Source organism: Centroberyx affinis, unplaced genomic scaffold (assembly GCF_046629955.1).
Source record: "Centroberyx affinis isolate AG114_WGS23_722 - 3 ecotype Tasmania unplaced genomic scaffold, CSIRO-AGI_Caff_v1 ptg000968l_1, whole genome shotgun sequence".
Lineage (NCBI taxonomy): Eukaryota > Metazoa > Chordata > Actinopteri > Beryciformes > Berycidae > Centroberyx > Centroberyx affinis.
Window position 1 is genome coordinate 48873 of NW_027279539.1, and position 72089 is coordinate 120961.

The window sequence follows — 72089 nt, forward strand, 5'->3', positions numbered from 1 at the left end:
ATGAAGCCAAGCTCTTAGTAGCGCTCAGAACAACGCAATGTGCCAACCATGACTGCTTTTAGAGAGGGTTGGTTGGACTCTGTGTGTGTATGTGTATGTGTATGTGTGTGTGTGTGTGTGTGTGTGTGTGTGTGTGTGTGTGTTGTGTGTGTGTGTTTATGCGCACAATTGTGTGTGTGTGTGTGTGCCAAGAAAAAACATCATGTAGCTGTCAGGGTGTACAAGCAGAAGCCTCAGGTAACGGAAACCAACAGTGAGGGAGAGAAAGCGAAAGTGAGAGAAAGAAAGAGAGAGGGGAATCATTCCTGTGTCTCCTGCACTAGAGGCTGATGGGAAGTGTTGCTTTGTGTCTCATTCGCCGAGTGGGAGACAGAAGACAGAGCGTCCCTCCCACAGCTTTGGCCCGCAGCTGAGAAGGAGTCCATGGTGGCAAAGTTTGTGGCAGATTTCCCCCCCCCCGAACGATGAATTCCTTCCCTCGGCCATTTCCTCGACTGTGCCGCGTTTTTGGGAGAAACCGTTTTGGGTGGCCGCATGCGGCGAGGTGGAGAAAAGCTTTCGATGACTAATACGTATTAAGTGGGACACCCAGTCAGGGATGATTTCACCAGAGACAGAGCAAGTATTGGAAGGAAGGCGGAGGGAAGATGAAGGGGAATAATAGAGCTCGCCACACTCCCCCGAGGGCGTATTCGCACTTCTGGGCCGTCCCACACACACATTCCGCTGAAAGTTGCGGCGAAAATTCTGTCATGATTTTTTTCGTGGGCGCTTTCTCGCCGTGCTGATTTGGGTGACAACTTTGCCGCTTAATTAGTCTGAGAAAATCCTGTTTGTCCACAGCTCATTATGCAGTACAGGAACGTAGCTGTGGCAAGGGGTTAAGGCGAATCACACGAGGTCAGTGGCGTTAAGGAGAAAACGTGCTGATCTCTTTGACGTGCATGTGTGTGTGTATGTGTGTGTGTGTGTGTGTGTAGGAGAAAGGGCATGAGTTACTACTTGTGTGCGTGTGTGTGTGTGAGTCCAGCTGGTTTTGATCTGATTATAGGGGGCCAAGTGAAAAGAGGCCTAATCTAATAGTCCATCCATCCATCAGGGAGAACCAAGCCAACCTGTCAACACTGAGACACTCTCACCATTCAGAGAGAGGGGGAGAGAGAGAGACAGAGAGAGAGAGAGAGACAGAAATTGAGAAAAAGAAAGCATAATGGGAGGAGACAGAGATGGATGGATTTTGGAGACAGGTGGATAGACACGCAGGCATATTTCGAGGTGGAAGGTAGGAAGAAAGAGATTAGAGAGAGAGGGAGACAGACGACAAACAGGATGAGCGACACAATTAGACAGGGACACACACACAAGGCAGAATGAAAACACCAGAGAACTGAAATCAAAATGGTGGAGGAGCAGAGGGAGCTGCAGAGGAGAAAGTTGAACAGCACACACACACGCACACATGCCCCGACACACACACACACACACACACACGCACACACACAAACACACACACACACATAACACTCGGGAGAGCTGGACGTTTGAATCCCTGCTGTTGCGAGACTCCAGTCAGAGGCTAGAGACCCAGGCAGCCATATGTCCTTTCCCCTGCCTCTGCAGTCCACTACACTGCCCCAGGATACACACACACACAAGCCTGGGCATGCACACACACACACACACACATACAGATACACACACAGGCTAATTGGACACAACAATCTGGATCATGCTTGCTATTCACGTACAGTTATTTCTGCCTGCCACACAAAGCTCCTGCAGAGTTTCTGCAGCATCTTCAGATGTACAGCATCCTTGTAATTTATCTATGTATAGATCCCCATTCTTACAGTAATAACATGTAGTATCTAAGAGAAGATGCAAGAGCAATGCAGCGTTTAAATGGCCAGCTGTCAGTCAGCCATTCTCCTATTTCTGTGTGCTACATAGAGAGAGATAACTCTGCCATAACCTACATGTTCAAGACTTTGACTGCAGTCCATTATTCAGTATGAAGCAGGGAATCCAGCTGGTTTGCACCATGAACCATGATGGAATTAGTGTGTTTGGCCATCTACCTGCAGCCCAGTGCTTTCCCCTAGCTGTCACTGCCGATAAGAGCAGAGCCTCAAATCCCTCAGCTGTCATGTTGCCTCGGATGTTTTGTAATGTGTGTGTGTGTGTGTTCGCACATGTGTGTGCGTGTTTCTGTGTGTGTATTGGTGCAGTGTGTCAGTCTCTGCCCTGCCATTGTCATACAAATCTCTTTCAACCCAAACCCCATGCCGATTCAAGGTTACAGCCAACAGTTAGCAGAATTCTTAATCCCCTTTATCTTACTCACACATACAGTTTACATACAGGGAGTCACACTTGTTGTATAGTTGTACACACACACACATGCACACACACACAGTTTACAAACACACACCAATCACTATATCAAGTTGAGTCACACACAAACAACAACAGCACATCCCACTCTCCTGCCTGTAAGGCAATCCCACCAACTATTAATAGGGCAAAGTAAGGGAGGAGGGTAAAACCATAATAGGATTTACCCAATGCTGGATAATTAGGGCTTCCGTTTGGGGAATACCACCATGAAACACAGAATACCGCGGAGAGACACTCCCCCACAACAACACACACGCACACACACACACACACACACTCCAACACCCAGAGAAGCACCATGTAACAACGGATCCTCTCAGTTACCCACTTCAAGCACAGAAATACAAAACGATGTCATCCGCAAACACACACACACACACACACTGACCGCTCTGTTACTGCACCCCGGGCAGACAGACTGTCCAGTTCACCCCAGCATACACGGAGGAAAGGAGAGGAGAGGAAAAACCTATCATCCATCCATTCATCCATCACTCCCTCCCTCCCTCCCTCCTTCCCTCCTTACCTTGGATACCTCGTCGCCGAGCTGACGGTTGCCGTGGCACCAGATTCCTATGCGGTGGCCATGTCAGATCAGATGAGGGGAAAGTGGTGTGAAAAATCTCCCTCCACCCAGCTGCCTGTCTACGTCTCTACCTCTCTCTCCTCTCCTCCTCTTCTTCTTCTTCTCCTCCTCTTGCCTCTTCTCTCCCCCCGGTCCCTCCTGCTCCACAGTGAAGCGTGAGAGTGCAGCTCCTCAGACAGACAGATGAAGAGACGGCAGCAGCGGCAGCGGAGGCAGCAGCAGCGTCTCTGCCTCCCAACCTTCCACACATATACACACTCGCACACACACACACACACACATACACACACACACACACACTCTCTACGCACTCAACCCCCTTTTAATTAGCTTGTTCCAACAACCAGCGATGACTAATAAATTAAGTGGCTGAAATTACCTCCTGTTCAGCCTTCTTTCCAATACAGCTACAGAGGATATGGAGAGGGAGCGAGTGCGAGGACATGTGTGTAAGAGAGTGAGAGGGGTATCCGCGTGTGTGTGTGTAGAGAGACAGTGGTCGAGGAGAGAGAGAGAGAGAGAGAGAGAGAGAGAGAGAGAGAGAGGAGGGAGGGCGTGTGTTATGTGTGTCAGAGAGAAAGCTCATTTGTATTCAAAGCCTGTTTTCCCTCTCCATCCCTCCCCTTCTCTCCCTCTGTCCATCCCTCCGCTCTCTCTCCCCCCCTTCTCCCTCTCTTTTCTCTCTCTTTCCTTTCTTCCTCCCTCCTGGCGAATGGTGTGAGGGAGGTAGGGGACGTGAACCTAACCCAAACAGGGGAAGAAAGAGGGAGGGAGGTCGGCTAGGAAGAAGAGGGAAGAATGGAGAAAGAGAAGGCTCCGTGTGTGTGTGTGTGTGTGTGTGTATAGGTGTGTGTGTGTGCATGTTTATGGGCTCCTCTGCCGCCTGCCTCCAGCTTAACACACCCTGGATGTGGGTTAATGATACATGGCTATTGATCTAGTGTTCCTGGAGCACATCTAACATCGCAGGTCAGAGCTGATCACAGATTGGGGCTGAAGCCAATAAAGAAAAGAGAGTCAGCCAGCCAGGGAGGAATGGACAGTTTAAGTGTACAGTATGTGTGTGTGTGTGTGAGTGTGTGTTTGCTGTGCACTTCTATGTCAGTGTGAGCAGTAAATAAAAGGTTCTAGCTATAGAAAGGGTGAGAGAGTTGGAGAAATACTCGGAGAAACTGCCAAATCTTCTCTTCTTGCCAGGTTTAATCCCATTAGCGTTTTTCAATGACATTATCCATGATGAGCTGTATGGGAGACAGGACTCCCTATTAAAACAATACATCACCTTCTACCGTATACTGCTGAAGGGGCACCCTGCTATTTAAAGTATGCCAGCACTGACGCACTATTTCTCTGTGGAGGCATGCAATACCGCAACGTTCTCGGCAGGCATATATCAAAAATCTAGGAGTGCTGGGAAAGGAGGAGAGGGGCAGGGAATTTGGACCGGATGGGAGCTAGCTATATCCAAATCACGTGCAAATTCTGTACCGTCTCACAGCACATTTGTGGCAATGTTTGTAGCTTTTTATGAATATGCGAAGATGATTTGGGGAGTTGTGAAAAGTTGTAGCGAAGGTGTGAAGATTCATTGTTAAATGTTCACAGTAATCAAAAATTTGGTTATTTATTTGTTTGTTCATTTTGTTAGACTTTTTACAAATGTAAAAATCACATCTCTGCCGTTGTCAGACAGACAGATCAATAGGAAAATCATTCTTAGGATGTTCTGCTGGATATTTCAGATTTCCAGATCATCCTCTCCTAACTATAATGCAAATGTAAACACTCAGATAACATCTAAATCATGTAGACATACAAGGCTTCAGACGATGAGGCTACAACACACAGAGGCTGGCATGACACCCACCAACCTTGATCTACAAAGCTGAACATTTGACCTGGATCACATACATTTTCCCTTCATTTAACTTCAAGTCAACCTCACCCCATTTAAAGAAAAACACATCAAAGATTAATGTGCAGGCTTCAAAATACAAAACAGCATGTAATCGTCTTTGACGGGGAGCTTTGATCAAACGCAAGTTATTTGATCTACCTCACCGCCAATATACTTCCCCTTCAGCTGTCTCTTTTATAATACATATACCCACATTAACAGGAGGACAGGTGGACCCCAGCAGCACAGAGAGACCCAGAGGTGCTAAATGAATCAGGAGGTTAACCTCTGGTGGTTCTGTTGCTAGCCTGCATGTGCCCTCTGCCTCGCCCATCCTTCATTAATATAGCATTACCTCAGGGAGGCTAATAGCCACTAGCCACTTTTGCTAATTTGCGCACAGATTATGGCGTGCCATTTGGCCTATATCTTATGATGTATAATACATCTAAAGACAAAGAAAACCGCTAAGAATAAGCCATTATGATTTTTCGTGTGATGATGAAATGGTTGACGTGGTAAGAAATTTCAGGTACCCGGAAAATACCAAAAGCAATAAGGACGACTATGGAGAATGGGACAAAATCCACAGATGATTTCAAAATAGAAATAAATCAGTGTGAGGTAAGTATAAAAATCACACAATAACTGCCTGAAATCACAATGGCTTATCCATGTTCTAGACAGAGGGCAAACAGATTATGATCGAAACAGCTGGCTTGTGGAATGGCTCCGGCTCCGTCCCTAAAACAGTTGTCAACTGAATGTGTCGCCTTTTTCCTCTTTTCCTTCCAATGCACCACCCCTAAGGTTCCTCCACCCCTCCTCCATTGCTGAGTGTGCAGCGCTGGCAGTGCTGGCCTGGCTCATATGGCTCTCAGTGGGACTGTCATAGTGGTGGATGAGATATGGCCCAGGCGTCGTGGAAATGAGAAATCTGCCCGTTATGAGGCCGTTATGGTTTACGGCACATTGGATGCCTGTCCCGTGGGACTGCTCTCCTCCCGGCCATACCCCCCTTCCATCTCTCCCTCTCTGTCCATCCCCCTCTCCATCACTCTCACTCTCTATCCTCGTGCCTACAGTGGAAACCCCCCCCAAACTCCCTCCTCCTTGACTGATGGACAGAGAAAATACAGAGCGAGGGACGGAGGTAATGCGATGGAGGACGAGGTAGAAAGGAGGGCAAGAGAAAGAGGAGGAGGGCGCAAAAGGAAAGAGGGGATGGATGGAGGACGAGGGGTGGGAGAGATCTTGCTGGGCTTGCTGTGTGAATTTGTTGTTACCACGGAAACCTTGCCCTCGCATCGCATACAAAAGCACACGCAGAAACACACGAGGTCTCAATGGGACGTACGCTACATGTATGCATTTGCACATTTACTCATTCATGCACACTGAACAACCATAAAGCCATAGGAATACTCTTGTACTGCATATGTGTACTATATTTATGCATGAATACAAGCGTCCACAGGACGTGCCATACAGTTGGATGCCTTCCTTTACCTTTACTGCATGCCTCATTTCAATTATTCAAATGATCGATTTTGTGTCAGTTTAACATCAGATGGGCATTCATGCAAGAGGCCCGGCCAATGTGATGAGTCTGCAGTTGCCGGCACAAATCCACTCGTTCAGACTGGATTGCTGTAAGTGAGAACTGGAGAAAACACTCCTCCCAACAACACAAGCACACGCAACATTTCATACATGAACAACCTCCGCAGAGACAAATCCGTCCTGAGAGAGGCAAAATGGGGCACATGTGCATACAACCCCACTGTATACCATCCCACCCCATTATATAAACACATACATTCCGCCCTGCACACACACAGACACCCCCACCATTCACTACCACACACAATTCCCTCACCACACACATCCCCCAAAACATACACACACACACACACACACACGCACACACACACACACACACATACACACACACACACCCTGCATCATTATGCCAGGAGCTCCAGCTGTGGTCTATGGGGGCAGTTCATTAATCAGCCCAACAACAAAGGACCACATTCCTACACAATCCTTTTTCCTTTGTCTGCACTGCCCACTTGATCCTGCACTGATTCTGCCTGTGACAGACAGAAGCAAAGCTCTTATTTTTGGTTACTCTAAAAACAGAGCACGCCTATGACATCACATCTATCTGTAATTATGAATCCATATGTGCAGATAGAAGAGAAGCAAAAATAAAATCTGAAAGATATAAAACATTTAGATACCACCAATTTACATTGAGGCAGGATGCCCTGGGCAATAAGGTCTGACATAATGCTTAGGCTGGCATAAATGCAAATGACTGATCTCTCTTTATGCAAATTTCAACTTTAGCGACCACCTGGATTGTCTTTGAACTGCTTTATGAAGCTGTTGTAAACCCACCTTAAAGCCTAACTAAGGCTGCACAGGATGGATCGTTCTTTGCAACCGTCTAGAAGCAAACAATGGATCACTTACATTTTTTATGAAAGCTGTAGTGCCCAGACACATAAAATACCTTGAGTTTCTTCCTCAAGAGTCTCATTTAAGCAAGTCATTCCCCGTATACCTCAGGGATTTGTTTCGGGACACAGGGTCTCAAGCCTCCTTACACTGGTTTGAATTTAATGTTTTGCCATAGATATGTGTTGCCTCATGTAAGCTGCTGTTTGTCTCAGGTATGAGTGCATACTGTAAGGAATTCCTCTCTATGGGAGAATGTCATTACTGACAAGCCATCAACATAACAGCATGGGGGCCTGGTTCCGCAAATATCAAGGGGGGCCTACAGCAGGTGCTCTCCCCTTTCATGGTGATTGGAAAATAAATTCCATCTCATCTGATTTCATGAGCTGCAGTTGGCTATTATCACCTCCCCACCCCCCTTTACAGGATCCAGTGGAGTGGTCCCTTGTTCATGTAAGCCTGCTATAAAGCCCTCAGGCATTGAGGGAAATGACGCATGTTATTGTGAACACACCAGATGGGGTCCTGAGGCAGAGAACATGGAAGTAGAGCGGCAATCTTGTCGTAATGAGATGTAAATGAAGGAGACTTAAGTCTGGGGATGGCGACAAGGGGACTCATTTCAATGGATGATGGTGCAAAGTAATGCAAGTGACAGGTAGCAAACCTGCATGAAAATAAATCCCATTTGTCAAATTTGGCTGAGGACACAGCCCTCATTAGACCGGTGCCTCCTACTGCGCTGATTATTAGAAACCCACCGGCCCTGACTGAATTAAATCTAAGGTTTCACAGTAACAGGGGCATCGTGCTGTTGAACCAATCAGTTATCCAATCAATCACTTTCTGTGAGGTTATATTGGCTTCTTCACTAACTGGATTTACTGTGATTCCTGGTGTTATAAACCTGATCCAATTACCTGATTTGTCCCCATCACTTAACACACAATTAGTCAATGATTGAGCTATTTTTATAAACAGAAATAAGCATAATGCCATCTTATGGCCTAGCTTATGGCATATCTGCTACCAATGACAGCCTATAATCGTAAACATGCACAGTAATTTATTTTTAAATGGAAAAGGTCTATAGCTTCATAGGTTGATGCCTTTTGATGTCTTGGATGAAGAATGCATGACATCACAGACCTACAATCAGCCCCCTTCTTCTTTTTTTTACTGTGATCATATATATAGCATGCACACTGAACATTTTTTTAAATACATTTTGATGATAACAGTGATTTCTGCATGGACCTGAATACATGTTCAAATTGGCTGCGGTATGTGGATGCAGTATGCTTTTTAGTATTGAAGAAAATTCAGAGTCTAGGGCAAAGGGCGTTGTTGTATATTTCATGAATCGAGAGCTGAAAAGCAATGGCCCAATAATAAGATGTAAATACCCTTTTGTAGAAAGATTCCCTGAACTGTTGCAGTCTTTTTAAAAAGCCTTTTATGAGTACACACACAGCCTTAGTGTCAGCAGTGCACGTTTCCCAAATGCATTCAAAAATAATGGAAGTCAAAGACTAAACTAAATACTTATTCCACTGTCTCTCTCTCTCTCTCAGAAACGCAACGTATAAATGCATGAAACTTTGCACAGATCTACTCTCACATCATGTGAACATTTACACATAACCCTGAGTCAATGTGTCCATGTGACACACTACAGACAAGAGCCCATATATGTTTTAGGTTAAAATGAATGAGGGTCATTTTGACCCTGCTCATGGCAACTTGGGGTACTACAGTAGCCTAATACAAAATCAGTTTTCTGAAAATGTACTATAGATAAATATAAAATGTATATGGGTAAAGGTAACAATAATTACCTTTGCCCATATAATTTTGAGGAATACATAGGACAAATGATACAATATTTTTCTTGAGAAAATAGCCTAATGGCACAACATCTAGGGTTAATGATGAGCAACTGTTGAAGAAACTGAATGTATTTCTGACCTTCTCTAACTGACTGGCAGAGCTTTGAAAAAGGCAACAGGCAGTGAGTTATGTAGACGCTAAAACAAAAAATAGCTGTAAAATCTTTCACATATAAAAGTTTACGTTTGGAATATGATGAGGCATTTGTTGGCTGCATAAATCTTTTCCATCTCCCATCCCTACCTGTCCAGAAGTCTCATTTCAAGATATTTCATTCTGGGGCTTTTACTCTACTGAAGTCGAGCTGGAAGGCGTGCAGCGCCATGCTCCGGTCCGGTTGACTACACACACCGAGCCTGTGGTCACTCCCACTTCTCCACATGAACTTGGTCAGTTTTTGGCTCCCAAAACTCCGTTAACACAAAGCCTCCGAGTCACGCAGGACATAGTAAACTCTGCATGTCTAAGAAAGTTTATTTTGCATCCTGATTCATCTGGTAAAAGAGAATATTTAGTTGGCTCGCTGTGAACTTTACTACCTGCGAGTTGTGAAAGGTAAGACACTTTATTCGTTTTAATGTATTCCCACGAAACCAATTATTTTGTGAACTTTTTGACAGCAGGATTTGACACCAAAATACAGCTCCCCCACTTCCACTAACGGGGGAATAGCGCGACGCAGCTCGTCGTGTGAATTGAAAGTGCGCACAGTCTGTCGCTCTCCATCTCTCCAACCTTTGGCCAGGTTTCTTTATTCCCATAACGCAGTCGTGCTGATAGAGACGGCAGCATGTAGCGAGCAGCTTATGGCTGAGGAAACGCGTGAACTGCATGTCTCTCAAAACACAATAGAAACTCAAATTCAAAAATGTAAAACATATTGTTAAATATAGGCCTGTAGCCCTATAGAGGAATAACAAAAACATGTGTGAGATAATATTTGAGTGTTGAAATTATGCCTAAGATTGTATACCCTACTGTAAAACACAAAAATAGGTCTATTGCAAATGTAAAGAAATAATAATAGGCTAATAGTAATAAAATGAAAAGGGAAAAGTGCATAATGGATTTCTCTGAACATACCTGCAGATTTCAGAGCAGGACATGCCATGTTTTTTGAATGGTAGGCAAGAATGTGGTATGGTGGTGCAAAAGAGCATCTAAATACAGCTGTTTTGTATTCAGCCCGGGCCACGCAGTAAACAAGTTGTCATTCATGGGTGACTTACAATGCATCCCTACCGGTGGACATCCCACTAACAAAAGGCCCCAGTCAACAGGCAGCAGATAGAGTTAATGTGACCCAACCGTTGAGAAGGCAAATTGCTGTGGGAAATTCTGTCCGCCACCCAAGGCACAAGAAACCCATTTAGTGCGGTTGCTTTTACTAAGTAGCATGGCTGCATTCCAGACGCACCACCACGCCGCTGTCAGCATCACTATCATCACCGTCCCTGCTGCCACCCATTGGCCCTCAGCTCTCTGGCTCCAGATACGTGCTGCTTCCTCCTCTCTTGTTCCCCAACCCTTCCCTCCTCTGATGTCAATCAAATCCATCTGTGGTGTCAAGCAATGGGGATCGTGATAAAAAAAAAATAAAAAAATGTGTGTGTGCTTGAGACAGAGGAACCTTTTTCAAACTTCGTATCAATGAATGCTGACTTTACCCTCAACTGAGTTAAGTGCTGTTGGCCTTCATCCGAATATTATGCTTTTCATTGGATTATTACTTTTCATTCACTGAAAAACATAAGATCGCTATGAGAATATAGTTTCTGATGTCAATCTAATCTTTTGGCAGCCATGTATAGGAACAGACAAGTACACAGAGGGCTGAGATATGAAAAGGATACAGATTTTACCATCTACTGCCCCATGCAATTGAGCTGAAATTAATCTGCCGTGGCTGAGAGTCGACCTTTGACTGTCTAGAGAGCATGGCTGCAGCTAATGATTATTTTTATGATCCATTAATCTACTGATTCTTTTCGATTAATCATTTAGTCTATAAAAATAATGACAAATGCCCATCACAATTTACCAGAGCCTAAAGTGATGTCTTAAAATTGCTGACTTAGTCCAGCAGCCCAAAAAAACATTTCATTCATTTTATAATAATATGCAATGGAGAAAAGCAAGCAAATCTTAGCATTTGTTAAGCTATAACCAGCAAATGTTTGGTATTTCTCCTTGATAAAACAATAAAAGCGACTATCAAAATTATAATCAATGAATTTTTTGTTGATCGACTAATCAATTAATCAACTAAATGTTTCAGCACTACTAGAGAGACATCTAATATAGACCAAAGTCCTGCTTGGCAAATATTCCGTAAATCACATAGTTTTCAGTCAAAACAGCAGTCACTGTTTACAGTAAAGAGTGGCAGTATCATTGTTTAATCATGAAATGCACGAGATTGGGATCAAAATTATATTAAAGGAACCAATATTTATATTCTAAGAGCTCTAGACTAGACATGGGAAGCATGTGTGCGTGTGTGTGTGTGTGTGTGTGTGGTCGTATGTGCTTGTATGTTTCTGTGCGAGCGTTACCGTGTGCATGAGAGAGAGAGCGGGTGAAAAACACCCAGCATGCTGAGTGTCTGACAACGTTACGAGCGTTCAGACTGGCGCCTGAGGCTGGTGAGACTCACTATAAGACACCCACATGCTGAAGAGAAGTGCCTCATTAGGTAGGACATGCAGTGGTGGGAGTGCAGGGGGAAGAGAGGAAGGGTGGGAGAAGGAGAGAGAGAGAGATGAAGGGACAGTTCTTCAGGCTCCATCTGGACAGAATCTGTAAAAATCGTCCCGTGGTGTCAGGACCTTACAAGGCGGTTCAAAGCGCTGGTGACATGGTGGAGGTGGCTCCATCACCGCAGCGCTGCAGGTCACCATGTGGTCCTCTGATCAGGAGTCTTGCTAAAAACCAAGCAGAACCAATAAACTGTCAGTGCTCAAAGCTTAGTACTGTGTAGGGACTAAGAACAAGCAATAAGCAATCGAGTGCATAATAGGGATGGGACGATATATCGAAATTCAATATATCACAATACAAAAATGTGGCAACATGTATCATGGGGCGGAAAATGAATCACAACATTTGCTCCATTTTATTCTGCTGTAGTAATCACAAATGAGACTTCTCGACCATCACAATTTCACAAACTCTCCATCCAAATTATATTATTTGCACTTTAGTAATGACATTTTTAAATTGTTTTTTTACATTCTAGCGAGCCAATGCCATTGCTAGAAAGATTTGAGGCTCAGAAATAAACATAACTCTGCACAGTCAGACTTTGTTGTCACTGAACTTTTATTTATTACATCGTATTGTGGTTGTATCGAATCATGAAGCCCATATCACGTATCGAATCGTATCGTGAGGTAAGCATATCGTCCCATCTCTAGTGAATATCTCTAGATGATCGTAGTAGAAGCTAGATTCTCCTCTTTTCAATGTTTCATGCTTGCAGTTGTGTGAATGAATGACTTCCAAAGCCTTTCTGGTCCTTATACCTAAAGCCCCACTTTCCTGTTCATTATATATTGAGCATATTTGCACCTGAAATCATAACTGAATGATTGATGCTGTTTGTGATAGGTTTGGTAGCTGATAGATTTGAATGTCAGAGCTCAGGTCAGTGCGAAATCTGCTTTAGAAATGGGAAGCTACTTCAATATTTTGATCTGCCATTTCTGCTGTTTGCCCCAGGCTCTGCTGGTCTCCAGCAGATGCTCTCTGATACAGGAGGAATTTGCTTGCACTGCAAAATATGTGTTTTTTTCATATGGAAAATGTTTTTGTTTTCTTTTTTGGTCACAGTTAGTGTGGTCCGTTCAGTTAATTCGCCACAAGGGAAAATCAGCTTGCAGCAAGGCACAATAAAAACACAATGACAACACAAATATAAAAAAATCAATCCCAGTGCAATTAAAAAGGTTAAATGGTGGCAGATACAATGGATGTGCAAGAAGAGAGCAAAGAGTGCAAAGTGCAAATTCAAGTCAAGTGAAATTTATTTGTATATCTCAAACGTCTTCACATTATGAAACGATAAATGAAAACAAAGTGTGTATATGCATGTGCTCCGTTGTACATTCAGTTTTAATGCGTTCTTTTTGTGCTTTTACTCTGAAGGTGTTGCACAGCCCTTTGCGACAGACGCGTTTGCTTAACAGGCTTTGTAAACAGATGTGATTTGATTTGAACTCGTGGAGCCGAGCTTCTGTCTTCGACGGTGGGAATCAGGCATCAACTCAATTATCACCTCTCCTCTCTCCGCCCTGCTTGGCTCCGATGTGTGATTTCCCGGGTTGAGGAAGCAGACAGCCTCTCACCCGATTACACTGACGGATCGTTCGGTTTCACGTTCGCCCCCTTCGCCTACTTCTGTCCTGCCCTTACTGAAACTCCCGGGCTGTTTGTGTCCGTCATGTGGCTTAATGCGGCTCATAGAAATGCAGAGTGACAAGCTGAAAAAAGAGCCAAATATTCCAGCGGCCCGCAGGAGACAATGAGCTGTCAGTTTCGGACTCGTGAATCAGCTTTGCCGCCATGATGGATGGGCACCGTTGGGACACAAAACCTCTGCCCTGATTTATTTGTGTTTGTTTTGTGTTTTTTTTGCTGATGATGAAGCCATTCCTGCTAGAGTCATTACAGACAAAGGAATAATGTGGTTCACCGTCTCAGACACCCCATCTCTCTCTCTCTCTCTCTCTCTCTCTCTCTCTCTCTCTCTCAATAGCATGTGTCACACAGTCATATGTCTCTCTCTCTTTTTTCTCTTTGTCCTTTCTCTCCCTGCATTATTTATGGGGTTCTCTGTCCCGCAGACCCATTACTCTCTCATCAGGTGACCCAGTTATGAGGGGGATGCCTGCACCTAGGATATAGTTAGCGTGGGGCTCATAAATCAACATTTATGGGAACATTTGTCCGCACATTCACATGTTAAATGTGCCGTCTCCACTGGAGCCTGTGCTAGTGTAGCCATGAAGTCGAAGCAGCACTGGACTGCTGCCATTCTGTATTTATGGTCGTTGTTGTTTGACATCCTCAAATCAAGTGTTGATATCACCAGAATGCAGTAGCCAAGATTATGAAAACCTGAGCAAGACAATGGAAATCTATGAAGCACTGTTTTCCATTAACTCACACAGTATTACCCATTTGAAGGGAGGAACCTGTCAAAATAATATCCCATCATGATGGATGGTCAGATGAGGCCAAGATGAAGCCGATGCTTTTGAGAGCAGTATAATGGCCTTGGAGAGCACTTGCAGTTGGAAATCTCATTTGATTATGGCAGTTTTCTTTTTCCTCTCTGTCAGTCCACTCTAACATGTAGCCTACATTTAATTACCCTAATTCAAACTTTAGCTCGATACCCCCGATGCAATTCCCCATGTCTGTCTAGATCAGTGTCTAAACTAAGTCTGGATGCAAAAATGGGTCACGGGCCTGTTTCTGGCTATTTGTATGTTTTAATGAGCTCGGGGCCAAGGGGTGAGACAGTTTCCTCAAATGGATTCCAGGCTTAACAAGTTTAAGAGCTTGTGGTGTGGACTGCAGAGTCAGTCTCATTCACACCTGGCCTTGCTGGAACAAGAAACCAAGTAGAGTAAATGTATTGCTATGACAAATGAGTCATATTCCTCCCATAGAGAGCCAGCTATTGGCTGAGTCTGCTCCATACAAGCAGTAATAGCTCTATTAATGTGTTTAATGGTCTTTTGTTATACATTTTACAACAGGAACTACGGCGGATGAAGTGGAGAAAGTGGAGAGATGAAGTGGATGTGCTTAGAAATCTATCTCAGGAACAGAGGGTTATTTAAAGAAAACACATCAGCTGAGGCCAGAAATAGCTTTGCTATTGCCAAAAATAGTTTTCCCTCTTTCCCAGTTGAATTGCAATTTTTGAAAGTACCTGGCAGCTGATTCTAGATGCATCAAGAGCCAGTATCCTCTACAACCCAATACAGGAAAAAATAGATTTTGAATGTGTCTCATGATTTTAGTGGAATTTGTTTTGTTCATTTATATCCGTGGCAGGCACAATAACCATAAAAACTGTGATCACATAATCAAACACAGTTTAACAAGGCGTGGATCATTAAGAGTGTTTTCAATCAGAATTCATAAATGCTCCATTCAAGCTAGAATACAGAAAACCAAGACTCTAAGCTACGAGGGAAATTACCCAGAGCTGCATGGGAACATGAATTGTGAACACTGAGAATGTTTTTATGTTTTTTTTGTGCTTTCAATGTTTTCATTGCACTAACAGTGCTGAAGCAGGGGTTGCCCAGGGTACGGTTTCACTAGCCATAAAATGTGTTAGTGAAGCAGCTGCAGAAAGCCTCGCTTGACGATGTCACAGATCAGATGGCTCCTTTGCTTCTAGCTTTGAGACCAATTTGTTGTTGCCTGAAATTGTGACTTAACTAGCCCAAGATCTTAAGAATTACATTATGATTTATGTTTAATTGTGGATGAAGGGGCGTTTCCCTTTAATGCAACGCACCTGTTTTTTGTCAGTGAACAGAGGTTGACCCTCTCCTACGCTATGACAGAGCATAATTCCACAATGAAGCCTACGCCATGACCTCATCCGTGATCTCAGCGCTGTTTGGCAATGACATCAACAGACACGTTCCCACCCAGATGATGTATTCCCCCCCTCCTAGCCATGCCAGAGACTGATGTCAGAGCCGGGAGATCATGGTCACTCACTACACTTCCCTCTGCAGCATTAACCACACTGCATGCTGTCCTCTTTTGCACATTACGTGAGGTCCTGTTGTCCTTGTGCGATGTGTGTCAGTGTGTATTGCGAAGCTGTTTATATCACCAAGACAAATTCCTGTGCACTTTTGAAGACAGTGTGAGCCACAGTGGAAAGCTCAGAGGAAAGTATTTCATCAGTATAGGCTTCAATGGAGAGTTTTAGTGTCACATGGTGTAAATACTGATGTACAAGGAATTTTTTCAGCCATTGGGTGGGCTGTTTTTTTTTTTATTCCACTGGTTGGCCAATGCAACCTCCTATATCTGACCCCAAGGGTGTTAAATTGCTGTTAGCACCAATTACCGACCTCCCATAGATGGTAGTCCTCTTTTCATGCAATGTGAACCCGTAATATCTGACTCTTAGAGAACATCAATGATCCCTCCCTCCCTTCTCTTGCCTCTCTCAGGGGAGGAGAGGGATATGAAGGGCAGGGAGGAAGGGCAGTCTCACACACAGACATGAAGTGAATACAGAACAGAAGTGTTGTCTAGTTAGGGAGGCACAGCAGCTTAAATGGGTCTTGCTGTTCATCTCTGTACCTGGAGCTGTGTTGCTGTGGATTTGTTTGGCAGGCAGACAGGCAGCAGCATATTGTGATGATAGTGGTAGACCTACATATGGACACATTCCTTCATTTATCAGATTTGTGTGTGTGTGTGTGTGTGTGTGTGTGTGTGTGTGTGCATGAGCGACTGCGTGCGTGCTTACTGTATGTGTGTATGCTCCTAGCCCTCCGTGTCCCACGCAGAAATAAACAAGAATTAAACAGGCTATGCTGGGGAAGTGCCGCCAGATAGAGGAAGACAGACTTCAATCTGCCGTTTGTGTGGGAGGACAGAAAGAGGACATGCATGCAGTTGCATTGGTGCATAATTAATCGTCATGTGTGTTACGGGTTGTCATGTGTATCAACTTCAGTGTATAGCCTACTATATGGTCTTGCTCTAAGCTATGTAAGTGCTAGCATGCCATGTCCTTCTGGCTATTTTGTGGGTGGATGAATAAGTGTGTGTGTGTTTCTTTTGGTGCAATCATATGTTTCCTTTGGACTGTGTGGGTGAAGAGTGTCTTTCTGTGTGTGTGTGTGTATGCATGTGCGTGTATATGTGTGTGTATGAGAGTGTGTGATCACAGTGTGTAGGCTGCAGCTCTCTTCACTTTCCCTCAACAGGAGGCAGATGTCCCATGGAGAGGTAGGCTCAGCATCTTAGCACCGAGATTATCTTTGTTCAACACCAAGCAAATGGAAGGTGGATGATCTTAATACGAAGACGCCTTTGGGAATCCAAGTTCCGTACGAGTAAAGACACCTTGACGCGCGACAGTAAAGCAGCAGACTTTGTTTTGATGGATTAGTAGGATTATATTGTATACGGTTGACTCTTCCTACTGGCTTAGTGCGGTCTCTGTGTCTTAGCTTGTGTCACCTTCAAAAATACGGGGTCAAAGTGCAGCGCGGTTGTCAGCTAAACACCAAAATAGCTCGACCAGGGTCACTGAGGTGCATTGTGTTTCTCAAACATGCAGCAAATTAATGATTACATGTTTGCTTTAATCGCTTACTGATTCTAGTGAGTCAGTGAGTGCTTGTGTGTGTTAGTGCTTGTTTTAGGGTGTTTGTGAGAGAGGGAGGGTTAAGTGTTTGCGTGTTTGTGTGGTCTGTAACAGGTGTTGACTTGACTAAGGCTCGGGAAACAGCTGAGCGTGAGGTGGAAAGGTCAGACCGCTTGAAGAAAAGTGAGACTGGACTCTTAGGCTCACCTACTGAGCTACACACACACACACACACACACATACACACACACACACACACACACTGATTTTCCCTCAGCTCAATGGCTCGCTCAGGCGAAACATATCTCTTTATACGTGCCTGTAAATGAATGCTCATTACTTTCATTGCTGGGGTGTTTGTACTTGAATAAAAATCCTGCGGTACTGGTTTTTATGTTGCCAGCTATGTGGCAATTACTCTGAACCCATAATACAAAATATTGATTATGCTTGTTATTGCAGCTTGATTGGAAGGAAGACTGGTTTTAATCTGGCTGGAAGGAATGCTATATCAGTGATGTATCTGTAGCAATGCTATATAAATTACGAGCTCCATCAGCATTCATTTTCCACAATATTGTGTATTGATTGTCAATTTTGAGTTCAACTGAAACTAAATGAACAGGCTATTGTGTGATGAATAATGTGACATTAAGATATCAGCATTAGGTGGAATGCCAAATGCTCCCAGCTATAGAAGTGCATTAGAGTTCAGTTGAATCCAAAAAAAGAAGGTGCAGTGGAGGCAGAACAAAAGTAGGATTACGATTACGAGTACTTGGTCCGCATTTGAGACTCCTCCAGTCCTGCAGAGGTCAGCTTCTCCTGACCAAAACAAACTGTGGTTATTTTGAGTGCTTAAGAGCCAGAAAAGGCATGTTTCCACTTCTCAAAAATGTTTATTTTTAGACCACCTGAGCTTCCAAGACACAGGGCAAATCTTTTAAAAGCCTGGGTTTCAACTATTCAGAAGAGACCCCTGGGAAGACACAGTGTACAGTTGTGTTAGCCAGTGCAATTCCCCATCATGCATCTTCTTGTGCTGCAATAGAAGTGCAGTGGCACTGGTTTTTCAAATGTTGTGAAGCAAACTAAAACTAAATAGGAAGATTGTTTAACAGAAAATGGTTGCACAACCATTCTTTATAATTTTGTGCTTTCTCATAACAGTTTAGTCTTTGGGATGGAGCAACAACAGTAGCGCGCTGGTGCATTCACACCACAGGCAGTTTTATATGATGGGCGGGGTGGAGGAGATTGTTCAAAAATCTGATTGTATTATTGGTTGTATTTTTTTATGTACACCTACTGGTACACAGTGAAATAAGCACTAAAAATAATTTTTCCAGGAAGGAAATGGGTGATATAAAAATACCAGAAAATTTTGTAAAGTCTTTGGTGTGTATTGTTAAATAGTTGTATATGATATCAAGGTAATTAGCTAACAAGGTGAAATAGTCGTTTTACATTTCATTGTACTTACTTTAAAAGTAGGACTTTTAGCATGGCTACATGGACTTTTGATCCTCACTTTGCTGGATCTTTCAGTCTCATAATCACATAGTATATTGTACTGTAATGTAGCAGTTTGCTAGAAATACAGTACAGTGCTTCTGCCTGCTTCTATGCATCTAAGTGTGCATATGCCCTTGGGAATGCATCTCATGCAGTACAGTGCATTTATGAGCTTTATAAGATCATTGTATATAGTGTTGAATCCATCAATTATAACTTATATGCTCATTATCTTTAGATAGGTTCACTTATTTGGCCAAGCTCAATTTGCCATGGTTGGCATGGCACAGCAGAGGAGGCGCACTGCTGGCACGAGCATCAAATGCAACCATGGCAACATTTAAGTAATGGGATTGGCGCCTGAGAAAGAGAGTGTGAGAGTGAGAATATGTAGCAAGCCAAGCATCAGTTAGGATACTAACACTTTAACACACGGCCACTGCATGTTATGTGTACTGTATGAAAGCTCTTGAACACACACATACACACGCACAACCACACACACTCACTGAAATACTGAGTTCTACAGCAAGTAAAGATAGTACATCAACCAGCCTCTCCAGGAATTTACAATTTGCTAATATAGTAAAATGGTTTGCAAAATCAACAGGGACTGCAATTTTCATACATTTTCATAATTTTACTGCAACAAAAACACCTAAATAATTCTATAAAAACACTCGGATAAGCAAATCATTGCTACTTTGTCCTTTGACAAATTCCCTGCTCTTTGGACCCAAAACAACACAAACAAGACTAGGTGTCCTTAGTGGTGGTTGGGTTGTTCTGGCCTCGCCTCCAGGCATGCACACTTCAAAATGTTAAACTGGCAGTATGTTAAACCCCAGAGCGATGCATGGTGCTGTGCATACAGCCCAAAACAATCTATGAGATCCTGAAAGGACTCATCACTGCCTTCACCAAATGCTCCGGCTGCTCCCCAGTATCGACTGCAGCAGACTGTGAGACAGTCAGACACATTCTCACTAGATAATTTTCCCTTCTAGCAAATCTGTGGCTCAAAAGTGAGAGTGCATCAGAGCGCCAAAGCATGTACACTGATGGCTGTTTTGGGAAGGTTTCAGCGAGCACAAGCGAGCAGGCGAAAGACAAAAAGAAATAGAGAGAGAATAACAGAGACTCACAGGGAGCGAAATCGGGTGATGCAACCAGTGCGCAGTGTGCAACCTTGGACAATGTCGTACTTGGCTGATCTGGGAGTTGAGGAGGGGTTAAACAGGCTGCGCAGGGCAGCCGACTCCCTGCCGGGAAGTACTGTGTCCCCTTTCTCTAATTAACAACAAGTATTTGACAGAGCCGCTCAGACAAACAAGCCAGCAGAGCACACAGCAGCCATCTGCAGCAGTCTCTTCTGCCTGGGCTTTGATGCTGATTTGAGCCAATGATGAAGTAAGTCACACTGACATCAGGCTACACGCAGGCCTTTGAAGGGAGCAGACACACACCATGGCCCGCAATCTGCGCCTCAAGATGACAAGTCCACAGAAATAGACCCATCTGACAGTGGAAGAGACGCTCGAAGCATGAAATAAAAAAAAAAAAATGAATACAGACACCAAACAAGGCAGCAAACAGCAGGTAAATGTACAGATAAACGGGTGCGTACACACAAGCACACACCTGCATTTCACACACACACAGGCACACATGCATCAAATCACACACACACGTGCGCACACACATTGGATGGTTACGAGAGATATCCACCAGCAGAGAGGAAATATGGCTTCAAAGACTGGAATGCTGTTATGCCTGGCAGCCAGAATGAATGGGAGTTGTGTGTTTTGTGTGTGTGTGTGTGTGTTTTGTGTGTGTGTGTGTGTGTGTCCCAGAGGGAAGTCCCTGACAGAGAGCACATTGATCTGAGTCAGTCCCTCCTGCAAGGCACTCCGGTATCAGCTGAGAGACGCCTGCCAGCACTGGCTGCCACCCAGTTCCCCTCTGCGTCTGGCTGGCTGTCTGGCTGGCTGGCTGAAGGCTGGCTGGCTGAAGGCTGAAGGCTGACTGGCTGAAGGCTGGCTGGCTGAAGGCCGGCCGCAGCATCCTGTGTGTCCTGACAAATGATGTCTACTGTGGACCTGATGCTAAAGCTCGGCCGTCACCGGACAGCACTGATTCATCACTCTCTCTCCCTAAAAGCTGTCGCGTTATTTCCGTGCCAAATACAATATTCTATGCAAATTTCACTTGGGTGATAAAATGTTTTACTATGTCCGCTTATGGTGGTATAATGAATAGATCTGTTACCCATTTGCCACCTTTCTGAGCTCGTCTTCAATATTCTCCAGGGTTGATGCAGGAAAATGCCACATTAAATCTCTTATTGTGCCCTTTTACACCTGGCGTTTGATACCTGACACGCTTGATGGCTCTGTGGACTTTGAATGCTCTTGGTTATAATTATATGATATATTATAATCTCCAATGTATCATATGTTTACAGCAAACCAAACATTGCAGTGTCAACCACAAACACAAAATCCAGCAAGCAGTTGTGTGTACTTCCTTGTTTGTGATGTCAGAATTTAAGAAATCAGAGAATTCAGGGGGCATCCCATTATTTACCACCTGAAAGCTGACGTCAACGGTGTTCTCGTTGACTAGCTCACATGAGCGCATCACGATTTGTCCAGATGTGAGACGTAAAAATCATGTTAAAAATAATTGTGATATCGAGACTGGATTAGGAGCAAAAGATTAAAGTCCTTGACCCTCATAAACTACAAGATCATCCGTGTTGACTGTCCACTTTTAGTCAAATCATGTAGTGTGTCCCCAGCTTCAGGGGTAAGGGATGATCTTCCCAAAAATGGACATGGAGAGTGTACTTGAGGGAGATACTTCATAGATCTTGTAGAGCATCTCTTTGCGAAAACCACTCTGTAGCATGAAAACAAGCTTCTGCATTACAATTGAACACATTCACGCTTCAAGGATTGTTTATGTGTGTGGGTAAAAATGTCAGGATAACTCATGCCAAAGAAAGATCACTCTTCCTGACAACCTCCCGGCTCTCTACCAAATGTTCATGGTCTCAGATCTCTGCTGTTAACATAAATAGATAAATAGACTGAGACTAAATAGACTGCGAGAGCATAGAGAGCAACTTGAAAAACATCTGACTTGTGTTGATGCCAGCCTGAGAGATTGCCTTCCGTCCTAGAGCTGCATTATACATTAGGGAGCGTGACTGCTCTCTGGGACAAAGAACAGCTTTCCCTCTCACTTTAACTATTACTGACTCCTCTCTCTCCTCTGCCACACTGTTCAGAACGGGCTGTAAAGTGCCTAGTCTGAATAGCAGGTTTGGGAAGGTGGCATACTAATTAGAGAGACTGTCCCGTAACAGAATTGTCACAACCGAACTGATTCACGCAGCAGCCAGTATGTCCATCAGCAGCCATGTGTCCTGTCAAAGTGTACCTGAGAAAGTCAATGAGACCCTACCTCTCCCTGTGAGCCACTCTGATCAAGAGCATCAGCTAAGTCCCTGAAATGTAAATGTTGCTCTCTTGTCATGAATCTGCAGTAAAAAGACACTGTCCAGACTGAGATATGGGTCCATGTGTTGAGATATCTAGACTAGCAGAGCAGAGGGGACATTTTGTGCTTTACAGCTGAAATCTGGGATTTCCCTGATTTCCTTTGTCCGCCCCACTTATCATGGTGTGAATATTGCAACTTGACAGTAACGGTCTACAGTGTGTGCCGCTAGCATATCAGTCAGGTTGCCAAAAATCTTTTTCAGTGTAAGCTCTTCGGGTCGGCTTGTATGGCAACTAGCTAGCAGCATTGGGCTACCAGTGCAGGTAACCTGTGTTGGCTAACATCAATTGGAGTTAGCACATCAACTATGGTAATACTGCCAATCCGTATTGTGTAACATGACTCAACAGTCCAGTAGGATAAATCAGCTATTTATTCCTGGAAAAAAGTCCCGGATTCCAAGTGGACTGAGGCTGGAGGAGAAGGAACATGTGGCATTGATCCGCGCTGCCTCCCAGTGTTGGTCTACAGGGAGCTCTGAGGAGCTCGATCCCTATCAGGTCCACATATTTGGGATTCCAGGCTGTGGAGAATGTCGGCCAACAGCCTCCACACAGTGAGGAGCCGTGGTCCCCATGGAGGCTCCAACATCTGCATCTTGGCTTTTCCCCTACTTTCTAACTGACCTGGGTCAATGTGCAAATAAATTCTTAGTGTTTGCTTTGTCCTGTGTTGAGTACCAGATGGGTGAGGTTTGCCACATAGAACAATACAATTAGTAACAGAAAGTTAGTAATTTGAAAATAAATTTAGCCTACTTTCCTGTGAACTGGTAACCAATGCAGGTGAATTCAAAAGCCAACTGATTCAGGTCTGCTTCCTAACTCACTGTCATTTCTTAGAGCTTTTCCTGCTCTAGAGACTGTGGTTAATAAGGACCAGTGTTTCATTTTGTTCCCTCTTGAGAAGAAGAGAAGAGACTTCTTTTACAATTGTACTTTTTAAACTGGCAGCATGCATTGCCTTGTCTCTTGGGTACCAATGACGCTCAGACTGTTCACACCCACTCCTTCCCAGCACTCACACAATCTTGCTGTCACTTCTCGCTAGACCTGAACAGTGAGCTGAGTGTTAAAAGGAAGCGACAGCGACAAAAGGCCATTTCGAACCCCCTAGGAGAAGATAAGACAGGAGAGGATAAGATGCTGCGCCTCCTGTTAGTGATACAGGCATAGAAACCCAGGTGTCGGTCTTTCTCTCTCTCTCCTTATCTTGGTCCACATGCTACGTATGCTCCCAGTGAGACAGTTGACAGGGGCAATACACACACACACACACAAACACACACTCCTGAATCTCCTACCCAGCTAGAGAGAAATCAGATGAGCATGACTGGGCACTCCATGTTGCATGTCACAACGGACCTGTGTGTGTGTGTGTATGTGTGTGTGGGCTATGATGATGGAAGGTTTTTGGTGGGGTTGTCATCAGAAAAAAAGGTCCAGAGGAGAAAGACAGAGATACATAAAAAGAAGAAGACATAAAAACCACTAGAGAGAGAGAGAGAGTGAGAGAGAGACAGTAACATGAGAGGGCTAATAGAGAGAGGCTCAGTCATGAAGGTGAGGGACATCCATATGTTGTCCAGCCTCTTTGAGACAGAACTCAGTGACAGAAGTTGGAGTGCGGCTGGAGGTAAAATGGTCGATTTGTAGCTGCCTGGAGTTCAAGCAGTACAGCGCGTTTTCCCCACACAGCGTTTTCCCAGTCCAGAAATAGGTCACACTGTAAATGACCAGCACTCTCCATCTTCCTTTCTCTCAGTCTTTGTAACATTCTCTCTCTCTCTCTTCAAATCTCTGTCTGGTTGGTGAGACACACTCATTAGCTGTTTCCATCCAAACTGTCAAGCAAATTTTACCCAAACTTTGGGAAATGTCGCCAAAAAAATAACATGCAAATTAGGTGTGTTTCTATCAGGTTAAAGCAAATAAATAGTCTTCCTGAATGTCAATAAAAAAAATGGAAAGAGGATTTCAAGAATTGATTAGTACTTGGAAAGTTGTTATTGTTCTTTAGTGTTTTATGGAAGTGATAGCAGGTATGACATTTCTGGGGGATTGTGGTGGACAGATATTTTACAGATTTTAGGATGTCCAAAGGCATTTTTGAACTGTTGTACCATGAAATTAAACAATTATTTCTTCACACAATGCACAGAATCTGTCCCATTCTTTATTAACAAAAAAACGTTTTTGCAATACTGAGGAAAGTTAATTGAATTTCACTATTTCCATTCAGCTTTTCTAATTTTATACATCATAATTCCCCCGCAAAAAATACTTTGATACACACCCAGTCTCCCTCATTAAATCAAACTGTTTTTTTTCTAAGGTCAGGGCCACTCTAGGGAGTAACTGCAGTTCAATATGTGCATGATGCAAAGAGAGTTTCTGTCCTTTTGACCGTGGTGAAGTCTCCTGGGCCGTAAACCCTGAAGAAGTTCTCCATGGAATTCAACCGACATCTGTTCTCCTTGCTTCGTTCTCACACTCCAACCTCTTTGTCTCTATTCCTACCATTCTGTGCCCTTTCTCTCTGTCAGGCTGTTTAGCTATCTGTCTGTCTCGCTGTCTCCCTCTCTCTGTCTGTCTGTCTGTCTCCTCTCTCCAACTCTCTGGGCAGAGAGGAGGTGATACATATGGGATCCAATGATTAACGTCCATCATATAAGCCCATTCCCACCGGGCTGCCATGAGAATAATAGTGTCTGCGAAACACTGGCTCCACTGCCAAAGAAACATCAACCTCCCCTGTCACCCATTTCTCATCGCAGTAACCTCTAGACACTACGCAAACACACACACACACACATTCATATTGTTTGTGCGTACGTGCATGCATGTGTGTGTGTGTGCATGTGTTGGCTGTTCAGTGCATAAGGCTGCTGTCATGTGGAGGAGAGCCTCCAGGGTTGTCAGTGACCTTGTGCTTCTCAATGAGCTTCTTTCTCATATTCAAGCATGGTGGCAACGCTCACTAACGACCCACCTCCCGTGTTCTCTCGGTGTCGTGTCATGGGACGCCCCTCCCTCATCGAACAGCCAAAACTCCTCATTATTCTTCCTTCAAATGTCACAGTGACACAGTTCCCACCTGTGGCATAGGCATGGATAGTTATTTGTTATGTTCCTGTCGTCTGTCACAGATCTAATTTAATTTGCTGTGCTTTGTTCTGTGTCATGTCACTCGGGTTTCAGTGACAAAGGAATTTCTCGCAGTGAGATCAATAAAGTAACACTAATACTACAACTCCTTCTTCTACTACTGCTACTACTACTACTAGTACTGTTACTACTACTACTACTACTCCTACCACTGCTACTACCACCACCACTACTTTGACCTGCGACTTTATGTTCTCTCCCATATATAATGATGTAAATAGATGTATCAGCTATACTATAATACATCAATGTGATGGACCACAGGACTAGTGTGCTGATAATACTGGCATCACTTACAAACTACACAAACTCCATATAAGAACTACTGTATATTCAGCCACCTCGATTTCCAAACCGAGAAAAAACAGAAAGCAAAATAAACATGTCATATCGTACAAATGATGCAAGCACCCCTTGGACCAATCAATAACAAAATACATCATCTTTACAGGTAAAAAAAAAAAAAACCAGACCAGTGATAGAACAGCTATGACCTTTCAACGTTTTGAAAGGCGTTTTTTTCAACGCTTTTAATTATAACTCCCTCATCAGGTCAATCAATTTTGAAATGCCAGAAGACAGTCCCAAAATACATCATCCCTCCAAGTTTCGTCCAAATCAGGGCAATTTTGACCTTTAATTATATAGCCTTGAATTATATTTTTTAAGACCAGACCAAATATATCATCTGAGATATTGTGTTTGACGGCTGGATCCATAGCCACCAAATCCACAACTGTTCTGTTCTGCGTGGGTCTATGTGTGGGTCTAACCACCAGAGTGCTCTGCCTGCGAGATCCTGCTGAGAGACTCCTTCCAGATCATCACAACTCTGTCACCTCACTTCCAGATGTGATGCGAAGATCTGAAGTTGGCTCTCTGTAGCCGGAAGGGGCAAACATGCGTCAGCCAGCACCTGAAGCTGATATTCCCTCATCTCTGGTGAACTAGCAAACAGTCATTACTGGTAAATTATTATAGATCTCAACGGGTTATCAAACCTGCTGACTTCAAAGAGCCAGTCGTATGCAGCGAGAGGCTTTGATGTAACGTGTGTGCAAGAAGTCGAGCTGTCACTGGAGTTCGAATCAAGGGGCATCACTTCTGTGTTAAGCTGCTGTGTGGAGCCTAATGTGTACTGAGAAATTAAAATCAACCAGATCATATCATGTCTCATATATAAAAAAAAAGATGGTTTGTTCCACTTTACAGTATAATAAGCAATTTATTTGACTGTCTATATTTTGAGTATACTCACAATATTCTTGAAGAGTTTGACCTACTCCAGTGTTTATTAACATTTGTCAGTCCTTCCTTGTACAAAAACCCAGTCAAAAATGTTCAGAATGGAAAAAAATGTCAATCCAATAAATCAAAACGTAAACAAAGCCAGAGGTGGGGAGACACTGTTTCACCAGGGGGCGCCAGACTGCAACCACAGCCTGGAGTGCATGAAGTGAGATGAGCGTGTGAGATAAATATACATGGGGAGGAGAGATAGAGCAGGAGAGAGTGAGGTGGAGTGTGAGCTAAATCTATCTGCAGCTCCACACTGTAGGTCGACATCTCTCCTCCCACTCTGCTTCTCTAGGCTCAGCTTGTGTGAGCCCGCTCTTGCCAACGGCTTAGATATTTGATCTATGAGTCGGGGTGTCAGCTGATCAATATCTATCTAATACAGTAGAGTCTCTTTGTCACTCCTCCACTCTACTGCTATGAGTGAGTCTGCTCCTCCGTGAATCAATAATTCTTTAAATTTGCCTCGTCTTTAATGCGGCGGGGCAGGTGGCTCTGAGGCATCGAACACTGACTAAGTTTGTGCTCCCAGTTCACCTTTTCCTTTCTATTTTTTTTTGTCACTACTCTTTCTCTTAAGGTAAACCCTGTCAGGCCTCATCTTTGGTGCAGCCGCAGTGAACAGGCTGTTTCCCTGTCGCCTCTGTGCGTCTTGTGGTTTGCTTGTGTGTGTGTGTGTGTGTGTGATAATGTGGGTGGCGGTTTGATGTCTAGGACACAACACCCAAAGGAGAGCAACACATGGCAGCGTAGCTCCGTCTCCTTGCTGCAGCTCGGCTTCTGTTGCTACTTTGAAATGTGACTTATGGGAACTGCCTCCTCGTGCTCGCTCTCTCTCATCCTGGGTCCCCAAGCTGTAGGAACAGCAAATTAGAATTGGGGGTTTTGCCAAAGTGTTTGAAATGGGTATTAATTATTGAGCTTGATTTACATTTTGCGCTTTTTTACATAATGAGCTTGTGGAGAATGGTGGAAAGTGATACATTGCCTAAACTGTTGCGACAATAGACTGCAACAGTGTCTGTTTAGCTATTTTTTCAGTGTATTCAATCAAAGCCTAATGTAAAAACAAATATGTCCTGCAGTTATGATAAATAGCATTAATCTTGTTGCATCTGTTGAAAATGTTCTACCTCAGACAGCTAATGCATCATGTCTTACCACTCACAAACACAGCTGAGAAATCTCTTTAATGCTTTTTGCAACATTTTAAACTGCCACATTTTTTCCAGACCATCTACTGCACCCCCATTGTCTGTGCATTTTAATTGGCTGCAATGTTTGGAAGCTTAACAAAGTACATGGTGGGCAGAGAAAGCGTATCCTTCCCTCAAGTTTTCTCCAAAATCTCTAGTTAACAAGTTTTTAATAATTTACGACTCACATCCCCCCTCAAGCTTCCTCCTGTTTGTAGCATTTATGAAGAGAATTATAGGAAATTGCCACTTAACACACAGCACTTGTATAATTTATATTTTCTTTGTGTTCCAGACAAAGCATGGATGAGGCAGAGAAGTACCAACAAAGGCTGCAGGCCATAGCGGTGAGCCCTATTCTATTTCTCTCTTCTTCTATTTTTCAACTTTTGTCCTTTTTACTTTCTGTCTTCAACCAACTTGAACTTTCACCTCGAGTCAAAAAAATCTCACAGCATCAACATTGTTTTATGTCACTTTAATGGAACTGGCTCACTTGATCTGGACTGCCTGAAGTGAGCGGGCGAGGAATCCCCCTCAGTTGGCTTTCTGGACGATAATCACCGATCTGTGAAATGAAAGGTTTGAGGGCCTGAGCAGGACCCGCTTGACCTCTCTTGAGTCTAAAATCAACCGTGTCACTGTGTGACCCACTTCACCAGAGACATGGAGACCTGGAGATGACCTTATGATGTTTACAAGATACACTTATATAGTATCAGCAGTGCAGTATGCTGTGTCACTGAACTACTGTATCTCTATCTGCATCCCTGCAGTCAGCCCCCGACTGTATCTCCCTACTTCTATCTGTAGGTTATGTCTCTCTCTCTCAGTCTCTCTCTCTCTCTCTTTCCCCCCTCCTCTTTAGTACTCTGCTTTCATACAGAGGAAGTCCTTGTCTTGAGGGACCAGTGACTGCAGAGGGGTGTTACCGCAGAATTATATTAAATAGCGGGTGTAACCCATCCACCACAACTATACTGAGCTCATCGTCAGTCCTGCGTGGTTAATGGAATAAAACATTAGATCTCTTGTTGAATTAGGTTAGACCAAGCTGTTGTTTCTTTGGAGTTATTCAAGTTTTCAAAAAGTGTGTGCTGTTGACAGGAAGAGCATTTCATGTGAAGGGTAAGTGGTGATACTGATCTCACAAAATGGATACAAGAACATGATGTAAAGTTAGTCTTTATCAGTGTGCTTTAGACTAGAACAAAGCACTGCAAGCAATGTTGTTAGACGTAAATATGTACTGAGTAGAAGTTGTATAAAACTCTTCAAGTGCATGACATAACTTGCTCATCTGTAATCAATGTTACAGTTCTCTGAAGTAACTCTAAGGGAAGCGAAGTTGCGGGAAATTAAGTAAAGGAGAAACAACAGGGAGTGCAACTCACTCCTCACATGATAAATCGGAGGGTTTCTAAAGGGAGGGTGGGTTAGGGTTAGTCTATCTCCTCCAAGTATTGTATTCATATTCTGAGACTTCATTTTCTGCAGTTAAGAGAAATAGTAAGGTGAGAGGAGTTGGGAATAATTGAGAGAGTTGAGATTCAGTCTGTGTATGTATGTGGTGTAAGTGAACCACCAAGACAAGGAGGGGTTGACTAGAAGGGACACTGAATTCATAAAGATAAAGCGGCAACACTTATGATTAGTCCTGTTCCATTACGTCACTGCTACACTTTGGCCCAGTATGATGTGAAAGCCTGGTGTAGCGCAGGTCAAAAGTATACACTAAAACTCTCCTCCTACCACCCCGCCTTATCAGCTGTGGTATGATATTTGCTGTTGCAATGGTGTCACTATCTCAACAAACTCTTTGAAATCATAACCACCTCATAACCCTCCAGGGCTTGCAGTGTGACTGAGCTTCAGGAGATAAGAGATAAAACTATAGGGCAGGAAAGAAAGCCAAGACATGATGAGACAAGATGTGTGAAAATGAGTCAGTTACTGCTACCTGGGAGAGAATACAGCACAGCCTTACTCTGTAGCTGTTACCCCTTCTCTGTGGTGACACATCTCAACAACTGAGACAGGAAAACTAATTAGCTCCGAGAATCTATATACCCTTTCCTCCGTTTTTCTCTCACATTCCCTCTTCAACTGTTTCTCCCCCTCTCCGCTGTCACCAGGAGAGGCGTCGGCTGCAGGAAGAGGAGGAGAGGCTGAGGAGAGAGACAGACGAGGAGCGGTTGAAGTTGGCCCAGAAAAAGGTCCGTATCTATCGCACCTGGGTCACATAGGATATGCAAATCCTTTTAATGGCTTGTTTTATGCAGCATATGTGCCAGACAGGTGGGGTTTGCTGCATAGGGCAATAGTGTGAGTGCCAGAAAGTTCAGATTTGAAAGTCAAGTTAGTATAGTTTTTGACTGGCACCTTAAATGACACTATCTGAATTTTCCCATTTTGGTACTCACAGCTGGTTAAGACAGTTGCAAGCACTAGAATTATTTGCAAATACTATTTGACCCGAGGCCTGGTGTGTATCCATTTTGTTTCTCCTCCCCTCTCCAGCTGCCTCATGGTCAAAATCTATCACTGGTGTATGTCTCCCACCCTGCCTCATGTGACAGCGGCCCTTTGGCTGTCTGCCGAGTGGCTCGCTGGCCGACGCCTAGCTCAGATGTCCTGGGTGGAGTCGCTCAGGCTTAATTATAACTCTGTTATACTCACAGCAATGAATAACCAAGAGCTGTTTTCAATTACATGTTGCATTTAATAGTCAGAAAGCCTAATTATTTCCCGCACCATGCCCACCAACTCCTTGTCACTATGTCAACCTGAACTACGTATCAGCAGGAACAGAAATTAATTAAAACTATGCTGACTCGTCTATTGAAAATAATAAGGCGGTGGTAAAAAAAAAAAAAAGAGAGAGGGAGCAAATGAAGGGGAGATAGAAAAGGAAAGAAGGCGCATTATTTTGATATTGGTTGGGTGGCTGAACAAGGAGCCCTTATGCATCCCATTTACTATTTCATGGTTGCCTGCTGGGCACACTACCTTGAAAATAAACAACACAGAACAACCTATCTTTTTGCCATGCAGTCAGTAGTACTGCACTGCATCGTGCCCACTCAACCGCTCTCCCACACAAACACTCTGCAACACATTTCTGCTTTCTCCAACCACCCATTGCCTCGGGGCATGTACTTTGCTAGCGGCGGGGACAGACCATTCCTGCTGCAGTTGAATGAGTTTAGCCCGGAGACACAACAGCGCGTCCTTCTTCTTCGTGGCGGCTAAGTGTGAGTTGGTATTCGTCTGTTTCTCTCACTTAAGCCCAGAGGAGACGATGGCGATGCGGTCTCTGTGTTTTCAGCATCTCCACTCCAATTCGCTCCCCCCTGTCTGATGGTGTTTTCTGGTCCACGTCCCACCAAGAGGCTGGTCCGGTTTACATGGTACAAAGATAAATGCTCCCCATCCGGGATCGATCTGGAAACACTTGCCTTAGATGACTTATATATTCGCAGCACAGTCTCTGTGTGGCTGTTGTCACTTGGAAAACAAGCATGTTGCATATCGGTTAGGTAGGGCTACGTTCATTTTCACATGCGCTAAAACCACACAGCAACATTAGCTGCCTGAGAATGACCAGTCATCACCATGGGGAGATTAGTCACCTCCAGCCCGGTCACTGCACCTGCAGGCCTTTGAATGACTTCCGCTTCAGAGGTTTTTAAAGGAAGCAACTGCAGTTACAGGACAGCTAGCGCGGCATTACACCTACGACTCGTGACGAAGGGTTCGGGACTTAAAGTGTCTGAAAATAGATATTGTCGGGTTTCGCGTGGTCAGTCCCGCTCAAGCCGCAGCCTGAGTGACGGATCAAGCCTTCACTCCAGGAGCAGGATGTCTGGGTCTCAGGGCGGTGGCAGGGAGCCGTGACACCTTTTCACTGTCACTCCCAGACAACCGCAGTCTGCTGGCCTCACTCATCCTCAGCTAGATCCCAAATGGCAGCACCGCAGGCCTCGCTCGCTCTGTAGAGGAGCCAAAATGGCAGAGGACCCCTGCCCAGTGGCTGGCTGTTTGTCTTGGTCCCTAGCCACCTGAATGACCGCTTCAGTGTACACACAGGCAGAAGGGGTTAGTGTGCGTGTGTGTGTTTGTTTTGGCCTTGATTCTGTTTTCTGTCGTGGTGATTTGGGGGAATATGCGGTTAAGCAGGAGTGAGCTGGCAGGGGAGGAGGGATACACACTGGGAGATGGCTCAAAGGGTGCTTTATGCATATGTTGACCTCTCAGACAAAACAACAAACACATACCTAAGTCAGCATCAACAAACCTTTACTTTTCTCTCAATTTCTTCTCTGCATTTGCCCACCTTTCTTTGTTTTCTCTCCATCTCTCTCTGTCCCTCTCTCTCTCTCTCTCTGTCTCATAGAGGAAGTCCTTGAGGGACCAGTGGCTTAGTGAGCGAGCACCAGCTCCTGCCCTTCCTTCACTTGCCAGCCTCAGGCCCCATCCTCTGCTACAGGACAGAGCAGACAAGCACACAGCAGAGTGAGCCACATTTTAAACGCTTTATTCAGGCGGACTCAGTTGAATCACAGTCTGTGCAAAATATTACAGGTTTATTACAGCAAAATATTAGGTTCAACATGGAGCACAATGAGCACATCTCTGGTTTACACTCTTATATTTGGCCTACATTCCATATATACAGAGACATGTATGTATAAGGCGCATAGAAACCCACAAAGGGCAGACACACCACACCTTACCTGCTGGCACACTAATACATATGCAAGGTCCATCTAGGCAGAACACATTCCATGTCTAAAGATGAAAATATTTACCATGAAGCAGAAAGTACAGTATTTGGGTCACAGATACACTGCAATATTGACCATGAGGAGATCAAAAAGAAGGAAGCCATTTGATTGTTGATGTGATGTGTCATAACCACCACACAGAGACACACACATACAGATGCAAGTAGACACACTTACAAAGTCTCTTTTTTTCCTTCCCAATGCTTTGGATCTTTTACATAATTGTGGCTGTGCCCTGATTTGAGGATCATAAGATGATAGTAACACAGTAAGCCCTATTTCTCCTCTCTGTGCATCTGTTTATGTGTGTGTATGTGTGTGTGTGTATGTGTGTGTGTGCCTGTCTGTGCTCTGCACATTTGTGTGTGCCGATATGTGTATCAGGGAGCAAACCAAAAGTCAAAAGACGCCTAAGGAAGACGAGGAGGAGGCAGCAGATGTCAGAAAAGAGGAAGACCAAGTCTCCCAAGAAGAAAACGAATCTGTGACCTGTACAGCCACAGCCAGTACACACAACCACTACCAGGTAAACCTCACAGTGCATGTTCAGTATTGTTTCCAGTGTACCAAAAGCACACAAATGCATGCATGCACACACACACACACACACACACACACACACACACACACACACACACACACACACACACACACACAAAAATCACAATCTTCAGGAGATTCTAGCTTTTAAACATGTTTGTTTATCCAGCAGTGCCCAGGTTTTCCACCTACTCTCTTGCACAAATTAAGTTAGAAAATTTGGAGACATAAATAGCCTCAAAATTTAATATGATATGAGAGGCTGTGAAAGGAGTGAGCTTGAGATCTAAACACAGCAGCATGGCCCCCTGCAGCTAACTCTCTTCAAAGGCTGAACCAATTCATTAATGAATATGAAGTCTGATAGGGATACAAAGATACGGGTAAAAAGATCTCTCAGGTCAATTTAGGTCTGAGGATGCAAATTGTACTCTGTCTGGATTCTACTCAAATCCCTTTGCTTTGGCAGTAGTGTGTTAGATAAATAAAACATATAATATATAGAGAATAATCTGCTTGACTTACTCTATACATATAGTCTAGCCAATGAATAATTACTTATTTTACCCCATTCCTAATAGCCCTACTCTTACATTAAGCACATGGATGATGGAACTTGAACTTTCGCCTGCATCAAATGCCCCATTTGCTTTACGCAGCCCAACTTTAGCTCACTCTTAACACTGGGTACCAACAGCAGGACTGAAATGGCTGCTGGGTAAAATTATCTCAGCACCTCTTAGCATGACGGGGCTGAGCTTCTCTTGATGATGACTGTGAAATATTTATGGCAGGGCACGGGCCTGGGAGGGCGCGGGGTGTGGGAGGAATGCGTTTAAAGTTGCAGACTCAGTGACTGTTTTAAGTGTCCGACTGTGGGAGGCACTTCAAATTGTCTCTTCTCTCTGCCCATAGGCCAGCGTCGAAGAGGAAGCCCAAGGTAAGAAGTCAGCTGTGCCGTCGCTGTCATTAGCTCACCATCAGTTCCTATCTCTTCTTTGTCACTTTCTTGGGTATGCCTGCCTAGAATATATCCTTTCATAACAGACGATAATTTTCCGTAACTAAGACTTTGCCTGATGAATAGTAATTTAATCGGGGTGGCAGAATGGAGCCATGGCTGAGATACAGCTCTACTTAATGACACAAGTGTAACTGACAACTGACTGTAATGATACAACTCGCACTCTGCCTGCATGTGAGTCTTTCTGTAAGACCACCATCAGGGCGACTAAACTAGCAGTTGCCCATACCAGCAATAGCACTTTAAAAAGGCCATATAATCATGTTTACAGCTCTAAAAATCATGATTTAGTGCTGATTTGCTCTGCAATACACAGTACAGCCTATATATATATAACATGTTTTTCTTCCTCAGTGAGCAGAGCAGCTGAGAGTCACTTCTCGGTACAGATGACACAAAGGATGTTCCATGAAAGCGGGCAAGATGGTCGATCAGGTAATGGACTGGAAAACACATACTGTATAGTACAGTAGACATGGACATTCACCATCCTGTGTAAACTTAAAGGAAGACCCGCAGGAATGAGTTGTACATCTTTGTTGTAACTGAACATGAACTTGTCCAATAGAGGCTCATCCTTTATGGTGTAATGATGTATCTTAGTAGTGCTTGATTGGAAAAAATGTTTAACCTCAGAAAGGTTAAATGTATGAGAAACAGAGATTTAGACAAAAGAATATCAAGAATAACATTATTTACATTGTATAGTCTCCCTGTAGACCCTTTTATTTAATGCTGTCCATGTTCTACCTTCAGGGTACGACTTAACGATGGAGCGGAGGTGAAGGGCCTGAGCTCAATGTTATATTTAGCCCACTTTGTTATTTCTGTTGGTTAATTTTTTATGCCCGCTGGAGGGCTGTGTGGAGTAAAAAGCGTGCTGGGTTTTGCTCTCTGTGTTCCCCTATATTGTCTACTGTGCCAGCTGATATTAGTCATACAAAGCTCTGATCTTGACCCAACATTAACCTTTGTACCTCTCACCTTATAATTACACCCAGCCCTAGCTTTAAGGGATAAGGTATATTTAAGGACAATTTTATTAGACATAAATGAGGTTTTGTCCTAAATGACTTTAAATGAAATATCTATTGGAGAGAATTTTAATATTTATATACGTTTTAGCCTTGAGAGTTGTCTTTGCCTCTAGCATTCTATCTTTAGACTTAATCTGAATTCTGCCCTTGATTCTGAAAATAATTAAAGTCAACTTCAGTATGCCACTTTAGATAATTCTCAAGATCTTTCCCTTACTCTCAAAGTTTTTATGATACCACAGGTTTGTTTTGCAAGTTTTCCGTATTTTTAAGACAGCTTGCCGTGTCTCTTGTGTTGCAGTCCTGGGGATGGTGGCGGTTCAGGTTGAGAGAGACCCCAAGACAGGTGCCACCGTCATCAGGTCAGTGGCCCCCATGTCCGCACCAGCTGGTGCTGCCATGGCGACCACTGTGTTCGACGACGGCAGGAAGAGCGTACATGCTGTTGGTGGGTCAGGAGGTCAACCCTCCGCCGAGGAGCTTGGACAGATCTTGAGCGCCATCGATGGGGTTGGGATGAAAGTGCTGCTGGATGACGTCACGGTCACACCACCCAAGGGAGAGATAAAGGTAGAGAATGTGGAAGACAACAGAACTTCAGAGGGGAAAGAAGGGAAAGTCCTCTCTTATTCTACCCATCATGCATTGTCACAGGAGAACAAAATGCATTTAGAGAGCTCTGGAGGCCACGAACTAAGAGCTGAGCTGGGGATAGAGGGCTGTGCTGAAAGTATGGGAGAGGAGGAGGATGAACAGGGGGAAAGAAGCATGGTGCTGGTGAGAGAGGTTGCTGGAAAAGTGGATAACATGGAGGATCAAAGGATGGAGAACAGGATGGAGGAAGGCCCGGTCACGCTCATGTTCCTGGGCTACACTGATGCTGCGTCTGACCAAGATCAGAGCGTGGGACAAGAGGACCATGGAGGCATGCTCACTGTGGAACGAGTGATCATCACTGATGAAGGAGAAGAAAAGGTCTTAGGACCGCTTAGGTTTGCTTCTTCTCAGTCTAGCTCTGCCTCTGGGCCTGGGCTTCACTCTAGCAGCCAAGGCCTCAAGGACTCAGTAGTGTCCGGTGCGGACAGGAATGTAAACAATGGAGATCTTGGTGGAGAGGCAGGGAAGTCCCAGGAAGAAGGGTTTCAGGACATTCCACTAGATGGAAATGAAGCAGGAGTAAAAGTCCAGGGAAAGGAGGCTGATAAGGGGCTACATAATTCAGCCTCACCTAGTAAAGCAGAGGGAGAAGGCACTCCCAAGCGCAAGACCTGTCAGTGCTGCTCTGTCATGTAAGAGATTAATGAAGAGAGAGACCACTTCAATTATCAATAACTAGGCATTGGTCCTGTTCTCTTTTTCTTGCCTTGTGCCTTCCATTAGTTACTGTATGCTGCATTGCTGCCTTGTGATTGAAGGTTCTAAATATACTTAATCTGCTGGAAGACATAAGACGGGCTCATGTTGGTGCAACAGTGTGGCCTTCTGACGGGATTGAGAGTTTGGTTTGAATGCTTGGCCCTGATTTTCAAGTGGTCTATTTATTCTTAATTCATTCTAGTGTTAACTTGTGCCTTAATGCGCCCACTATTTCACTTCACTGTGCCAAAGAAAGAAACCACTATTCTTTTTTTTAGATCTTCTCTAGCAGCTGTGAACTGACAACAGCTCTGAAGGACTGTTACAAACCACTTCTCCCTCCTGGTGGACAGAGCTGAGAATTGCAACATAAACTCCTGCCACAATTTTCATCTCAAATTCCTCTTCTTTCCCTTCTGCCTTGGGACTTGATCTATGTCCTGTCAGCCAAAAAGACTCCATATGTTTAGCAGCGTTTCCTCTGGGAATGGAAAAAGCCAAAGATGTTGAGCAGAGGATGCATGTTTTCTAGTTTCAGGCACATATTTTTCTAACACCAATCATGGTCTGATGTGTATATTAAATTAACTTTAGCTAAATTTGAAAATTAAATGTTAAGGTGCCTTCTTATAATTACAATTTTAAAGTATAATTAGAATTTTACTATTGTATTCCCTTACTCACTAAAGCTAAGAAGTGTTTTGTTCATTTTACTCAGTGTGTAAATGTGGCTATGACTGTAATTAAATATAAAACTGATTCATTCCAGTGGACGGCAACTGGAATATATGATTATAAAACAAAATATATTTGATATTATTAAGTTCTTTGTGTCTAAATTCTTTGGTTAAGATTCCAGTCTCAGTTAGATTCCAAATGTCCTCAGACTGTGTCAAACAGTAGTTTCTATATCCTATAAGACCCCCCAAAAACCAAAAGACTAGACAGTATGCAGAAGTTATCAGTGCTGTGCCATTTCTCAAGCACAGGCACTCAATTCCAAATCTCCCACACAGATGTGTGTAAGGTATGACTGTGGGACTGTTTGATTCAACACTTTATTTATTTATAACAGGAAAACAAGTAAACATGTCGTCTCCTATGAATGATGCAGCCACCCCTTCGGCCAATCAGTAACAAGTAAACAAACGTTGCAGTCTGTATGTAATAGTTATCATCATGATAATCTACCTTAATGGTACTGCAGGACACCACTTTATCACTTTGTGCTAGCCCATCCAACTCTTGCATGGTAGTAAAGGTAAAGGTCGACTTTCAATAATAACTTCCCCAAAGCATAGTACATACACAATTTAATGTAAAAAAAGATCGTACCATTAAGTTGCTTTGGGAAACCCATACCAAGCTGTTGCTGAGAGGCAGGGACTGTGGGTGGTGATGCATTAGGAACTTTTTGTAGGTATTGCTCTTCACAGCAGGCAGGAAAGAGAGACGCGTAACATATTAATTAAAATCTTTCCTGGCAAAAGCATGTTACTATGTGATTAAAGCAACAATGCTAAGGCAACTCCTTGAACACTGGTGCAAATCAGAACTGCCCAAACAGTTGGTGCCTTGAGGAGGCATGTCCCTCCTACAGGTGCTAAGTAGATCAGCTGGATCATCAGCTGGATCATTCATATTACCATCAAGGTTTGTTCTATTTCACAAAGAACACGACCGCAACACTCCAATCAGGTGGGTCTCTTCCTCCAAAATTTTCTGCATGATGTCTCTACCTTTGTATCTATCTGTCTGCCTGTCTTTCTATCCCTCTTGTTTCTCTCTCTCTGATCTAGTGCCAGTCTGATGGTGCTGCTTTACTTGTTGATAGTGTGAGAAAAGCCTCAGTAGAGTGCAAGCTCATGCCATAGTCGTCAAAATTTAATCTTCCTCAAAAATGAATAATAACAAATGTGATATGATATGCTTATATATACTACTACCAGAACAGTCAGAATTTACCACAGTCACACCAGTAGCCGGTTTTGGATTATGGGATTATGAAACTGCATGTACAACACAACTTTAGTGAAGTCTTTGAATATTTATGAATGGTGTTTACAGTAAGCTAGAAGAACCTTGTTCACAACAGGAGAGGAGAGAGTGTTCCTTGAAAGGGGAGGTGGAGTGAACAGGCTAAGCTCATTAACACGTATTAATATGTCCTGTTGCATGAGCTTCATACACTACATGCGCTGCTGTTGATAATCCTGAACTGCAGTGTGGCTGGCTATAAACCCCTGAATGCAGGTGTAAATATAGACTCTTAAATCTAAACCTGCAGCTCAGGCAACCAGATTATGTTGAGACAATATTTCTATTGAGGAGAGCACATCTTGTGAGAGTATTCAAAAACACTACATACCGTATTCTCGGTTTTCTGTGACAGGATATGTGAGTGTAGGACTACAGATACAGAGTACAGGGCCAATTATAACTTCGGTAAAGAGGAATTGATTGAATAGGGCTGATCTCAGACGTCTAACTACAGTCCAAGTCACTGTGGCGCATGGATACATATATCAGAATAGGCAGCAGCCTGAGGACTTTGGTTACTTATACCAGAGTGAATGGAGGAGAAAGCATGATCTGCAACAGGCAGACTGTTGAGATGAAGATGGTCTCTGTGGCCTGCCGGGCTGACAGATACACAGAGTCTGTGCCAGAACAGACAGCGGAAAGCTGATTACTCTTTCCCTTGGTCAGCAGGATGGGTTGCATAAGGTCACAGTGGGGGAGAAAAGTCACCTAAAGAACATAGTGGCTGTATGCCCTTAGACTGCTGCAAAAAAGAAAGTAAACACCAAAGTCACTTACAGTAACTTCCAATCATTTCAGTGCTTGTAAACTAATATCCATTATTTGATTATCATGATCACTTTCCAGTAAAGGAAGCAGGCTTTAAGACATACATCTTGAGAAAGTTAATACAGGTGGATTGTCAGTCAATGTAAATCAAAATGAAGAAAATCTGCACACTGCAAGGCTTATCACATCCTGATGAAAGCCCTAGCTAGATTTTTTCAAAACATTTTGTAAACACCATTCATAATCTAGTCTGGTTCATTGATCTGACACACTGAATAATAATAATAATAATAATAATTCAGTTTAGCTTTTATTTAACTGAAGAAAGTTTTGTGACATCCAACACTTAATGTCTTTGAGACAGTTTCTGAGAGTATTAAAGCAGTTGGGATCATTATGTCTTAAAGGTAGATATAACTGTGTGTCGTCATATCATGGAAGATCTGTGAGTTTTTTTGCCTTCCATTTATGGTCAGCTTTTCTACATTCTCTTAGAGAGGCCTGAGTTGTATCATTGAGCCACGGAAGAGCTCGAGGTTTTGACCTCCTGTTTTTGAGAGGAGCAGTGAAATCCAGTACTACCAAACAGGTTTGATTAAAATGAGTGACTAGCTCATCAGTGTGACTGTGGGATGCCATGACAGATATATCACTGGGAGTTGCCAGGAAAGCCTCAGAGAATTTGGTTGCAGAGGTTGCGTTAAAAATGCGAGAGCTGAGTGGAGAGGATGGCTTTGAGGTAGGAGGTAGTAGTGGAGCATCAAATACAATTGCCTTGTGGTCAGACACACACATATCCTTTATCTCAAGATTATTTAGGGGCAAACCAAATGAGAGTACAAGGTCAAGAGTATGGCCCTTTACATGAGTAGGCTCAGTAACAAATTGAATAAGGTTAAAAGACTCGATAAGCTGCATAAAATCAGTGACAAGTGCATGTGATGGGCAACACACATGGATGTTAAAATCACCAAGTATTAAAATTCTATCGTATTTAGGCACAATGAGAGACAGAAGGTCAGAGAATTCCTGGATGAAATCTTGGTTCAGTTTAGGGGGTCTGTAGACTAGGACACATAGCAAGGGAGCCTTACCATTTACTAGGAAACTCAGTGATTCAAAAGTGTGAAAAGTGCCATTACAGATGGGGGAACATTTTATATGATTTTTGTGAATAACAGCTACCCTGCCACCATGACCAGATAGCCTGTGTTGATGGATATGAATAAAACCAGGGGGGTAGCTTCAGTCAATGGAGTGAAATCACCTAGACTCAACCAAGTTTCAGTAATCATAAAAAAAATCGAAATTAAAAGAGTTAATGAAATCATGGCAGATAAAAGACTTGTTAGAGAGAGATCTAACATTCAAAAAACCTGAAGGCCTTGTTAATATTGTAAAATCTGAAAACTCAGCCAAGACAAATGAGTTGTTTTGTATTGTGAGTGGCTGTACTTAAATCATGTCTCTGTAGTTCTAGATAATAATAATATTTATCTAGAAAATTATTTGCATTCTGTAGGCGGAAAAAGTCAATTTTATCACCTGTGACTTTACTGCAATAATCAGTCTATCATTACAGTTATGAGTAATAGGTAGCAAGTAAACGATGCTGCCAATGATACTCGTAAGAGATTTTATCATCAACCTTGTTGACACTTTCTCATGTTCAGACCCAAGCCGAGGGTACTTAAAGGGGAAGAAAGACATTCAAAAGTGCTTCAAAGGCTTGTCACCATGGCAACAACGGATTCCATATTCTGCCCTCAAAGCCCAGTCTCCCTGGACGACGGTGGTCTGTGGATGAAGATGGACTTCAACCCAGTAATGGACCACACAGAGATGACACAGGGCAACCAGTTGCTAATCTCTGGTGAGAGGCCCCAAGAGGGCACTGAGGTTGCCCCCCCTCCCCCTAAAGTGATCACAAGGTACTATAGCGTGATGGATGATGAGGGTGAGGATGATGTCTTCATCCCTCCTCCTCCACCGCCCTACATGGCCCCTCCACCGCCAACAGGGGGCAGCAGAGGTGCAAGTGATTCCAGTGTCAGTAATTCCAGTGTGACCGTTACAAATGGGGCAGTTGGCGTCACAGAGGCTAAAGCAAATCCCAACGGCTTAGAATGGCATCATGGTGAGAAGCAGTTAATGGCAACACAGAACGAGGTGGATGAAGGGACAGTGAATGAGGGACAGATAAACCTGTCTACAGAGAGTATGGATACTACAACTTTGTCCGAAGGAAAGGACTCAACACCATCAACAGAACAGGACCAAACAAACATGGAGGGCGGCAGCATTCTGACAGAAACATGTTTCGATCCATCTGAAAGACACCAGCAGAGTAACACAACAGGTAGGAGTCCAGGGGACCAAGAATTAAATGAGAGATCTGAGGATATTGTAATGTTGTGTGAGGAATCAATCTCCACACAGGAAAATTGGACTGAGGAAAATAATATGGAGGGAAAAAGATTTAAAAAGAGGTCAACTGAATCTCTGGGAGAATCTGAGGACATTCCTTGTCTTGCTGAGACAGACTCAATACTAACAAGAGAAACTATTGACAGCAACGCTGTAGAGACAAATGCCCCAACACTGCCTGCTCTCAATGTGAGTGATAGTGACTTCAGCCCAACACAGAAAAAGACGTGTGGGCCACCAGAGCTCTGCAAATGCAATCAAAACAAGACAGACACAGCAACCAATCAGCCAGAGGAACCAGCAGAGGTGACCGGTGATGATGAAGAGCACATTGACACTAGATCTTTGAACTATAATGTTACAAAGGAAGAGTGGGTGAGGAGAGATAGTGCCACCAGTGAAATCCCATTGACCAACCTTCCCATCTCCAGAGACTCATCCATAGACTACAGAACAGAGCCTTTACCTCCATCTGATGAACAGGAGGGGGGAGATGAGGGGCCAGAGAAGGTGAGAAAGGGAACTGAGCAAGATGGAAGTAGTACAATAGCTACCGATATTGAAGAGTTGCTGCAACGCCTGCAACTGGTGCAGCAGAGACAGGATGTACAACAGGTGTCAGATAGTCCTCTGCCTGCAGAGCAGGTTGTCAGAGAGACAGCCAGTGAGACAGCAAGAGACGGGGAGGTCGAAAGGGGAGTGTTTGGGGTTGAGGGAGAGGATTTGGAAGCAGGGGGAGGGGATCTGACAAATGAAGAAGAGAAGGGAGAGAGTAGATTTAACACTGACACGGATCAGGGAGGGAAGACAAACCAGGTGGAGGAGGAAAAGAGAGAAAAAAGTGAGAGTGAAGAGGCAGGAGAGAAAGCAAAGGCATCTTCATCCACAATGCCTGCCCAGCCCGGCCACCACAGGGTCGCCAGGATGGAGGCAGATAACTTTGATGATCAAAGTGACAGCGGGGTGTCTGCAGATTTATCTCCAGTCACCACCCATGAAACACCCTCCACCCAAATCCCCATCCCAGCCATCCGCCACCAACTCTCAACCTCTGATAGCTGCATGGAGAGGGAGATCAACCAGACAGTGCAAGAGAAGCAGAATCTGCAGAGAGCAAGGGGCCTCTTTAACCTTACAGATAATCCAGATGTGTTGGAGATCCCCTTTAAGACCAACATCTTGCCCAAACCGCTGCCCACCCAGGCTGGTCCGGGCCAAAGCATCGAGTGGCAGTTCTCAGAGCAGAAGATGCAGAAGGAGATAAGTCAGGAGATTCAGAGAGAGCTGGTCCTGGTCAACCAGGGGAAGATCCCCGGGGGGTACAGTAAAGGGGCAATCCGCCAATTGAAGGAGACAAAAATGCTGTTTGAGGCTTTCCAGCAGGATAACACAGAGGGACCGACCAGGCACAGGAAACCCCCTTCAACTTCGTTTAAAGGTCACGTTTACCCCTCAGTTCTAGAGCGTACACGCAGCCTGGAGATGCTTTCGCTCAAAAGCAGCCCCATTTCCAGAGCACATTCTCTCAAGATGTACAAATCCGCAACCTCTGAGAGAGAGCAAAGTCCTGAAAACCCAAGATCTAAGAGCCCGGTTGGGGGTTCACGGGACAAAACACGTTTATCCCCCTACCCAAAACAAGACAGGCACCTGCGCCTGCACAGAAGCATGGACTCCCTCAACACTGATGCGTCTACCTCAAGTGTGGACATTGGGAGCAAAATGAGGAACAGGAGCCAATCTCCCATCCTCAAAGAAAACCCCTTCTTCAAGCTGCGTCCAGCCCTAGCTCTGAAGCCGGAGGTGGAGAAGGACATCCGGGAGGCCAAGGAGAGGGAGGAGGAGCTGCGCAGACAAAGGTGCACTCTGTATGGAGAAACCAGCCAAAATAGCATGGAGGGAGAAAGCTCATCTACCATACTCACAGTACCAGGTTAGTTGACATGAGCTTTGCGAAGTGCAGTTCAGCAATTGAGCTCATTTGTATTGTGTGTGTGTGTGTGTGTGTGTGTGTGTGCCGCCTAGAGGTTACTTTGTATTTCTTAATCCAAATTAGAATTTATTTATTCTGAATTTATAAATTCAGAATAGAAAGCAAGGATGTCTTCATTCACAATGCCTAGCCTATTCTGAATTTATACATTCAGAATATTCAATTGAAATGCCATTTGATGGATTATGCATTACTCTCTATAAGGAGAAAAAAGGAAGTGGAAAACCCAGTGAGGAGTTTATAAAGAAAGTATTTCTATCAGGTTGCTATGATACAATATGCATATACTGTAGGAGGTATGTATAAAAACCTTCCTAAGAGAAGGAATAAACGAGAGCGTCAGTTAGAGCTTCATTCATTCCACATCCCAGGCTACCCAGCCTTCCGCCGCTCAGTCTGAGCACTTTAATGAATGCCTCTCTACATTAACATCACATAGTGTTATCCAAGGAGTCTTATCGACAACTTAGTGTCATCCCTGTCACCAACAGTTAAGGGCACATCACTCCAGCAGCGGCCTGATCTGAGTCAGCAGATGCCAGTGGGCTGAGTGACTTTGGTGACAAGATGTAACCAAGGCTACTATCTGCACTCCCACTAGAGCCAGGGGGCAGTTCTGGTAGAGCTATAGTGTTGTGTAAATATGAATGGCTTCAGACAGCTGATATGTCTTGATGAAAGCACTGCGGTTAGTGTTGTCTATGGGTGTGTATGTGTGTGCACGTATGTGTGGAGGGTCCGGCCTGCAGGGGGGCTCGGAGACCTGTGAAGATAGCGCAGCCAGCCAGTCATTATGTAGCTTCATATTAGTGTATTCAACCACTGCTACTGGATAATGATACGCGGGTTGACACAAGGTGACGATGACGAAGACACATGTGACAGTGATATTATGCGTCTCGTAGCTGGGCTAAACTGAAGATGACTCATTCCTAAGGTTAAATAATAATACTGTGTTATTTTATTAACAATGACACAGTACTGTATTTTATGAAAATGTTAGATAAACTGTGATATCTTCAGAAATCAGAAATTTCACAGAACAGTTTTTGTTGTTTAAATAACATTAAAAACATAACCATGATAGGATCACATATAACAATCAGGAATAAAGTGCATGGCTTTGACTAAACTGGGTGTGACTACAGTGAGATTATCAGAGATGGTACAGCTATGAGCTTCAGGAACGAACCCAAACAGCATGGGTTGTTTTCAAGTCAACTCCAGTCAAGTCAAGTCCTTCTTCATTCTCCCTAGGAGGGAAATTCGGGTGACAGTAGAACCCACATTAAAATCAGTTTTGAAACACAGAAATTACACATAGAAATAAAACAAAGAATAAAAATACTAAGCAGTTAAAAAGTGATTTAAATGGTTCATATTGCAGTTCAGTTCATGGCGGTTCAGTCTAGTTTGATTTACAATTGGCAAAAACCTTCATAGTTTCATGAAAAACTGCTGGCGGAAATCAAATCCCTTGACATGCTGCTCCTTTCTCCTCGTCCCTCCTGTCCTTTAGATGTCAGGAAACAGTCCAAGGGGAAATTGGATCGGATTTGGCCACCACCCTCCAAGAAAGACCAGATGAAATCTGGGCAGACACAGGTGATGCGTCAGGTCTAATTACTGTAAATAGCTTCTCTCTTGTTTTCTCTCTCCTTCCGTCAGATCTGTGCATGTGTTTTGTGTAGAACACTGGCAAGAACCTGCTAACATCATCTGACATCATGTCATGCTGTCATTGATTTGTGGAAACACTGCAGGATGAAGTATCATCAAAAGGCTAAAATTTATGACATCTTCTCAGAGAGTTATAAATATTATGTTTGGTTTTTAACCTTAAGTGTGAGGTTTAAATATATTAAATTGACTTTCAAATAACCTTCTTGTAATTGTCTAGGCTTTCTCGGGCTTGTTGTACTGTACTGTGTGACAGCGCAAATTTGAAAAGTATTTGAAAATACTATTTATATCAAAAATATTTTGTACTGTATTACTAGTACAAGTGGTGCTAAAATTGATTTGAAATTCAGAGGATCAAGAAGAGTAAGCAAGACTCCTGCTAATCTGCCATTCTAAATCCAGGTCTTTTCCCCGTCTTATCTCACAGCAGGAGCCAAAGGGTCACAAAGCAGGTCAGAGGGCTCCTCTGTGGCAGCGTTGGGAATCCGGCCTGATCAATGGGAAGCCATCGAAGGAAAAGAATTAATATTGGCCATCTTGACGTCTTAACATTCCAAATAGAATACCTATGATACAGCCATACAATTCAAAACGGAAATTAATCAGAATGACCAAAATCCTTGAAGTAGTTATAGCTTATATGCTTTCTGGCTCTTTTAACTCTGCTTTGTATGTGTGTCAAATATGCATTTGTTTTTTTGATATCTTTAAACACTAATTTGTAGTTTTATTCAGCTGATAAATAAAGCAGAATGATCAGTTCAAGGCTTCTTTCCTTGAGAACCAATTGTTTTTCTCTGTTCATTTGCCGTATACATTGTTTCCATTGTGGTATTCAATTTTTGTTTTGCACATAAATCAGTCCAGTAGAGAATTGCATATTATTATCAAACAGCTCAATAAACAGTGGGTAAGATATAAATACTTATTCCTTTCAACGCAACTGTGCCTGTTGTTACTTGTTCAAAAATATATTACTTTCTCTGTTGCTGAACTCTGGCATCCTGTTAAAAAAACCTGCATAGTGTAAGCTTTTACTTACTGTCTAACACAGAGTTCAGGCAGGATTTGGCCCATTCAGGGTGTGGCTCTGATCACAAATTTTAGATACAATGCTAGTCAACTAGTCAAGAGTTCGGTGAAGTCTCACATTGAGATTGGATGCAGTGGTTTTGTCTAATGCAATGTTTGGACAGTGTCACTAACATTGCCAGTTTTAGGGGTTCAGTTACCTCTGGGTCCACCCATACTAAAAGCAGATAACATGACTGCAAATGGCAATGTTAAGCTCAATGTTTAGGCATTGAACCATAAAATTTCAAGATTCAAATAAGTCAGAATATCATTTTTGAATGCAATGCATGGGTGTAACATGCATTCTATAATAAACATATATATCACCCCAGACAGGACTTTTGAATGGAGATGAGTGAACTCAAATCTCTATGGACAAAAGGATAAAACACCACTGCACATCTTCCACTTTTGTTGCATAAATAAAACTAATAGATGTTTGAGTACTTAGTACCAAATGCAAGTAGCACCCTCTAGTGGCATATCCCCTAATTGAGACACTTGATATATATTGAGAATTGCTCCCACATGTCCTTGGATTCAGTGTCAATGGAAAAAATTTGTTTTGATTATACATGGCCAAGTTGTGTGGTGCCCAAATGTAAAAGGAGACCCATGGCAAATTAAGCCATCCAAAGAACTTCAGAAGAACTTTCACAAGTCAACCATTGATCACATTTACTAGAGCGAGTTCAGCTTCTAATCTAGGAGTCCACAGACAGGAGCACAGAGTTTAGCCGGTCTAAGTACCATCTGTCGGCCCCAATGATTCTGCCAAAGGAGGAACAACTTTCTATCTGCCCTTCCTGGCTCTGCAATCCCAGTGTTAATTGGCTGCAGTTCTCACCATCCCACTAACAGCAGGCACAGCCAAGGCGTAGGTTTCAGCTGTTACAACATTTCAAGATGGCTTCCCTAAATGTCCTGCACACAGATCCAAGATGCCAGATGTGAATGTTTGCTTTGAGTTTAAAGGGATTTAAGATTGCTCAGATGGAAAATCTTACAAGCTCTTCGAAAACACATGCAGTAGAACACACACTCAAACACACAAAGATACACACACTGCACACAGCATGTCACATGCATGAATTCCATGTCTTGCTTTATTTGAATCACCAGCCTCGAATTGATACTGCTGTATCTCTACATTACTTGAGTGGAAGGCTGACGCGGATGGCGCCTGGGGAGTCTGTGGAATCGAGCGTGTCTCGTACCGGACTGTTCTCTCTGTCCGTCTGTGGCTTGGATCAGGTGGAGCACTAGGGAGTTGATGCCACCTCCCAATGTGAGAATCAGCATTAAGAGCGGGATATACATCTTCAGCACCTCCCAGTATGTGCTGCTCATCTCTCGTGATGACCACAACAGATTCAAGTTGATCAGCACAGCCAGGGTCTCTACAACTCCAAACACCCACTGCCACACCCCAATCCCACCAGCGGGGAACGACGTCTGAGGAAAGGCCCGGCGCTCCCGGTCGCACAGGTTCCGCATGTCGAGGCGGGATTTGACCACAGTGATGAAAAGGCACCATAAGGCGCACTGCGGGTAGATACCAGAGAAGAACATGACATGGCAGTAGGAGATGAGGAGCTCCAGGTAGCTCCATGTCTGGGAGTCACTGCCTGGCCTGGTGCTCTGTTCCAAAATGTCCTTCACGATGGGAGATTCGTTGAGCTGTGATTCCTGATAGCCACGGCCAGGGGGCACTCTTCGCACTCTACGTCCCAGACAGGGCAGTAGGGCAGCAGACAACAGCTTCAGGGTCAAATGAGTGGCCAGCTGCACTGCCAGGTGATAACGCAGTTCACTGAAGTTCCTCAGGACAAGGGCTGTGTAGACATGGACAGCAAAATGGTTGAAGAGGCAGGAGAAGATGAGCTCAGGGAGTAAGTAATGTTGTTGATGGAGTTTATATTGCTGTCTTTGCTGTCTGTGAGGGTTGAGACTGTTGGAAAGCTGATATGCCACGTAATCCATCCCAGCCATGGCTAGCGTGAGAGTGACCTCAGGAATGTACAGAAGACTATTGTAGTAGAGAGCAAGATGGTCCTCTGTCCGTAGTAAGGCCCTAACCTCTTCATCCAGAAGCATGTAGGTTAAGATGAGGCAGGAGGACAGAAAAATGGTGAAAGTTAGGAAAACCAGGGAGTGAAGTAGTCTCTTCCAGTGCATCTCCCCAAAGGAGAAAGCATCATCATGGGTCTGAGCTGGAGGTGGACTTGGAGATGGAGGTGGGTCACAAACCCTGGGAGCCCCTGCTTCTTGTGGAAATGATGCTGGTGGTGGCGTTGGTGAGAACTGCTGGTTTTGTACAGGCTGCTGGGTCACCGCTGTGCTCCAGTACCTCTTCAGGGACTTGCTCTTGTACTCCCAGCCTTGCAGGAAGACGGCTGACCACACCATATTGGAGAGGCTGAAGAAGACCATGCCATTGTCCAGGTTCATGGGGCTGAAATACAGCAACACTGACAGAACAGCTTTCAGAAGGAGGGAGTGGATTAGTCTGCCCTGGAAGCCAAAGTAGAGGGCCACTCTCTCCCCAAAGTAATCCCTTATCTCCTCCAGCCATAGTAGATGTTCATTGTTGCTGAAAGGTTTGAGACCAACACACCAGCCAGCCTTTAAACTATACTGCCTAGAAGCCTCATGAAGTGGGTAGCTGTCAGTGATGACACCATGGCAAAACAGACTAGCAATCACAGCCTCTCCTGGAGGGATATGGATATGCTGGAACACCTGCACTTCCTCCCTCTCCCCCACACACAGTTTACTCAGAATCCTTTGTAGCAGGGTCACACACTTGGCAGACGACAGTATTCCACTCAGTCCATCAGTGTGGTGTCTGTCTCTTGGGCCTCCTGCTGGGGGGGCCGTACAGCAAAGTCTGGGCCTGAAGAGGTCTTCAACTAATGTTACTTCCAAGAGCAGCCTCTCAGGAGTAGCTCCTACCACCACCATGGGCCCCCCTGCCCGAGTCCGGCTGATCACCATGCCCAGTATGTCAGCTCCTCCTAGGATTTTCGGCGCTAGAAATTTCCCAAGGATCCAGTCCACTGTGTCAGCCTCCACCTCTGGGTGGAACTCCAACAAAACCAGTGAAGTGACCTCATTAAGCCAAATCAATGGCAACACAGAGGCAGTAATGTTTGTGTTGAGCAGGTCTTTCCTCCCTGTGTTCCCTCCTCCTGAAAGTACGCCATCCCTGATGTTGGCCATCAGCAGATACGTCTCCTTTCTACTTGGTTGAATTAGACTGTGAGGTCTGTGTAATGGTCACCAGCCCCCTGTTGTTTTCTCTGGGCTACACAGGGACCCGCCCCAACTGTGTTTCAAGTTTGTAAGGATAACAGCACAGTGAGTCTAGATGGAACTCTGCCACTGTGGCATCATATAGCATCAGAATGCCATAGAGCACACCATGTCATTTTAAATTTTAAATGTCATCAACTTAACATGTTGCTAGTGTGATGTTAGAAATATTGCATTATTAACATTAGCAAACAGACACTGGGAATTTTACATCAGTGCCAAAGGTTAACAAAATAAATATGCTACCTTTGGTTCTAAATAGTGAGGTCTAGATACACAGAGGAAATCAAGGCTTTGAATTATTTAGCTTGAAAATATAAATTGGAATATGCTGGTGTAGGTAGTTTCTGTAATTATCTAAAGTGAAATAAATATTATCCTTCTTCAAAACATACTTAGCATAATGTTAATCAAAGCTATTTATCAATTCAGCAAGGGCTTTAATTTAGAATTTGGAGATGTGATGCTATCTTCTCCCAGAAGAGGGCAATGTTGCCATAATAACCAAGAGGAAGCATTTAAAGTTACAATGAAATTAAAAAAATACTTTTTACCTTGTTAGCTAATTTTCCATGACATAATATACACATATTTAACAATAAATGTTAAATTGAAATGACATTTACAAAATCAAAATCCATTTATGTTTCCTTCCTGGAAAACAGTGTATCCTTAATGGTTAACTCATGCTGCACCAGGAACCGTACATAAAAATTCCAACCAATAAAACCATTGCCGAATTTTCAACAATCCCGCCCCTCCACCCTCTAATCAAATAACACTGTCTTTCTCTCCCTAAATGACATCCCATGGGTTTACACTTTTATTTCACCCCCCACCCCACCACATTAGGTCATTATCCTATTTCAACAGGAAATAGGCCTAAATCAAATTGAGGAAGCAAAATGCTTCCAAAATGCTGTTTCATCGTGACTTTAAAGAGAAAATCAAGCCAACATAGCTTAAGACATGATTCTGGATATTCCATTGCTTGCTGAATTAGTGTATGTAGCTATTGTGAGCACTATTATAAATAACTGTAATATAGCTATTTCCAAGAAAGTTTTGAAATGTCAAAAAGCTACTTATTTATGACAAGAGTAGAATCCTGCTCCTCTGACCCTACCAACAGCCCTCAGTCCTCTATCCCACAACACCTTGGCCTTGAGTGAAACACAGATATCACTTGATCCAGACAAATGTTCACTTTTTAAAATGTATGAATCCTTCAAAGCCTACCATCTATGTTGTTCCTTTAATACAGTACCAAGAAGTCACTACAAAGGAAGCGTAAATCAGGAGGGTAAACAAACACTTATGTAACTTACGTAATTCATCCCATGATGAGTCACTTATTTCACGCACAGAACTACAGCCCCCGGGAACATGCATCATCATCCAATGTACACCATGTTGAGGAAATAAAAAGTTACTCAAGAGCACATCAGCGTCATTTTCTGCAGTGGCCGGTGGGTGTTCATTTCTTCAGATGCTAACACTCTGAGTCATACATGAGGACTGTCACGTACAAAGCACTACAGGGCTCTTTAAAGCTGTGGGGTTCTGAAAAAGAAAAAACACTCTGTTCTGCATTTGAATCATCAACCCAGTAAATGTAGAATTGGATAATTTTATATGGTCCTCCTTTCTAAGAAATGACGCAGACAAGGGGACTGAATAAACTTTCTCTGACTATACACGGCCATTTAAACCGGTGGGAAGAAGATTCAAGGGGGAGAAAATAAATGTGTTCAGGATGGATATTCAGGACCACGTAATGTTCCAAAATTTCTTGGAAACCCCAAGTTGATTTTCGTTGCTTCATTCAGTCCGACCTTTTGGCAAAGTTAATATGCAAGCCTCCAGCCAAAAAACAGCTGAGGTAAAAAAAAAGAAAAAAAAAAAAGTGGTTGGTAGTAGAGAAAGAAATGGGAAAATAGGGCCAAACAGGGCTTAAAGTATAGAGACAGGATGCTAAATGAAGACAGTACACTCCATTCATTGCTATTATTGTATTCCACCCTGCCCTGAGTGCACAAATACGAAGAGCTTTGTGAGTGGGTGCTGATGAGAGAGTAGAGCAGTGACAGCTCTGACATCACCTCTCCCTCAGTGCCGTGAGATGGGGCTCGGCTCGGCTCCGCACCAGCGGCAGCGACCTAACCCAGTGGATGGATGATGGATGACTCATTCTTTCCTCCCACACCGCTTCCCATCCTCAGGATCCATCATCAAGGAACTCTCAGTTGGCTCAAAATAAAATCCTTCCACATGCACCGTATTCATGCGTTCTGAAGTTGATTGTTCACTTGTGAGTTCTTACAGGGCGAGGCCAAACACGTAGTCGAGGGGTTAGAGGCTGACTTTTAAATAAATGGGACATATTTCGCACATCAATATTGATAAAGAACACATTGACCAACTCACAAGATCAATCCCTTGTCCTATTTTAGGGTGAGCACCTATGGAACTCTTGCTTGGATGTTGGAGAGAATTAGGAATGACATTTTTATCACATTTGCTAATTCCGCAGAGGGAAATGTTCGGATTGTTTAACTTGCCTGTGCTTATTTTTGAATTACTGAAGTGAGTTGAATGAATAAACATTGGGGAGCGGGAGCATGAGGTAAGGACGGAATAAACAGACCTCAGATGGCCCGGCTGAGTCGAGCCATTGTCCTCGACAAACCCTTCTATTCCCCTTTCACTTTCTCCTCCTTGTCTCCCCTCCCTCTCTTTCTTTTTACGCAATAAAAAGTCAATTGTCTAATTCCATGAGCCCACATTACAACAGTCAACAGTAATATAAAGATGTAACAATAAGATGATGAATGTATTTGTTCTCTGCTTTCTCCCTCTTTCTCTTTTTTCTCCATCCCTTGGGATATTTAACCTGTTTTCAAAGCTCCTCTAAGTCAAACACTCATTGTCGTCTCTTACTTTCAGGGTAACAGAATGGTTTTGTTTTTGAAACCCCGGCAAGAATTATGTATTGAGGAATTTAGAAGCCCAGCACAACCCAGTTTACCTATTTCCTGCTGTACATCAGTGTATTAGTCAAGGCATCTGCTTGAGATGTCAACAATATACACTTTTGCTGTGCATTGTGATATCAGAATTAGGGCCGCTGTGCATTTTAATAGATCTAGATCTAGATAATATTATTTATCAGTTGCATAATAAGTCTGCACTGTTATAATATGGGTGGCAGAGTGCCCTAGTGATTAAGGAGACCTTTCTGTGTCCTGTCAAAGCGTCCTTGAGCAAAACAATGAACTCTATTAACTCTATGTGTCAGCTCATTCTAAGTCACTCTGGATAAGACTGATACCTAAAATGGCTGCAGCGGAAATGCAACAATATACTGTATGTATTGGTGCTAATAAGATTTGTCCGAATTTTAGCTTCTAGTCATTCAAAGTACATAATTTGCATAATAATGGAGGAAAACATAGCTGTAGTGAGTCTGGGTCAGCGATTAGTAAAAAGGTCTGGAGCACTCAGATTAACTAAATGAGAAAAAGTCAGTGGGTGAGCGGTGTGGTCTCAGGTCACACAGGACCTCAGAGATCATTCTGGGACAAATCCTAGTATTGACCAATCAAATTATGATCTCTTCAGTTTTTTCTTAAATCCTTGGCCGCTGGCCTGGGTGGTTGGCTCCGAGCATCAGAGTTCACTTTGGGTTAAGCTCTTTCAGCCAACTGTTCAAAGCCCTTTTTGCGCTGTTCTCCTCTCGGATGGCTGCTGCTGAACTGCCTGCGTTCTATTTCAGGATTTAAGGGAATGACAGTATTCTTACTCGACTCTCAAGAAAATCCTTTCAATCCAGTGTATGGAACACCACTGGGATTAGGATGCAGTCAGCATTACATAAAAGTGAAGATCACATCCTTGTTGAATGTTATACTAAAAAAGGAAGCCTCCCATGAGGACGAAAATTACCACTTTCAGTTTCCAGTAGGGTGGGGGCTGTGGAGGGGATTAGGCCTATAACAAAAATGTTTGAAATTTCAAAAGGCTTTGTCAATGAAATAGTGGCCAGGTGCATTCAAATTGTTAGAATAAAGTAGCTAATACAAGGTTTTCCTTTGCCTCAACAAAACCACAGAATATGAAAGAAACATATCAAGAAAAACTGAAGTTATTTATGCCACAAGGATTTAAAAAAGATTAATTAATAGGAATGATGAGGCTTAAGTTAAGCCCCATTAAGGAATAAAAAGAAAATTAAGAGGGCAAGAGAAGTATCCCAAAAGAAGCATGTTGTGACCCAAAGCAACGGAGCAATCATGTCTTTATATTCAGTATTGATATATGTACAGATCATCCTACCTCCTGCATCCCCAAGCAAGATGCGGTAGCACCTTAGATTAGGGAACAGTAACACATATTAACTATTAATAGGATGCGTATTAACATGCATATTAACAGTGTATTGGTTCATTATTAGTCATTCCAAACCACTTATTAGCACCTTATTCTGTTTTTCTTTGTAATCTAGACTTGTTTCTCTGAGTGATCTTTTTGCTGGTTTCTCATGTGTGTTAAATAAGATAAAAACAGTTCCTGTGCAATTTTGGGTAGGAAACCAATATCTCTTGTTAGTGTATTGTAAACGAATAGAAATGTTCAAATGATTCACATGCATTTATGAAGTTATACAGAAAGCCTAATTAAAGGAGAATAAGTATTCTTGTGATACTGGCACCTTATAAGCCCCATATTAAGCAAAGCATACTAAGAGCCATATTCATGTGCAACAACTAATAAGGAACCAATACACTACTAATATGCATGTTAATAAGCGACTTATTAATAGTTAATATGTGTTCCCTAATCCTTACCTCACCATGTTTATCTGTTATCTGCACGGCAACAAAGAGAGAGAGAGAGAGAGAGAGAGAGAGAGAGAGAGAGAAGCACTCAGGACAGCTACACATTGTACTTCTCTCTGCTCTCTGAGTACTCACTGTTCCTCATTCTGGAAAGTTCTACCCTTGGTTTCTAGGAACGGAGAGCCTTTCATAAGTGTGTCATAAGCATGAATGATGCATCATGCAGCTCTGATGAAAGACCTCTTTATTTCTGTCTCTTTCATAATTAGAAATGGGGTTTTAAGAGTTCTATAAGATCTACATATGAAGTCCTACTGGGTCCAGGATCATCAGAACCCCTGGAGACTTCCATCTGAAATTTGTTAAGTCTAACAACCCCACCAGAATGTTCAACAGGATCTTTATAATTTGGTTCTTTCTAAATTGGGACATTTGGACACTTTGGAGATAAACTTTGTGCAAAAATTATTTCTGGAAACCTCACCCTAATTTGTAACAAGAGTTACAAAACTGGATCCACATCATGTTATGCAACACAATAATCAGCTCTTAGAACCAATTTTGCTGATTTTATAATTGATGAAATTAGCGGCATGACTTGGCTACATAACTTTTACAAACAAGTTACAAAAGAAAGAATCACCCACATAATCTGGACCAGCATTTTACAAAGTCTACTTGAGGACTTGAAATGGGTCATATAGGAAAGGGTCCAAATCCTTCTGGAGAACATTTATTTTGACTGTCATGTTGTCACAGCCTTCTAGCCTGCAATGTGAAGAAAGAAAAGAAGCAGAAAGAATAAAGAAAGTACAGAATAAGTTTGAATCTACAGTTCTTCTAGATGTAATTTTGATAAAGAAAAAACCATGTTGTGACCTTGTAATTATGAGGCTCAGTCTGACATTATTGTCAGAAATTAGAATTTCACCCTCCAAATAGTTAGATTTCATTAAAAGGTTTATTCATGTCAGTAAAAATGAATTAATAGATGTTGTATTTCCTCAAAGTTACATCGGTAACACTTTACAATAAGGGTCACTAAGTTAAAATTAATGCTTAATAAGCATTAACTTACCCTTTATTAACACTTAACTAATGTGTCTGGTAATCATTTACTGATGGTGTTCATGTTAACTAAGGTATTAATTTATACATTATTTAATAGTCATCTTTGTAAACTATTAAATAATGTATAAATTAATACCTTAGTTAACATGAACACCGTTAGTAAATTACACATTAGTTAACTTTTAATTAAGGTTAGTTAATGCTTATTAAGCATTAACTTAGTGACCCTTACTGTAAAGTGTTACCGTTACATCTGTGATCCAATCACGTCAGGAAAAATTCTAGGTCACTAAACAAAAATAACTTAATCTGACCTGTGAACAGTTTTCATTCATTCCTTATGGGCTTACAACGGGCATTTCTGCTGCACATTATGCATTCAAACAAACAAAACCAATTTTCAGACCAAAGATTCATTCTACCAAAACTAGCAGTGATGTAAATGAAAGCAAAATAACTTTTCTCAACAAAAATAAGTTGCATGATCTATTTAATTTTATTTTCTGCAAGGCTTAATTGAGTTAACATGCTAGCCATTCATAAACAGGCTGTAGAAATAACCCTGTAATGTCACATTATCTTTATACATATCTACACAGACCTTCAAGGCATACTGCAGTGCATAATGGAACCATATAATTGTGAATAGATTTAGCACCAACGATTGTCCCTTTCTGAATTAGAAGGCACTTGCGATTTAACCATCTTAAAATATCCCACTTAAAATTTCCCATGATTTTGTTTTTTCTTATGACAAAGTACTCTGATCATACATAAAATTGTATAAATGCAAAGTAATCAAGTATATTTCTGTACACCTACTTGTAACATTCTGTAGCTGCAAAAATTTTTAGTGTTTCATCTAAAATCATATTGAAAAATAGTGCTGATCATAAGCTTGGAAATGTTACAAAAGCAAAGATGAAAAAGAGAAAGACAAACAAAAGGGAAATATGAGTAATACGTTTGACTTGTTCATAGCGCACTGAGGGATTCTAGACACAAAGAGCCTGGGCAGTGTGAGAAGACACAGTAACAACACACTGTCTGTAATGTTGCGTGTCTACTTCAGATGTAATCTGTCTGACATGGCTCAGAGCGGTGGCACTAGCCTGTGTGCACAGTGTCGTGGCAAAGTGCCTCGGACACCGGAGAGAGATTATCAAACAAACAAATTATGACTCACGCCAGAAACAACTTCAATATCCGCCTGTATTCATCCAGGGAAAAAACACGCAGCACTTTGTGTGATTGTTTATTCGATCGAGTTTAGGGGGAAATAAGTAGAGCAGGACTGGCATGAGAAAAACCTCTGCTACTGTACTTGACGACTGGAGTTCAACAGCATCAAACCTGCTGCCAGGCTGCCTTGGGTGAACTTAAGCACTCAGGACACTGTGCCACTGTCATGCTGGAATGAACAAGGTGGAAAGTAGGCCATCTATATCTGTACTACCCTCTGATTATGAACAGATTACGTAACTGCACAGCATGCTTTTACATAACCACAGTCATGCACTCTTTCTCTATACACCCTCTGTTCCCAAATGCAACTATTCAATTGACCCAACCCCCTTCAATCCGATCCCTCTGCCCCTCCCGACACCTAATCAAACATGTTATGCACCTCTGATCCCTAAACTTATCCTCGGCTGGGGATTTAGATCTGTGTTTGTTATGAAATGAAGCTCTTATCCCTGATGACTGCAGCCATATTATGACAATGTGTGATGTAAGCCACTGCCTGAGTATTACAGGTCATTATGGAAGACATAGGACAGTTACACAAATAAAACAGCAGTCAGCAGCTTCTGGGATGACTGTCCTTTATTGATTATACACTCAGTTATCTTTAATGATTGATACCACTGATGTTCTTGGCTAAATAATACTGTCTATCTATGTTTATCTGCCAGTCAGAAATAAAAGTAGGGGAGTTGTGTGTTCTCAGCAACACACTGAACAGAGCCAGTCTGAATTCTAGGTCAGCAGCGGGAAACAAAACAAACTTATCAGCAGATCATCAGGCGTTGTGTCACATGGTCACTGGCTCCTGGCCTAACCCTACACCATTACAGGATGTTATACAGCTTGAACTTTTCCTATAGTGTCAGATGTCATGAGAGCTATGGGACGACCTTGGACTGACCTAGAACGAGAGATGAGGAGAAGCTGCAGTTTGAGCTAGCAGTCCAACAACTCTCCATGTGTGCTAGATTAAGAAAAGACTGAAGAAACTGAGATCATGTTGATTTTATCAGTCCCTTCCGCAGTTGTTTGCATGTCATTTGGATTCGCCTGTTATTTTGATTAATCCTTCCTCATTCTCCCGTGACTCTTTCCCCTGTAATCTATCTGATTTGTTTTATGAGCATTTCATAATCCCCCCCCCCCCTCTCTTCCCCACCCCAACTCCCCTCTCCCCCATTCGCCCCTCCTCTCCCTCCTCTCAGCGATCAGAGGTGGTTGCTTTGGAAACAGCGTGACGTATTTCGGAGTCCAAGAATAGCAGCATGAGGAAGGAAGGGGGTCTGAGGCTCTTGGCTTCTGCCTCGCACCGGTCTGAGCGTCTTTTTCAACTGTTTTCCTCCGATGTGTGTCAGAGGCTAACGCTCATATTAGGCTGAAATGTTTGCCTCATAACAGAGCCGACAGCAGGAACATGTGGACACTACACGGAGAGCTTTCCCGATTGTGCTATTTTAGGGTAAAAACGTCGACTGATGGGTGGAGTCTGGAGAATATCGAGGTCACGCTTGATGCAATGAGCTCAGGATTGATTGAAACGTTGAGTTGAGAGGTACAGGGACGCAAGTGCCTGCTCCAGCAACAAATCATCAATGCACACACACACGCGCATGCGCACAGACACGCACCCTCACACGCACACACTCTCCTTGTTATGAAACAGCCCCCCCAAGTCAAACAAACTGAGTCATAGCCTATTTATAGCTGCCGCAATACATCTCACATGCATATTGGAACGGGGGCTCGACTGTCTGCGATATAGACGAGCTATTACATAAATGTGTTTCTGCATGCAAGTCTCAGGGGAATAATGATTCATAACATGAACTTACTCTCAATTTAACTGCATTTTTCTTAGTCACCATGCAGACAGAATGGTTAACAAGACGGCTAAATTTGGTTTTGTAGTGGAATGTTTCTACAGAGAGCTTCCTCTGAGATAAATTTAGAAGCTGAGCAGAGCAGATTTTCGGCTAAACTTTCATTTGTGCTCACTTATCACCGCAGTGCAACTCTACAGGCGTTTCCGACGTGGCAGCCGAGTTAAAAAGATTGTTTCCAAGCCGTTAGACGATAACGCAGGCGCAGGCCGGAGGAGTAATGTGTTTCTCAGCACAAGAATGTGTATGTATACAATGCGGTGGAGGCCGTGTTTGTGTAATTGCGGGGAAAGATAGAGCAGAGCCAAGTGTTTAAGAGATAAAAGTGAGGGAGGGGGAGGGGGAAACGGCTAAGCAGAGCCTGATTTGAACTGGTAAACATGTGTAGGAGTTAGAAAGAGATGTGTCAATTATACTGATGAGATTTCACTTGTTTCACGTGTTTTTCACTATCTAAAATTACTGACAGTGTGGACAGTAACAGTGATTACTAGTTTTCATAATGCTGGCCGTGCTAGAATTGGATGTTACCACTTTAGGTAATATCATTATGATATATTTCGGCGAAAATGTGAAATGAGGTCAATCTGTCAGTTCATTCGCAGTTTGGTGATTTTGTGGTGGTGCAGTACACTTCCGTAGCACAATGTGTCACTACAGAATGTTTCGGTTGTGAGGTACAACAAAGCAACCACAAACAAAAACAGCAACATCAAAACACAGACATCACACTGCAATGAAAGCTGAGAGGCAGCAAGGGAAACACAGAGAGAGAGAGGGAGAGAGGGGATGAAAAGAGAAGTTTCAAAACCTTCAAAAGAAGACATGGAGTTGAGAGAGGAATAGAAGGGGAAAGAGGAAGAGCTGCTTTGACAAGCGGCGGTCAGCTGAAGGTGAACGACGTCTATCTAGATGACCTCCTTCCTGCCACAGCTAACTGTGTCAGCGGAGTGACGGCCTCCTCCCGTCCCCCGTCCTCCTCCCTGGACTTCCCCTGTGGTGTGTGTTCAGCGTGTATTTTAAGCTCATCCCCGCCGCCGCCTCCTGCGGGGAGCCTTACATAACGTGCCTTTGCCCCTCGACTCTCGCTAACACCTCCCGGCTCATCTGTCCGACTCCCAGCGGTTGTTTCCGTAAAGCCGGTCGGCCGGTGTAAACAGTCTCGCTGCGAATCTCGTCTGTGCCACCCACTTGGCAAGAGCGCGGCGTGGATATTTATATCCGTGCCGCTGCCCACCGTCGCTGCAGATGGAATCCACCCCGGCGTGTAATGAGCTGATGAATTGTGAAAAGAAAAGGCAGGATGCAAGAATTATACTGTCTGGGGCTGTGAAATAACATTGTGAATGCTGTTTATGAATGTTCATGTTGGGCTTTTACAGTGCCACATGGTGACTCAAATAAAGCCTGTTTGGATATGACAGTGGAACTAAGTCTGTGGAAGTGAAGACAGGCTGAGCTGTCCTCAGGAAAACTGATGGTTTTACAACTTCTACTATTAACACTACTAATAATACTAATACTAAAAGAAGAAGGAGAGGAAGGAGAAGGAGAAGAAGAAGAAATACATACATACATACAGTGCAGAGATACGGCATGCTGCGCATAATAATAATCTATATTACATAATTATATTTTATTTTCTTGTCAAAGGAAAACAGTGACAATTTTGTCTCTGTTTGTTTTGACAGCACTTGGCTGATTACAAATGTCAAGGGTCCACATCTTTATCTGAGCAGCATCCTCTGCATTGCAGAACATCTGACTCATCCTTGCTTCAAACTGTGATTGGTCATCTGTAGAGCCTTTGATTTAGGAGGATAACACTAGACTCTGTCTCTTGCATGTGTGTGTGTGTGTTTGTCATGGCAGAATTCCATGTATATGTGTGTGCGTACATGTGTGCGCTGCATGCTTGTTTGTTGGCAGCGTGGCACATGCGCACATGCATCTATATGTTGGGCAGCAGGCAACGTGTGTGTGTGTGTGTGTGTGTGTGTGTGTGTGTGTGTGTGTCCCGCGTGCCACTGCAGCATGAAGGATTCTGCTGAAGGCCTCATTTCACCCCGGTTTACATGTGAACACTTGTGTGTTTCTGCGTGAGTACAGAAGACCATGAACTGAATGTACTGTATGATATCACACGTGGAAACCCTTTGAGCAAACCTGCTCCAGTTTACTGTGAGATACACTCTAAGCCCCTTGCCCCCTAATGTTTGGACACCTTTGCTTTCTGATAGTTCTGGCAAACACAGAGAGAGGCCAGTGTCCTTACACTGTACAGTCACAGATATGGAACCCATAGTACAGTAGCTAAACACACACACACACACACATACATGTGCGCACACACAATTTTACCAGGATTTTGCTATTGTGGAATTTTCCACATAAAAGATACACCATGGAAAATGAGCTTTTTGCCTTCGGTTGAATTATACAACTTATTTTTATTGTTGTTGTTGCTAAACATAGCAATTCAAGGCTGATGGTCTGATACAGATTTTAAGATTAAACTGAGGGGACTAAGTGTCACGTTTTTCCTGCAGGACATTTTAGATGCCTTGCTGATATTTTCAGTTTATATTGATATTCCCCTTTGACTAAGACAAACTCGGCAAAGATTTAAACAAAAGCTAAATGAAGCTTTTATCCTATTGTGTTCATTATGGGGAAATGTCCCATTAGTATGACACTTACATTACAAAAACAAGTGTGTGATCTTTGGGCAAACCATAGAAATCTCCTTCAGATTGATCCTACAGAGCCATCCATTATCACAGGACAACTCCCAAGTATTTCTTCATGATTATATATTATGGTCCATATCTTCATGTAGACAAAATTAATCAAACTACAGCGTAGCATGAGTTAAACTGTTTAACAACAGATATTACGAAACAACAATCCTTTCAAACCACTGCAACCACATAACATTTTGAAATGTTACTTTCTTTGTTAGAAGGATGTCTTTTTTAATTTTGCTGTTTTTTCTTTCCCACCGGTCGTGTTTCTCCACCAGCTGTGCGCTCAACAGTTGAGAATTCAAACAGGGCCTTGTGTGTCCGGCTTCTGCCATTTACTGGGCATGATAGGCTGATATTTATCAGGCCGTGAACGGCTTCCTCACTACCGGCAGTCTGCATACAATAGCAGCTTAGCAACGTCACTGGGGGCAAAGAGGGACAGATTAACTCGAGGTTGCATGTGATGCTCCATTTATATACATTCTCTCTGCCTACAACATTCCACTATGCATGAGGCCCACTTAAACAACATGCAACCGTGTTTCACTAAGCCTCTGTGAACTTCCCAGCTCAACAAAGGGGATTGCAGGCAGAAAGTGAGCAGAAGACAGGCAGTGTAGTGACAGTGGTGGTTAATGGAGCAGGCCGATCTCTCTGTCTCTAGGCCAGGCTGCTGCCTTCAGTTGCGCATGGGGGGGAAGAGTGATTAATTGGGAAATGACATTTGGCTTTGCAAGCCACTGGCAGTTGTGGTCTGCATAATGGAGGTCACATTGTATAGAAAGATGATCATAAAAATGGATGAGAGAGAAACTTGGATAGTATGAAATTATGAAACTGTAGATTTGATGAATGCATTCTGGGAATATTAGAGAAGTGCTGCCTGGAAATCAAATATCTCACACATGGAAAACTAAATTATGGCGTACAGTTTATCCATGAGGTGAATGTTGCTTTTTATTATTGGCAATTGCTTCTCTTTATTTGTCCATTTGAATAGATAGATTGATGAAATCAGATTTTTACCACTGACTCAGTGGTATTCATTTTTTATTGAAAATGGGTAAACAAATGGCTAGGAGTTTGAATATTTTCACATATATTTCAGTTAACAAATTCTGCAATAGAGTCATGCGAAGTATAGTTAAAAACTAACAAGTATAGGACAAACATAAAGTAAGGGAAGTAGGGAAAACAAAAGATAAAAAAGAAAGGCATTTTAATGAGATGAAAGCTTTCTCTTGCATTGAATGGTACAATTCAGTAGTCTAGCAACAGCAGTCTTTGAATGGCTGGAATTTCTGTGAAATCTGTCATTTTTTTCTGGAGAAACACAGGCAGAGAAACATGTCACATAGTGACGTCCACTCTCATCCCCCACGTCCGCTGTCCTTTCCAAAACATTTATCTTCGGCTTGTTGATGCACCTCAAAACATCTATTTATGTGTTTTTGCTGGCGGTGGGCCATGCCAGAGTACTTAAAATCTTAAAATACTTTCTCTCTCTCAAACACACACACACACACACACACACACATACAGTTGTCACAAACACAATCACTAACAAGGCTTGCTTGTTTTTGTCTGATTTAGTAATGTTGAGAATACATTTGAGTCTGATATATATATTTTTTCATTCCCCTTAATTAACTCATAAGTGCTGTATGTAAGATGAAGCACATGGACATCACAAATGCCATCTCATTTTGATTTACGCAACAGGAAAGCAAGTTACACCATACATCTGGTTAACAGCTCGGCTTTTGAAATAATTATGTGCATGTAACACATCTGCTTGAGAAAGCAATTTTGTGGTAGCCTGCTTGGGAAAGTCATTGCAATAATACTATCTGATTCTTAAAAAGGTAATACAGTTAGTCTCTTGTTAAAGGAATAGTTTATACACAGAAATTCGAAAAAAAAACAAAAAAACTCTGTTGATCTTATGAAGTTACTTTAGTTTAATATAGATCTTGTGACTTTGTGAAGGCTTTCAAAAGAGAATGTGTGCACTCTCACATATCAGCCTCCGCTCCACTCCAAACCAACTCTTGCTCCCAGCTGACCTCACCATTAAGACTGCTGCTCGTAATGCGGCTGGTATAATGGGTAAAATGACAATAATCATTTTATAGTCTATTGCCCTTTATGTGATGAGGTGAGGAGTGTGTCTTGTGGCAAAATGACTGCTCATTTCCTTTGGTTAGGCCATTACAAAAGACTTGAGATATGATTCAGATGAGATGGATTCTACTACAGTATAAGGCATATTTGATCTGTGAAGCCTGGGAGACACCAGTGTAATTTGTGTGATATCCGAGTTTGATCAGTAATGTAGGCTCAGCAACTTGAGTGTGTGAAATCCAATCAAATCACAGACAATAAACATTTACACTGATGTCTTAGATCATTAAATAACTGATTGTTAACAAGTAGCTGTAGAAGAAGATTATTACCAGCTGAAGATGCAGTGTGCAATGACATTCTGCTTCCCCCAAAATCTTAAAGCATTAGACTTCATGAAATCCATGTAATTATGCTAAGAAAGACATGGTCATTGGTCATGTCCCCAAAGAGAATTTGGTGTTTCACTTATTGCTAATTATGTGAAATTGTGATTTGTGTTTTTGGGAAAAACCTACTTTTCTAAGAGCGTTACACAACACTAGCAACAGGGGTCATTCAGGACTTACACAATGTTTTTAGGCTATTGGCTCTGTAGGGAAACAACATGGGGAGGAACCTTATGGGTTCAGAGAGTTCACTCTGAATTCTTGACATTCTAGGCGAGAGCCACTTATGGAACAGCTCACCTTGTAGCTTTGACCTGCAGTGAGAGTGGGGCAGATAATCCTGCCGACAGAGCGTGTTTCCTTCAATGAAAAACATCTCGTGTCTCAAGGGACCTGACAAACATCGTCAGGAGGACTTTAGGTCACATGTGAAGACCAGCTTGTCTACCAACAGCAATGAGGGAAATTATCCAACTGAAATATTGAGCAATAGTGAGCTAATGGTGAGCTAATAGTGAGCAAAGGTGAGTTAATAGTGAGTTCAGAGAAGCTTTGGGTGGTTTTAAAATGTTTAGAAATGCACCAATTGGGGGCTTTGTAATTTCTTTCCAGTTTTACTAAATGCTCTATGTCTGGTACTCAAAAAATGTGTTTCACTGTAGGCTACTTGCCAGTAACGCAACACTACACTATTTCTTTTTGTTTTAGGTGACTCTAGGTAGGTTTAAAATGGTAATAACATGGTCAATTAATTATTGTCCTACAATAGGTGTTAAATATTTTCACACCTACTCAAATTCCCCAAAACTGTTCCACCGACCGATGCCTAATAAGCCATAGAGAAGGGATAACAGTGTATGGGACATTCACTTATTCTTCTGTTTTAGTGTTTTAGGGGGATGGGCTGTTTTCATGTCCCTTTTTGTGATTTTAATCTCTGTATATTCACACAGACAGAGATAGATTCAATAATATATGAAGCACTGTACAATGTATCTCGGATGATTTGCAGTTACCTTATGTTGCTGTCTGACTACATAATTCAAAGTTTACAGTTATTACCCAACATTGCTTCAGAGTAACTGCCTCAGAGAGAGAGAGAGAGAGAGCGAGAGCGAGAGCGAGAGAGAGAGAGAGAGAGAGCAACATTACTTAATTGTTACGGGAAGATTACCCAGTCAGAGGCGCGGGGGCGAAGGAGGTCAGATGATAATGGTGAAGATGATGATGATGATGATGATGATGATGATAATGATGCCTGAACGGCTAACGTTATGTCAGTGCCGATAGGAGCTTTCCCTTGCAGGGGGAGGGTACTTTGGCACTGAGGGAGGCGGTCTCAGCAAACACACACACGCGCGCGGGCACACACACACACACACACACACACACGGACACACGCACCCACACAAACAGCGCCTCGCTGGTTCAAGTGAGGATAGGGACCGTCCTTGGCTGAACTTAACGTTACAAATAAGAGCTGCGGCATTCCAAGTGGAGCACAGAGTGGAGGTGCGCCACACAGACGATAATATTAAGTAACAGTGGATCTGCAGCACAAACCATTCAGCGGCTCAGTGCGAAGAGAGCAGGAAGGAGAGAGAGACAGACAGAGAGCGAGAGAGAGAGAGAGAGAGAGAGCGATTGAGATAGCGAGTCTTACCAGCGCTTCCTCCTGAACCGGACAAAACACGTTTGGAGAGTCGGAGGACCCATGCGTACTGAGAATTTATCATACATTTGAGGTAAAGTGATAACGATTTTTATATATATATCTTAACATATTTTAGCACTGTTAAGGGGTTTAAGTTACAATTATGCATCCATTTCGCTGACGAAAAAAACCCAAATTGAACGTGTGTAAAGTGAACACGATTGAAGTAAGACTCCTGCCATCTCTCGTTAGGGCTTTCAATCTAATATTGATCACTTTTACTACAACTTGTTCGTTAGTTAACCATGATCTGTTACACTGTCAAGCTGTCGTGAAAATTAACTTTCAACCAGGCATTCTGCTTTTCAGGCGTTTCTATCTTGTGTTTCGCGCATTTCATTTGCTTAATTTCTGTCCTAACTAACCATGCCCTTTCTAACCCTGACCCTATTATTTTTTTTAAATCAATTTACAGTACTCGCAACCGCAAATATGTTTTTGTCCATACAAAGTAGCCTACTGTGAATCTAGGCAGATGCGTAAGCGTCCAAAAATAGTTGTTCGGAAAAACTCAACTGCCCTTAATTTACTATAATTCTAAATTCTTGCCGTCTCAAATTGAGATGTGATGCTCAGTGAGCGGCCGACTCAAATCAACTCAGATGTTTAAACGGAATTGATAGGTGGACACACGGGAGACCGCGTCTGTCAGACATGTAGGTCAGTATTGATGTAGCTCCAGTAGCCTACATTCAGTCAGTCAGGACGGAAACCTATCATTAATTACTTGATTAGAATTAGAATATAATATTAGAAGAAGATAAAGAATAGAATAATACTACGGGAATAATATAGACCAAGAAACGTCAGAAAAAATAAACATATCATACCAAGCCACAAATTATTGTTTTTGGTATATGGAACTAAATGTATAATCTTAACAGGGTTAATGTCACATTAAAAAGTTAACTTTTATCCCACCTAAAACTACAAAGGGTGCTACATTGATCTGTTATTACCAATGCTCAGATTAATGCCAAAGATCTGCAATGGCTGAGAGCTCTGTGTTCACAACACGCATTGCCCCATATTGAATCTATTATGAGACTTACAAGGTTATGGTACATGTCGCTCCCGTTTTATTGGAAAGATGTAATGGGGTTACATAATATTGTGTTGTAATGGCTCTTGCGTAACCACTAAATCCCCACTCTCTCTTTGTTGTGTCACTTTTGATCACTAGGTGGCAGTGTTGCTGCACCATCGCCTCAGAGAGACTGACAGTCTATCGACCACTAAGCAGCACACAGCGGTGCTCTCAATTTAACACAGAGGGACAACTTCAAACTTAAGTGCAGTAAAGAAACATTTAATTCCTGAACGAGTGTACCAGGCATGATGTTTGATGAGGAGTCCCAGCAGCAGGCGGTGCTCCAGAACCTGGACTCCCCTGCAGCAGCAGCTCCAGCTGGCGGAGAAGGAGGAGCTCCTCTGTCCTTCACAGACGAAGCCGTGTCCATCCTGACCTCCAGCAGCCTGTTGGCCCGCTCCCTGTTGGGTCGCACCTCTGCCATTAAACGCAAAGAAAGCCCTCCTTCTTCCACCAGCACCATCCGACGCAAGCGTGAGTTCATCCCCACTGACAAGAAGGATGAAGGCTACTGGGACAAGAGGAGGAAGAACAACGAGGCAGCCAAGCGCTCTCGAGAAAAGCGCCGTGTAAACGATATGGTCCTGGAGAACCGTGTCCTGGCTCTGCTGGAGGAAAACGCCCGTCTCAGGGCAGAGCTGCTGGCTCTGAAGTTCCGCTTCGGCCTGGTCAAAGACCCCTCCAACACCCCTATTCTGCCCCTTACCACAGCTCCTTGCACCAGTCAAACCCTGGCTCCTCACTATTATCTCCCCAGGGGGGATGGAGGCCCTAGTGCCCCAGCCACACATCCTAGCAACCAGATGGGCCAGTTAAGTGTCCGAGGCTCCAGGGATGCCGGTAACGTGTCGGAGGACTCGGGGTTCTCTACGCCAAGTGGCTCCAGTGTGGGCAGCCCGATCTTCTTTGAAGACCGGCTGAGCGACCATGGGAAATTATCCCCACACAGGGCAGAGGAGCTGAGCTACGAGCTCCACCACTCTCCTGCTGATATGCATGGGCACCACACCGTGGGACTCGCAGGATCCTGTCCAGGGAAGCCGGACTCAGCTGAGTCGATGAAAAACCTTCCTCACAAGCTGCGTTTCAAGATGCCCGTCAGCGCGGAGGGGATTGAGGCTGCAGGGGAGAACAACAGACGCAGCCCCACATTACCCACAGCAGGACGGGAGGGTCCCAGAGAGGCCCTCAAAGGACAAGGACTGAGTGGAGGTGAAACAGGAGCAGGGCACGCTGGCCCCTGGCCCCAGCAGCCGGAGGGGGAGGAGAGCAGGAGAGGGAGACAGTCCCCTCAGTACAACACCTCAGCTGTTGGCTACAACCTCCAGCCTCCAGCGCACGGACAGACCGAGGTCCAGTATCAGCATGAGAACAGCTTCCTCAAGTCTCAGCTCACCTCTCTCAGCGAGGAAGTGGCTCAGCTGAAGAAGCTGTTCACAGAGCAGCTCATGGCCAAAGTCAACTGAGGACCAGAACCCTAACCCTGATCAACGTTTACCGCTCTCTAGACTGTAAAGGACACAATATAGCAAGTTTGAATTGAGCCGAGAAAGAGTTGGTGACCAGGCAGAAGTCCAAAAGGTCAAACAGACTATGACAAAACTCAACTTTTCAAGTCAAACAAACTTTTTATCCTGTGTTGTTTTCATTTCAAATGTTGTATTTTATTGTATTAAGTGTCTCTAAGCACTCATCTCATCATGTGCTGTCTAGAGTTCAATAACCCCAACTGCTTAATCAAACTCCACCGAGGGCTGTGGCTCTAACAGGGAGTCTTATCTGTGATCATAATTCTCTATTCCATACACTGTGACAAAATAACACACACAGCATAAAACTGTTTACATAGCTTACTATTGCATAATGATTCTTATCCCTTCATTACAATGCAAGCTCAACTTCACTGCCTCACATGGTCTTACATACAATGGGCCTTGGTGGTTTAGTACTGTACATTGTACAATCCAACTGGACATCAGCCAGCAGGCCGTTAATACCACAGTGGAAGTGGTGTTTACAGTTTTGTAATTAGAAAGGTATTGCTTGCTGCACACCCACTCCAAGATGCCTGCTGTTGAGACATTGCTAAACCCCTTAAACACAACCACAGACAGACAGTAGACACACACAGACACAGGTAGACACACACAGACACTCTGGCTGCTGGAATAAAATGATTAGCTGTCATAGCCTCCATCGGTATGGAGTCTTGAAGGATACAAGAAAGCTTTGATTTGTATACCTTCTATCAGTTTTCTATTGCACAAAACCAATATATGGGTTTTTAGGCTTGTTTTCCGTCACTTGTGTGTGAAACCGCATCATGTCACACAGTCATGTCAAGAGAGCATTTCATTTAAATGTGATGAGCTCTATTTAGGAAAGACACTGTAACATCTACTTACTGTGTAGTGTTTCACCACCCAGTTTAGTCTCTGTTCATGACCAGGTTCAAATGGAGACATGGGGTACTTTCATTACTGCACTGTTATCTGTACTGAGGTGATGAGAAGAATTTGTTGTCTTGTGTCTGTATATTTTTGTATCTGTGAATAAATCCTTGACAGCATCAACTTCTTGATTTTGAGCTGATCATTATTGTGCTTTTTGCACGAACCTTTAAATAGTAATGATAGCAAAAAACATACACAACATAACTGCTATATGGCACCATATCATTATGGTAAATAACACACCGCGATCAAACGGCAGTAAGTAAGATGGGGGCTTGTTCAGAACAAAGAATCAATCAAACTTCCATGGCAGATTGATATATTGATCCTGAGAAAATGTTATGGATGAGATGACATAAACCGCCGCATTATTCATTCTGACTGACATAATTTCCCTGGTGATTGATGGTTTCTTGGAGAAGGAGAGAGCGCACGCGAGAGACAGAGAGAAGGGGGAGGTTTGACAGACAAGTGCTGACAAATGCAGGCGGCGAGGAGAGGAGCTGTGCACTTGGCAGGTGCTGTCTGTCCCACAATCCCTGCAGGCGGGGAGATAGTTTGATAGACAGACAGACAGACAGAGACAGAGGCAGAGATGGGTGTGCCTGCAATTACTCATCGGTTTGAGTTTTATTAGTCTCCCGCACCACAAGGGCTTCAATTATCCCAATGAACTATCCCAGGGAATTCAGTTCAAGGAAGTATGGGGAGCATGAACTTGCCTGGGCCTGAACCTCCATGGAAAGTACTGCAATCACATTCCCAGAGTCTACATAATGATTAAAGTACACACACACATTAAATTACACACACACACACACACCATAAATTACTGATATCAGAGGTATTATGTAATTTGTGTTGTAACAAAACATAAATTACTGCAACACTGTTTCCCTCACACATTTTGTTAATTCCTTTAGCTGGGATTGGGGAAAAAAATCATGCTACTTTGGAATCACCAGAGGGCAGCAAAGACAAGACCATACCTTGGCATCTCTATCGAGCCAGAGCCCTTGTTTTGTCATCCACAGCAAGCTATTGATCATGTTATGGATCGTGACAATTATTACATAGCATTACAGGCTGAAGAGCAATACAGTGATACAATATTATCTCATTGAGAAATATATACACAAACCCTGAGATAGAAACCCTCAGGTTTTGTGTGTGTGTGTGTGTGTGTGTGTGTGTGCATGTATTTGTGTGTGTGTGTGTGTGCATGTGTGTGTGTGTTTGTGTGTGTGCGTGCGTGCGTGCATGCCTGTAGTGTGTGTGTGTGTGTGTGTGTGTGTGTGTGTGTGTATACATAAGCTCACACTCAAGTGCGGAAGTATCAGTTAGATAAAGACAACATATTCGATTCAAAAGACGTCATCATTCCAGGTCATTGTTATGTTTTTCTGTGTTTACCAATGAAAAAATCCTCTGTTTAATCATTCATTCAGCTCAGCGTGTGTCATCCAATTCCATTACTACGGAGCTGCTTCCCTCCGCTTCTCATGCAGCCAAAGGGCCTATTCATTCTGTTATAAAACTGTGGCTTTTCATATCTGTTGGAGGAGCTGGGCCAAAGATAGATATATAACTAGACAACCTGTTTGCATCCCAAAAAAACATAATTGCGCTTTGGCTCGAGTTCCTGCCAAAAACAGATGTGAAAAGCAACATTTTGCAAGTGTAAATAGACCTGCAATCTGCTTCTCAGTGAGTTGGAGGAGCCTGCGGTGAAAGGGGAAGGTAATAAGGTAGAGGGGAGGCAGAGGCTGCAGGTGTGAAGAGGAGAGAGGGGAGTCGGATTTAATGAAGCTACTGCAACATGCTGCTGTTACACTACCATCCTCGCCCCCATCCACGCGCCCATAAAAACCGCAACCCCCACAACCCCCCTCTTCCCCCATTCTGTTCCCCTTTTTTCAGTGAAAGGATAAAGCCTGTTGCTAGGCAGGCAGTGCGACAGTTGCCATGGGAACCCTTGCAGACATAGCTGGAAGGGGGGAAACGGTAGGGTGGGGATGAGGATGGGGTGCAGAGTGAGAGGGAGAGATGCAGAGACAGAAAGAGTGCATTATGGGGGAGGGGGGATCCAAGTTCACGGCCAATGCCTCTGCTCTCGCAATGCTGTTTGCCTCGTGCAGCCGGGGAGCGA

The 72089-nt window shown here is 43.3% G+C and overlaps 3 protein-coding genes across 4 annotated transcripts; 2 read left to right on the forward strand and 1 right to left on the reverse strand.

The window, feature by feature from the left end:
- Nucleotides 1–29329: 29329 nt before the first annotated feature.
- On the forward strand, nucleotides 29330–37817 carry LOC139646259 (uncharacterized). 2 transcript variants are annotated; one of them, XM_071522227.1, is made up of 7 exons: nucleotides 29330–29467; nucleotides 30475–30555; nucleotides 32736–32854; nucleotides 33511–33652; nucleotides 34582–34606; nucleotides 35045–35125; nucleotides 36029–37817. In XM_071522227.1, the coding sequence occupies exons 6-7, from the start codon at nucleotides 35080–35082 to the stop codon at nucleotides 37018–37020; spliced, it is 1038 nt and encodes a 345-aa protein (XP_071378328.1). In that variant the 5' UTR covers nucleotides 29330–29467; nucleotides 30475–30555; nucleotides 32736–32854; nucleotides 33511–33652; nucleotides 34582–34606; nucleotides 35045–35079; the 3' UTR covers nucleotides 37021–37817. The 2 variants fall into 2 exon arrangements, with proteins under 2 accessions (XP_071378328.1, XP_071378329.1); XM_071522228.1 differs by lacking the exon at nucleotides 32736–32854.
- A 10400-nt stretch (nucleotides 37818–48217) lies between these two features.
- LOC139646258 (anoctamin-10-like) lies at nucleotides 48218–50293 on the reverse strand. The gene has a single exon (XM_071522226.1). It carries the CDS (start codon nucleotides 50291–50293, stop codon nucleotides 48218–48220), a length of 2076 nt encoding a protein of 691 aa, XP_071378327.1.
- A 15820-nt stretch (nucleotides 50294–66113) lies between these two features.
- nfil3-6 (nuclear factor, interleukin 3 regulated, member 6) lies at nucleotides 66114–70060 on the forward strand. The gene is made up of 2 exons (XM_071522222.1): nucleotides 66114–66428; nucleotides 67581–70060. The coding sequence occupies exon 2, from the start codon at nucleotides 67733–67735 to the stop codon at nucleotides 68951–68953; it is 1221 nt and encodes a 406-aa protein (XP_071378323.1). The 5' UTR covers nucleotides 66114–66428; nucleotides 67581–67732; the 3' UTR covers nucleotides 68954–70060.
- The last annotated feature ends 2029 nt before the right edge of the window (nucleotides 70061–72089 follow it).

Coding starts and splice junctions, on each gene's coding strand:
- nfil3-6 (XM_071522222.1), top strand. CDS start 67,733: ATGATGTTTGATGAGGAGTCCCAGCAGCAGGCGGTGCTCCAGAACCTG.
- LOC139646259 (XM_071522227.1), top strand. CDS start 35,080: ATGACACAAAGGATGTTCCATGAAAGCGGGCAAGATGGTCGATCAG. Junction 35,126..36,028: donor CGGGCAAGATGGTCGATCAG/GTAATGGACTGG, acceptor CTTGTGTTGCAG/TCCTGGGGATGGTGGCGGTT.
- LOC139646258 (XM_071522226.1), bottom strand. CDS start 50,293: ATGGCCAACATCAGGGATGGCGTACTTTCAGGAGGAGGGAACACAGGG.